The sequence below is a fragment of the Gopherus flavomarginatus genome, chromosome 6, assembly GCF_025201925.1.
Source record: "Gopherus flavomarginatus isolate rGopFla2 chromosome 6, rGopFla2.mat.asm, whole genome shotgun sequence".
NCBI lineage: Eukaryota > Metazoa > Chordata > Testudines > Testudinidae > Gopherus > Gopherus flavomarginatus.
Genome location: NC_066622.1, coordinates 84,845,010 through 84,917,098, shown reverse-complemented (window position 1 = coordinate 84,917,098; position 72,089 = coordinate 84,845,010). Strand labels below are relative to the sequence as shown.

The 72,089-nt window shown below is 41.8% G+C and overlaps 1 long non-coding RNA gene across 2 annotated transcripts; it reads right to left on the bottom strand.

The window, feature by feature from the left end:
- Positions 1–19,599: 19,599 nt before the first annotated feature.
- On the bottom strand, positions 19,600–61,564 carry LOC127053824 (uncharacterized). Of its 2 annotated transcripts, none has more exons than XR_007775130.1 (4): positions 61,489–61,564; positions 53,867–53,995; positions 36,115–36,169; positions 19,600–20,468 (listed from the first exon to the last, which is right to left on the bottom strand). It is a non-coding gene; the product is annotated as an uncharacterized LOC127053824 (long non-coding RNA). The 2 variants fall into 2 exon arrangements; XR_007775131.1 differs by lacking the exon at positions 61,489–61,564 and adding an exon at positions 57,032–57,066.
- Between the last annotated feature and the right edge of the window lie 10,525 nt (positions 61,565–72,089).

Here is a 72,089-nt window from a genome sequence, read left to right as displayed (position 1 = left end):
CCCCTGATGGCGAGGCTGATGTGATTAGGTCCTATGATGGTGTCACTTGAATAGATATGTGGACAGAGCTGGCATCGAGCTTTGTTGCAAGGATAGGTTCCTGGGTTAGTGTTTATGTTGTATGGTGTGTGGTTGCTGGTGAGTATTTGCTTCAGGGTGGGAGGCTGTCTGTAAGTGAGGACAGGTCAGTTTCCCAAGATCTGTGAGAGTGAGGGATCATATTTCAGGATAGGTTGTAGATCTTTGATGATGTGCTGGAGAGCTTTTAGTTGGGGGCTGAAGGTGACGGCTAGTGGCGTTCTGTTATTTTCTTTGTTGGGCCTGCCTTGTAGTATGTGACTTCTGGGTAATCTTCTAGTTCTGTCAATCTCTTTTTTCACTTCGGCAGGTGGGTATTGTAATTTTAAGAATGCTTGCTAAAGATCTTGTAGGTGCTTGTCTCTGTCTGAGGGATTGGAGCAAATGTGGTTGTACTTTAGAGCTTGGCTGTAGACAATGGATCGTGTGGTGTGTCCTGGATGGAAGCTGGAGGCATGTAGGTAAGTATAGTGGTCAGTAGGTTTCCTGTATAGGGTGATATTTATGTGACCATAGCTTATTAGCACAGTAGTGTCCAGGAAATGGAATGCTTGTGTGGATTGTTCTAGGCTGAAGTTGATGATGGGATGGAAATTGTTGAAATCATGGTGGAATTCCTCAAGGGCTTCTTTTCCATGGGTCCAGATGATGAAATGTCATCAGTGTAGTGCAAGTAGAGTAGGGGCATTAGGGGACGAGAGCAAAGGAAGCGTTGTTCTATATCATCCATAAAAATGTTGGCATTCTGTGGGGCCATGCGGGTGCCCATAACAGTGCCACAGACTTCTTTAGAGAGATGGCAGTGTGGATCTTTGTGTGCAAATAAATTGCCCTAGTGGAATTCAAGTAGACTTCATTAGCATCTTCCATGTAGAGCATAAGCTTTCATGGGTGAATATGAATGCTCCAATACATCTGTTAATCTATAAGGTGCCACAGGACTCTTTGTTGCTTTTTACAGATCCAGACTAACATGGCTACCCCTCTGATATCTTCCATCTAGTTTCTATTGCTTATTACTGGTCTTCTGGAGACCATCTATATGGCAGCGTGGGCATAGGTTTGTGCTGAAAACAATGGAGTGAGGCTTATCCATGTAATACATCCTTCATTTCTCTCCCATGCAAAACAAATAAATAAAAAATGGAAGGAGCTCAAAACTGTAGAAAGCTTTAAAAGTTCAAACCCCAACAGGGGAATAGATAGCTCAAGGGGTTTGTTATATGCCTGACTATTGCCTCTATGTCACCCATTGACTGCAGTCCAGTTTGGTTGTGACCAAAACCGTTTACTCTCAGAAATCTTATGTCTCATGGGGTCACATGAGAAATGAGTTGATGGTATCAATCTGATTCTTAAGGGACATGTGTCTATGATAAAACTACCCTTACATCTGGCTCCAACTGGCAACTCTGCCTTGTTAGTAATCTCAGAGAAATTAAGGAACAAAATGAACACAGAAATTCCTTGTCACTTCGGAGCGGTCTCTCCAGGTCAAGGCTGAGGCTTAATGGTGGAAATGTCTGCACTACTGTGGCCCACAATGTACCTCTTCTGCAGCTAAACAGAACATATGAGTCCCTGCAATGTAAATCTGGCACATTTCACAAGCACTACATTGATTTTTTTTTTAAAGTGAGTACTCCTAAATGATTAGGACAGACCCAAGAGAAAATAAAATTTAGAACAATTATGAGATAATTTGGAAAAAAGGCTTTAGCAGCTATTGTAGTTTTTTACAGTCTAGGAACACTCTATATTATTTTCTACACATTAGTTTGGTAACCAGAGAAAAGAACTATAAACTAGATAATCACATACAGACAGTTGTTCAAAAGAGCTCAGCAATTCTGAAAACCTCATCTCCCTGTGAAAGAACTGACTCTTTTGAAAATCCGGCCCCCCGTATTGGTTACTATTCTTTTGAAAATGTGACCCTGAGCTCTTTAGAAAAATCTGGCAGATGATTGCTCCCAAAGCAAAATGCACGATACTGATGTGCAAAACTATGAACACTGAGGAGACAGATTACTTTGAAAATGTTGTGATGCCTCATTGACTCAGCAAATTCACTTATACTACTGAAATATCCCAGTCCCTGTTAACAAAGCATTACTTGCCTGACTGAAGTGGCCTCATGAAGAATGCCTCAGGTGGTGCAGAATTGGAATGCTGAATCTCAGTGTGAAAAACCTCCTCTGTTCTGTAAATGCTATAATTTCACCTGTGATTGTGGATGAGGACTAGCAGTATCTGACAGTGCCATATGATTTAGTTATAATTGCAGATGACTCTAAAACCACATGGTTTAGTTTTAAAAGATATTTATGGAAGGGGATCATTTCTGGAAGATTATTGCTAAATGATGGAGAACAGTTCTAATTCATTATCGCTAATTTGCTACTACATAAGTAAAAATGTGCTGAGAACAGCACACTTATTAAATTAAAGATCAGTTAATGATTAAACAGCAATTGGAAATAACCTCCAGTTACAAAGTAAGCAGCAAATGGAAATTTTCTTTAAACTCATACATATTGGGAAAAAGAGATGACAAAAGCTCTTGAAAAAATTTCTGACTATAAAAAGAAAGACAATAGCAATAGATGGACTAAGAAGAATTTGTTTTAATAGTTAATTTGGCTAGGAGATCACAAAGCTTATTATTGCGATACGGTTATCATTGCAAAAACATTGGCCCTGATTCTCTACTCCATTTACACCAGCTGGAACTGAAGTCGGAGTTATACGGCTGTAAAATTTTTATAATAGATTGGATTCATCTGATCTCTGTGTTATGTTCATGGCATACACACAAAGAATTTAAATAAAAACTTAAAATGCTCTTGCTGGAGGGTTGCAATGTAACACTACTTCATTTCTTGGAATTCAGAACACCACACAACCTCCCACCCCCAAACAGAGACACACAAAGCAGACTTCTCAGAGTGGCAAAGCTCAGCCCATCTTACTTTAGGTTGCCAGTCCTCAAACTGACTGCTGCTAGGTCCAGCTCACACACTTCCCTACAGACTCCCCGTCCCCTCCCCAACCTGCAAGCAGGACTTGGAAAACCTCCTGAAATGTGAAGTGAGAGCCTACAATTTTAAACACCTTTTAAATACACCATACTCTGAAAGGTTGTTCAATAGCCAGTTTTTCCTTGACAGAGAATGCTTTATTTCCAGCTATCACATATTTTGTCCTGAATTTTTACCCACTGTTTAAAAATATTGCTAGACACAATCTTTATGAAACTGGAATTAAGACTGAGGATAGATTAAATCAGACAGAGATCAGTAATTTAATGGTTCAAAAATTTGCAAGAGCATTATATAGCAGTTTTCAACAAACCACCATTAGAAACCCAGGAAATCAATAGTTAAGGTTAAACTGAAAAGAAACCCAAACATTTGAGAGTATGGAAATGCAGAGTGAAGGCATCCAAACACGTAGCACTCATCTTCCTGTTTTTGTTTCTTTCTGTACTTACATTTTATGATGCAGGGACCAGCAACCTTTGGCATGGGGCCTGCCAAGGTAAGCCCCCTGGTGGGCTGGGCCAGTTTGTTTACCTGCCGTGTCCGCAGGTTCAGCCAATGGCAGCTCCCACTGCCCGCAGTTCGCTGCTCCAGGCCAATGGGGTCTGCGGGAAGCAGCAGCCAGCACATCCCTCGGCCTGTGCCGCTTCCTGCAACCTCCATTGGCCTAGACCAGCAATACGTGGCCAGTGGGAGTTGTGGTTTGCCAAACCTGCAGACGTGGCAGGTAAACAAACTGGCCTGGCCTGCCGGGGGCTTACCCTGGCGGGCCGTGTGCCAAAGATTGCCGATCCCTGGTATGATACATTCTTTGTGGATCAAGGACATTTTCTGAGAAGTTTGAGCTGTTTGCCATCTTCAATTTGAAAAGCCACTGCACTAGTACAACGATCATAATTCCACCATCCCCCTAACTTTTCTTCACCATCTTTTCACAGAAGAGCTTTTTGAGTCTATAATGCCTGGCAGTAGAAAGTTTAAGGGCCACATTGTGCCTAGCTCTCTGAGGATGTGAAAGGATAGCAATAGTCCAAAGAGCTTCCCCCTTTGAATCGCCATGCTAGAGCCTGCTGTAGTGGAGTTTTGCCATGTGAATCCAAGGACTGTTTGAGACCATCACCACTACTTGTGTTAGCACTCCCTAAAGGGGCAGGCAGGGGCAAGGGTGAAATAGGCTCATAGGCTTGAAGGATGCATACATTGCACCCTCTTTAAGCATGACAGAGTGCCTGTATTCCACAGGTGATCTGAGAAGCCTGGCTGAGACAGTGCTTCCTGGGCTCCCACTGGAGATAGAGGACTTGGGGGTTAATGCTTCCATTTTACCTTTAGTTTGAAATAAAGACACTGTAAAGGGCTGAGTGGAACGCTGAAAATCTGTACCACAGAACATTATCATGTATGAAATTAGTTATAAAAACAGTCTCCAGTGCTAAGTGTGATGTTTTGTCAAGACATTAATTGTTTCTCTTTTTGTCTAAGCACTATAATTTTGTGATTTGGGCCTAGGAGGTTTGCGAATGTAGATACACTCACTCTGTGCTTAATGACACTTGCCTAATTGGTGGCATACAGGATCTTAATGATTGCCTTCAGTGTGCTATTTGTCTAATAAGAAATTTAAAATACATCTTTTTTTGTGGTCTGTATATGACCATGAAGAAGGCTGGAGTTAGTGCAATCACCATATCATTTAGAATAAGGCATTCTACTTTTTGCATTCACTGATGAGATGAAACTGTATGTTACACATGTGTACAGCTGAATCAGAGTTTCTGTTTTTTTCACAGGGAGATAGTCTGGGTAGGTTTTACTAAAGCACTCGGCATTGATCTGCTCCCATTGAAGTCAATGTGAGACATTGTGCTTGTAAAGTGGAAAGATATTATCAATGCTACACAAATAACTAATCAATACTAAATATTTAAATGCACTAGCCACCCAGAGAGGCAGGGATTTAGAGTTCCTTCTTCATGGTCCCTAGCCTCCTGGCTTCACAGGCAAACTCTGAATCAGCTGCCTTACTCTCAGGTTCCCATTTTCACCCTCAGACTTTATACCTTGATTACTGTTTCCCCTCCCAGATGTGTGTCCCTGGCTACATTCTGAAGTTCACAGGATTTGTGAACCATAATAGAACACATAGGAGAAATCATGGAATCTATGGCTTCTACGAACACTGAGTCCTTTGGCTTTTTCTCCCCTTCTTCAGCTCTGTTGGGATCAAAGAGGTATTATATGCAACAGCAGAAGATACAAGGTACATGTGGCTGATCTCTGTATGAAGTTTCCACCATTTGCCCAGCTGTTTGGTAGGGTCTGAAAATCCTGTTGCCACTAGCCTTTCCGAAGTTGTGATGTTGGTGAAGATTCTTCTGTCTTACTGACGTGAGGTACTGAAGATTATACCACCACGTGGCCCACTGTAAGAGAGGGGTTGCATCAGCAGCCTGCTGTTTGTGAAGAAGGCTTTTCATTTAGGCAAGACTGTTGCTGAGAGGAGGATGAAGTCTGATGCTGAAGACTGAGAGGCATGGCGATGAGGGAGAGATTTTTTCTCAGAATGAGGCATGAGCCAGGGCTCATGTTCTGGAGTCTTTTCAATATTCAAAAATACCTTTCAGAGACATTCCTTTTCTATGGAAGGGAGGTAGATAGGAGCCAGGGGAGGGTGTTAATATTTGACACTGTTGGTAATGCCATTGAAGTTAAGAGCAGCTATTGGAGGGGAATGCACAGGGAATAAAGGTTGTATTAGTAATTGTTCCCTTGGGTGGGGAGTAAGGGGAAAGAAGATGCTTGCAACTCATACCATAATTGAGTTAGAAGCACTGCCTACCAGTGGCTAGGTGTATCACGGAAAAACTCAGCTGGTGAAGGAGCCTGGAAGATGGAAGTAGGCTGTGATATTTTCTGCATCTTTTCAGCAATAGTCATGGTTATGTCCTTTTGCAGCATCCAGTTTACATTTTGAAGGCTATCTCCCCAAGGAAAAAGGTGAGAGCCAGTTTTACTTTATTTTTAAATAAATCCTAGGTTCCCATCACTCATTTGATGAACTCATCCTCTTTCAAAATTGGCCCTTTGTACTAGATCTCTCTAAGAGTTTTTGAATAAGCCTCATTACAAGTTTCTAGGAGAAACACCCTTTTGAAATAAGACCTGGGGGAAGAAGTGTTAAAAGAATTTAAAAAACCCTATGGTTAATACTCCTCCCCTATCCCCTAAGTCCAGAATCAATCATTTTTTGGCAGAAAGTTATGAACTGACAACAAACTGCAACACTTGAAGTAAAAAAAGACGCTTTTTTGAGGATTTGAGAGGGGATAGCCATGGGAGACATTGTAGCTTATAAACTGGAAGCATATTTATAATGGGAAGAAAGTCTCAACCTTAACTATGGAGAGATACAGTCTCTGCATAATAATGTTTTACTTAATTTATTCATAAAAATGTACCAACTTATTTCAGATCTCTATAAAATCATCTTGGTTAAAGCACAAATACTTGTGTCTAGAAGACACGTTACATGGAAAAGTGGCACAGGCTGCTATTCACGAGCACTTAACATACTCAGGTAATTTTACAGGTACTTAATATTCTTTATTCATAAACAGTAAGTCATTAAAACTCCACTCTGGACTTTGGATCCTATGAATTATTTAATATTCACACAGGAGAGCTGAGATGTCTCTCATAAAAAAATAAACATGTAAAACTAAAAAGAGTTAAAAGAAGTCTGTAAGATACACAGTGTCTCAGTTTTGTACAGAAAGTATCTAAACTTTCTATAACTATTCTATGAAAAAGGTTTTTTCTGTCCTAAAATATAAACTCTTGATTTCCCACCCACCAAGCAGAACACCACAGTAGGATAATAGAAATAGTACTTTTTATTTTTACAAGTTGTGACAGGGCAGAGGAGCCCCACACTGGTGCTGCAGGGGTTAACCCTTCCTTCCTGGCAGAGGAAGCCCCGCCCCAGAAGCCCTGCTGGACATGCTCCAACTGGAGACTAAGTATATAAGCCTGCAAAGCTGCTCAGTGTGGGCTGACCATCGGAGGAGGATGCACATAGCCAGCTCCCGAGGAGGGACAGCCAATGCTCCAGGATCCAGTCTAGCCGGCATGCACCCTGCATCCCTGACAGAGGACCCAACAGAGAGGAACAGACCAGAGGACCCCCCCCCGAATGAGAGAATATGGTCTTGAGGGTAGGAAGTGACCCAGGGGAACTTTAGGGACAAACCACTGTGACAGGGTCAGACCAGATGGGTACAAGAGAGTGGTCGAAGGTAGATACATTAGCTCCAGGTTAAGCAGGTCCCTTTTCCCTGGGTAAGATAACAGGGACTATTCCAGAACACTCAGGAACTTTCTAGAACTAGTTAAAGCAGGCAGCCCAATTAGGACACCTGTAGCCAATTGGGAAGTTACGAGAATTAATTTAGGCTAATCTGGACACCTGGTCTAAAAAGGCTCTCACCCCGGTTAGTGTGTGTGTAAGGAGCTGGGAGTTAGAGAATGGTCTGCTGGAGGACTGAGGAGTACAAGCGTTAACAGACATCAGGAGGAAGGTCCTGTGGTGAGGACAAAGAAGGTGTTGGGAGGAGGCCATGGAGAAGTAGCCCAGGGAATTGTCACTGTCATGTAGCTGTTCCAGAAGGCACTATAGACAGCTGCAGTCCACAGGAGCTCTGGCCTGGGTTCCCCCCCAAACCTCCCAGCTCCTGATCCAACACAGGAAGATCTCTGAGGCTAGCAAAATCCTCCAGTAAGTGCAGGACCCACCAAGGTGATAAAGTTCCTCCTCCACACCACATTAAAGCAGCACTGATGCTCGGCGTGTTGTGGGCGGATCCCCACTGAATCAATGGCAAGGGGAACCGCGCCACTAGGTGATCCCTGGGTTGGGACCTGGTGGAGAGGGCAGGCCAGGGTCCCCCTACTCCTCTGGCCATTAGGTGACACTTCCCCACCTTAGAGGAGGAAAGATAGACTCTGGCCATTGGGCCATGCTGCCCTGACACTCGGGGCGAGTTATATGGACTCTGGCCATTGAGCCATGCTGCTCTGATGATCGGGGCAAGTTGGACTCTGGCCATTGGGCCATGCTACCCTGATGCTCGGGGCAAGTTAGATGGACTCTGGCTGTTGGGCCACGCTGCCCTGATGCTTGGGGTGAATGCAGGGGAACTGGCCATTAGGCCCCTTCGGGATGCCCTTAAAGAGGGCAGGCTTGGAAACTTGAGAGACGAGGCTCTGGAACCCCACCATCCCCTGCCACAAAGGGGCGCTGTGGTGCCAGACCCATCACACAGGTTAACAAGTCAAATGCACATATGGGTGACAATTTCATAGAATTAATAGAGTTAAAGGCCACAGTGGACCACATGACCCTGCATAACACAGGCCATAGAGTCTTACCAACAGATTCCTGCATCAAGACGGTAACATTCTGTTGAGCTAGCACATATTTTTTAGAAAGAGATCCAGTTTTGATTTAATAACTTCAGATGGTGGAGAATCCACCACATCCTAAGGTAAATTGTTTCAGTGGTTAATTACCTTCATTGTTAAAAATTGTGCTTTATTTCTAGAACTGCATTTGTCTAGCTTCAGTTTGTGATCATTGGCTGCTAAATTGCAGAGCCCTCTACTTTATTGACCAGAATATTTTCATTGGAAAAAGGGGCAACTTTTTTTAACTGTGTATTTGCTTTGCTTTATTTATTTTTCTTTTTGATTTATATAACCATAGGTATAGCAGATCCTTAATAAGACTGGCTGCTCAAAAATATTGCAACAATTAGATAGTCCAGTGAAAAGTTACATGGGCAAAAGTGTGAAATGAAGTAGCCTGATTTCTTAAAAATCACCTGGCAGATTAATTCCACTGAATTAATTGAAAGTCACAGCTGCTCAACATGTTTCAGGACTTAAACCAATAGCTCTAACAGAAAAACATCAAAATAGAATGCAGTGAATCCTCAAGGAAGAGGTGGATTTGAGGCATACCAATATGTGACCTTTACTTTACTTTATAGGTCAGTCATAAAAACAGGTCTCATGGCTGAAAGTGTGTCATTGTTAAATTTTCTATTTTCAGCCCGTTTCAGATAAATGCTCCATTACACTAATAGCTCACAAGCTGATGCTGCAGTGCTTCTCTAGCTTACTTGTTTGCTCCTCTATATTAAATAAAATGGTGATTCTTTAATCTTTTTATATTAGAAAATATAAAGAGTAATGAATGCAACAATGTATATACTAACTCTTTTGTCACAACATGTTAGATACCTACCCACACACTAATCCCCTGATGCTGGAGTGAAATTCAAGCTTGGTGTAACTCCATGGATGCTAGAGATAAATTTGGCCCAGAACTCTTTTACTAGTTAATTGCATGATGCAAATGCATTGTGACAAGCAAATAAACAGAATGGATCTGACAATGTGAATCATTAAAATACCCTTCACTCCCTGTGAGTGAAGAACTTTCAAGCCTGGAATAATACATGATGCTTTAAAAGCTGGAAACAAAGAAACCTGCAAGGTCACTATAGGAATGGAGAATAAAATGGGACACAGCTTTGAAAATGTCTCTGAATCATTGCAGTTCACCTGTTTCCATGCAAGCTTGAGCAACAGAACATTAGTTCCGATTTTTATCAGATACTCTAAAGTGAGTTTCCCTTCTCTTTTTGATAACATCAGCATCACCTCACTCTTTACAGAGGAGAATTTGCATACTTTGAAACCATTACAGTTCAGTATGTCTGAAATTCGTATGCCATAGCACATTTAATTAACTAAGTTCACAAGCTTGGTTTCTGATTTTCTGTTCTGTCCCATAGTGCATGCAAATATGACACAATGACCTATTATTATAGGGCTCCTCTAACTTAGCCACACTGACTTCCTCACTGTGACAGTAAGTCTTGTGCTTAAGGCACAAGTATGGAAGTCAGGAGAGCTGGGGTCAAGCCCTTGGATCCCCTTCTAGCTGCTTTGCACTGCTCAGGCAGCACAAAGCAGCCAAAACTATCCCCTAACAGAATGGCTTTTGTAGGGGAAGCCCTGGATGGCATAAAACTGGTGTAGCCAGTTCTTGCATCCAATTCTGGGCTTTCCAACATAGGTGGAATGCTGGGAGTCAGAGGTGGCATACCTGGAGTGTCTTACTGATCCTCGTCTGATGGAATGGTCCCTTCAGGGACCATAATAGAATAGAACTCAGACTGGTCTAAGTTACTCCAGGGCCAGACTTGTCCACAACTTGTCTCAGATTTAGGTGGCAGTGTGCCGAAATATGGCAGAGAGACACCTGTGCGTCCCTTCACCCGCCCATCCCCCATGTGTACCAAACATACCTCAGACACACCTGAGGATCTATTGGATGGACTCTATTCTCCATGACTTACGAGGAGATAATGCAATCAATTTATTGAAGATAATGGTGTTTCAGTTATGATGTCAGTGAGTTAAGAATTGAGACTCTAGTTTCTATTCCTGGGTTCTGTCACAGACTTCCAGTGTGATGCTGAGTAACTCACCCCAGGTGGGATTTTCAAAAGTGCCTCAGGGAGTTAGGAGCCCAACTCTTATTAAAAAAATCTGTGGGAGTTGGACACTAACTCCTTAAGATGCTTTTGAAAACTCCAGCCTTAGTATGTGCCTCAGTTTCCCTAGCTGTAAAATGGGAATAATAATAATAATAATAATAATACTTGTCCAGATCATTAAGAGAGCTAGGTGAATGTTTAAAACAAATCCAATAAAATATTCAATTAAAATGGTGAAATTCACTACATGTATTTAGCCTGCACTACTGGTTAATGTTTTTACAGTGCTCTGAGATTCCCCAATGGCAAGGGATAGCTCCATGCAAACTATTAGTATGTTATAGTAAATTCCTTGGAGGGAAAATTGCTTAAGAGCATGCCATATTTCACAACAGAGACAGTATCCTTTTGCTCTAATTACATATATACTTCAGTATGTGGCACTCGTCCCTCACGGTAACCAAGACCCCAGCATAACAGACCCAGGGGCTGCTGGAGATGCCATCTTTCAGATGAGACATAAGACCAAGGTCCTGCCCTCTTGTGATCTTTAACAATCCCATGATGCTTTAAAAAAAAAAGGGCAGCGCACATTAGTGTGTTGGCCAAATTCCAGGGTGGATCACTACATTCTGTCCCCCTAAATTTATCCCTGCAATTTTAATTTGATAAAATGTTCTTTTTCTCTTCCTGTCCTATATTATTTTGGATCATTCCTGTGCATTGGGTAACAGCTGCCACATTCCACCCAACATGGTCGCATTTCATCAGTGGGTGAAACGAACCCTGTATGTGAAATCTGTGCAATGCTTTTAGATGAAGGTTGTTACGAAATGGAAGATAGGATTAGTATGATTATTACATGCCAATATTTATCTGGAGAGACTCCATTTTTTTGGCTCCCCTCTGGTATGATATTCTCATTAGACCTTGTGTTTAATTATCAAAAGAAAAAGTCCAGTTCATGAGCACACCACCATCCTCTTCCACAAGGTCTTCCACTTTGGGTCTGAAGGTTGGAAAGCCTGGTCAGGTCGAATGACAGGCACTGCCTTCATCTTCAGCCCATAAGTACATGAGTTCCTGCAGTAAGTCTTCAACATCCTGTTCCCTTGTTACTACTGGACTCGACTGTAGCATTTAGCCATAGACTTGAACAGATGAAGGGCAGAGCTGATCTATCCCAGCAGGAGCTCAGACAGATTGTGTTATGCTACCTTTGCACCCATTTTGGGTCAATTTGCACTCCCAGGGCAAGCAGTGGGAGCAGGCTCTTGGCTCCCAGAGTGTAGAAACTGATTGTCTCTGCACCTTGTCCAGTCTGTACTGTTGGGGGTGGGGGAGTAGTCCTTGTGTACTACTTCCCTGACACACCCATGCACTGACCATGATCAGCCTGGCTCATCATGAGCTAGAAAGGAGGTTAATATTAGTTGCCTGCTGGAGTAGGTTGCATCATTAAATAACTGGTGAGCTTCTGGTTTAAGTTTATCCTGGTTCTGTATATTCCCAGCAAGGCATTGCAGAAGGTTTAATCATCGGCAGAGATTCCAATATTTCTGTAAACATCTGTCTGTGCTGGCTCCTGGTCACTCCTTGTTTAGGGGCAGTGGGACTAACATTGTGCAGCTTCCTGTACCCCTGGGGTCCCATCGCTGATGAGAGCTTGAGTCTCATCCTCAGCACTGGAGAGTTGGTTGAGGTGGGATTGGAAGTGGTCGTATGTGCTGAGTGTGACATGAAACAGCTCACTGTTTCCTTGAGGGCTCTGATAAAAAGGGCAACTGATGCAGAAGGGAGGAGCTTTGGAACCATGCCCATCTGAGCTGCTGAGGAGAAGCAGCAGCAGCAGAGATATTAGCTAACACTGAAGAAGGAAAAGCAACAATACAATGTGAGAGCTCCTGGTATGCTAGGAGTGCTAGAAGTTCTGGGAGAAGCCAGAAAGCAGCAGCACTGAAAGTTGCTGGTTTTGCTGGGGATCCTGGGAAAAGAAGCCAGAATTCATGTACCATGGAGTTGCAAGATTCACAACTTCATGACTGAAGAAGAGCTAAGAGAGCAACCAGGGAGATTGTCACCTAATGTGGCCACTGCCATGAAAGAACCACCATGGTAGCCCAATCTCCATCTCCTGCAGACACAGCTCAGGAGTTGCTGCCTATAGCAGCAAGATGTTAGTGACTGTGAATTATGTGAGTGACTGTGGTGCTGTGAGGGGCACCAATCTGCCCATGGCAACAGAACCCCAGGGTATTTATGACAATTCTGCTGAGTAATAAGAATTTGAAAAGAAGTTTGGTGAGTTTTTTTTTAAAAGGGTTTATATAGGAGTTTTTTGGCACCAAGGAGATCTAGTTTGGTTTAGGCATATCAACAGAGATGGAACTGTAATCCCTCCTTAAAACACTGTCAGAGATTCATAGCAAAGGCTGTAACAAAAGTAAAATATACACTGGCATGTCTTGCTGGTTCACCAATAGTGGCAACTGCTGGTTAGTGAATGCTAGAGCTCCCAAACAGAGGTTAAACTTTTCCACATGCCATTCTTCCCTTGAATATTCTCTTCATTCTGGAAAATAGTTAGATACAGGAGACTCTCCTTAACATGGAGCACTTCTCATAGCACTTTCTACTGGAGACACGTCATGGGCCATACTCCTGAACTAGTGTAAATCAGGGTACACTAGTTAGGTATCTGGCCCATATTTGTATATTTGAAACCAAAAATCTGAGACAAACTCCATGTGTACAAGAAGCCAAGGCAGAAGAGAAGCAGGCTATGATGCTTATAGTCTATTGCTTTGAAGTTCTTAAGATCTTTAGCACAGTGAAGATACTCTCATTCAAGCAAAGTCCTGAATTTTAATCTAAAGAAACAATCATGAGGCCAAATCCTCAGCTGGTGTAATTCAGCATAGCTCCATTGACTTCAGTTACATTTGTCCAACTGATCTTAACAGTTAACAAGCTGTTTCCAATGTTTTGTGTTGTCTTTTATCATGTCACTGATATGAGCGCTTTAAGGATTTCCAAAATTTCTATTTGGTTGCTGTTGCTTTTGTTTTTTTAAGGCATTTTCTAATTGTACATCTGCTCAACCTTAACTCTGCCTTCATGGAGATATTTTGCCTGGGAAAATAACAAGCAGTTTGGATCCTGAACTGCCACTATTTGCTCTTTAACGGATACATCCAGCTCCCATTAACAAAGGGAGCCTTTCTTAAACAATCAGTGGGAGCTGAATCATGCCTTCAGTTCTGTGGACATGCTGTGTACTCTGCTCTCATCTTTCTATTAAACATTGGATAATTCCTTTATCGCTCACAGTTAATGTTTCCCAATAGTGTCAAATCAAGCATTGTCAGACTCTCCATCTTGTGGACCGTTCCTTTTTACTATATCACTGTTATCGTTTACCTGATACATACTAGACTATGTGTGTTCTTTCTTGGCATGCTGCTGGATTTGGATCAAATTGCGACTGAAATCTTATTTGTCAAGTATCTGTGGGGGTTCTGATCTGCCAAGTACATTGCTCTTACAGAGCTATCCTTAGTATAACCCTCATCAAAAATCCCTGCGGTACTAGGTTTTGAGTTGGGAAACAAAAAGAATCCGACAGTTTAACAGAAAACCCAAATAAACCACGATTGGCAGAAAGTGGAGAGTAAATAATTGAAGAAACCTGTCTTGGGTAGTATTAGTTGCAAAAAAGACTCAAATGGGTTTTAAACTTGCATGAAGTTGCTCATAAACTGATGGCCTGAGGGACATTGATCGAAGAAAATCTCCATTCAAGGAATGGTAAGTGTGAAAGAGAAAAATTGCGAAGGTGACATCCACCCAGGATGGGTCACTTTTCCCTCTAATGAGGGCATGGTAGATCTATTTTCCTTTCACAATGTAGCACAAAGGCAGAATTTCTCAACTCCAAGAGTTCACCTTAGCTTTTTGTGTTTTTTTTTACTTCAAACCATTTTTATTGTCTCACTGCAACAGTGAAAGACATGCCCATGTATTGTAACAGGCATTTCTGGTTTTAGCCTCACATCCTAAAAATATTTTGATGGTTTACACTGAGATATATAGCAGGGATGTCCAAGCCCATCATCTCTAAACTCTGATACCAAAAGGTAAAATACAACATATATGAGACTCAAGGCAATTACTGCTCCAGTTTCAAGTGTACTTGTATCATGTCAGATTAAATTACAAAAAAAAGGCACAGGATTCTAACAGATCATAATGCAAGCAATTTCTGATAAAAGTAAACAGTTATTTTTTCTGGCAAATTGTTCTAGATTATATGGTTATGATTTAGGATGTTACCTTTTTTATTGTCTATTCTATTCACTACTATAATCCAGTACAGAAATCATAGTACTCCAGAACACATGAGCCTGAATGAAAGTGAGCAGGAATTCAAGTGAATGTTCAAAGCTGAGGTTGGACAACACAGAGGTTTATGGAATTGTGTCCCCCATTCTGGACTCAGTGATACTTCCTAGGGAAGTGCAGGAGGCCTGAGTCCCATCATAGTGAGCTAATGAGTGGTAACATCTCAGACTTCTACAGGGATAGTAGGCTAACTCTTGCAAGCCTGCAAGGTCACTCAGATTGGATTCAGGAAAACAGACAAATCTCCTGGACCAGTGTGGCAATTACTTACGCTTGGTTAACTGAGCAGAATGGGGCTAGTGTGAGGCTTACTTTGAAAGGCGTGCCATGATTTCTCTTCCATGACAGTGTCTCACAGGATGATCGCAGCATCCATTCTGGACACAGGCAGATCAGATAATACAGCAATCAATGCTCCCTAGTCACAGCTGATGGAGTATGAAACCAAATCCTTCTTTTTTGCCCTTTCCCTCAAAGGAAACAGCAGATCCTTCCCCACCACTGCTTTCCAACCTGTCCACTTATGTTGCCCCTTCTAATTCTGCCACACATCAATGACTGGCCAACAAACAACGATTGGTTGATACAGCCTGAAGTCAATATAGGCAGGTGAGGGAGGTGCTCAACACTTTTGAAAGAAGATCAGGTCATACAATTTTTGCTAGCAAAGTTCATATTGGATTCAGCAACACTGAGTGGGAAAAGTGATTCACTGCACTTTTAGGACAATTCTTATTTTTACTTTTGTTTATATGACCAGTTGCAATAACTGTGTGTGGCAATTGCATATCTACATTTATTTGGAAATCTTGCCCTTATGGCATCACCCTTAGGTTCAGAGTTAATACCATTCACAACTAACAGGGCAGTTTACATCTTTCAGAATTGTTGTTTCAGTCTAAGATTGTGCTACATCAATTCACACGCAGAAGATTTTTTCAAGGAACCCATGAAAACTAGACATTAAAAAAAAATAAAGCTTGTTCTCTGCACAACCTGTACCTTACCTGGGGAATGGATACAAGCATCAAAGAGACTCGATTCTCATGCTGGCTTGGAGCTTCACTGTTCCACAATAGAATTTATGGCCTGTTAGCAACTGAGCTGTGAGTGCTCCGGCCTAGTGGATGGAGCAAGAGTCTGGCCTCCCAGTTAGAGATGAATCCAGACAGGGTGGGTCTAGAAGTAAAGTCAAGGGCCAGCACCAGGAGTCAGAAACCAAAACTTAACGAGAGTCACAGTCACAAGGTAGAGTCAAAGGTCTGAGCTGGGAGTCCAAGGTTAGGAGCAAGCTCGGGCAAGTCTAGAGACAGTGGAGGCAGGGACTGGACCAAGTATGTCTACAGGCTAGGAATGCATTGAGCAGCCACTGTTCTTCTGCTGCTACTAATCTTAAGTAACAGCCTCCTGACTCCTTTAGCTAATCAGGTGGTGCAGTCAATCAGCTTTGATCAGAGCCAGCTGTGCTCACTAGTTTGCCCGAAGTCTGACTCTGCTGCAGGCTAGGCCCCTGATGGACCTTTAGCTCCATGAAAAACTCTTCAACCAAGTTCCTAAAGAGGAATCTGTATCAGAGGCCAGTTGTACTTTAATCCTCTTTTCAGGCCAAGCAGGGCTTTTATTTTTTTTTTCAGGTAATTTATTAGAAAGTTAATTGATTGGAACAATGTTCAGCTACTAACAATACATATTATACGACAGACATTGATAACAATGCCTTTCATCCAAAGAAATGAAAAGTATTCTACAAATCTTACAAACTGATCCCCCTACCCTAAAGACTTATCTGATTAGCATTATGCATGCAAGCAGTTCTGCTGAAGCCAAGGGACTACTCACGTACATAAAGTGAAGCATATGTAATCTTTGCAGGATCAGAGCCTATATAGGTCATTGTACAGGGATCACTCCACTCACTACTGAAATACAACAGATCTTTATTTATAGCAATATTACACAGCCACTTAGGTCAAAATGAAAAATAAAGGGCGGGGAATCGAAATTGCTGGAGGAATTAGGTAAGAAGTGCAAAATTGTCTGTGTTGGAATTTGCCCACAACACTAAGACCTCATCCCTCTTCTGGCCAAAAATGTCATGGGATTTTTAATAACAATGAATAAACAGGACATTGGCCTTGTGCCAGACCTCATCAGTGAGCAAAAGGCAGAACAGCTGATGGTGGTGCAGTATATGCTAGGGTAAACTGGGTTTATAATGGGCTACTTCACTTGGGAGAAACTTCATAGGAAGCAGGAGTGGGAGAAGGACAACAATTCAGAAAATCTGAAAAGAGGAGTGTTATGGGTGAGATACTAGACTGGGAGGAAGAGATAATCAGGGACACCCATCCTTTTGGTGGATCCATGCCCCATTAAGCCTTAGACTCTCCACCATCCTGTAGGCAGAAAACTATTTATTGAATTACACATGAAATTATGTCAAAACAACCCATTTAATCAACATGCTGGGTCTCAATATATGTGCTAATAAAGATGAAAGCACAACAAACCATTTGTGGTTTTATTAGAAAAGAAAAAAGGTAAATTATGTTGTAGACAAATTAATAATGAAAGTGTTTTGAATCACATTCTCATATAGGTTGTCATCATTTCACTGGAGATGGACTGGATCATAAAGTTTTAATTCCCTCCAAATCCATACCCAAGCTTCCAAAATACATAAGTTTCTTGACTACATTACTTGTCCCATTACAGAGAGGATTTAGATCTGGATCTGAATTTCATCAGAATTCACAGGGGTGATTGGATCCAGAGTTTCAGATTGGGTCCATCTCTTCTTTTAAATGGAGAAGGGCCAATCCCAAAGAGTTCAGAATTCCCATTCATTTCAGCTGCTGGAAGTGCTGCTTATGTAAACTCCTCCCACATACACAAAGAGTATGCCCTCATTTCCTCTATGTATGGCAAAGTCATGGATGCTTTGCAGAAGTGACTGTTTTACATTGGATGTGATATTGTGAAATCCCATTAGCTCTGGGATACCCAGAGAAGAGATGATACATTAAGAAAAGGGAGGGAAAAAGGAACTGGTCTCTTTTGTATACCAGTCTTTTTAGTAAAGGAAGAGACTGCCTGAGGAGATTTGCAGTGCTCTGGAATTAGGACCTGTAGTGCAGTTTTGGGCAGGTATTCCAAGAGCAGTGTCTCATCTCACCATTTACTGTGGTCTCCCTCTAACCTGCTTCTCTAACCCACCATGATCTGTTGTCATATTTGTTGGGTTTTCTTCTCTAATTTAGATTGTAAGTCGTGATAGATGAAAAACCAAACCCCAGATCCAAACACCTCAGGACTTTGGGGAAGTTCAGGTCTACATCTTTATTTGAACTTAGTGGTGACCCCTTACATGGTAAAACTTCATATCCTGGAGCTTTGGGGAAATCTGGATCCAGATGTAGTTCTGAACCCTGAAATTTGGGCCCTCCTCTGATTGTAACTTAGGGACTGTGTTTTATTTATCTACGCATTAAACACCATACATCTGCATACAAATAATAAATACCTTATAAAAATAAGGCTGACAATGCACAACCTCTTTCTCCATCCATGCTTGCAACCTACAACCTTACTTGCCAGAAGCGCAAGAAACTTTCAGAGTGCCAGCATGATTTCACATTCAGATTGGTGTGTTACATTCTTTTCAATATAAATCCAAAGGACATTCAGGTATATAAAACTTGTTCTTTATGCTCTGTCCATACACGAGGAGGAGTGCTTGGTAAGACCTCATTTACCCTGCATAAGCATCGCCTGTTAAATGATGCACATCCCTTCCCTAAAGGGAGCCATTTATCAATGCTATCTAGTAACTGCTTATTTCTAGCACTTACTGGAAATATTGCTGTCTGTGGAGTTGGTTATAGCTCCCGATTTCCAGGGGAGTGGAATGCAGATAATCAAAGTCTGGTGGGAGAGGCTCAGCCTGTGGCACTTTCACATGCCCAAAGAAGACTTTAGATTATGCCATTTGGCACTCCAGTTTATGAGGAATGGAAGGCAAAAATTCAACCTTTAAAAGCAACAAAATAGAGAAGTAGAGCTATGTAACAAATGCAAACTCTGCTTTAGCTCATATGTATAGCATACATACAAAAAGGGGGGTGTTTAAATGGAGCTCAAGATAATGCTTGAACTGCAAAGCTAGCATCCTTAAAACCTAAGCCTGGAAGTATGTACTCATTTTATGAATTACTTACTGACACAGTTTACTTTGATTTTAAAAGCGGGGGCGGGTGAAATGAGTGGGTCATTATTTGATCTTATTCCCATGTATCTAATTGCTTTTCAGTCAATTAAATGGCATTGTTTTATTTAGCTGACATTTTCATACTTGTGTATACCTCAGAGCTGGCAGTTCAGCTCCTGGAGTACAGCAGGCTAGTGCCCAAAGCAGCTGTAGAGCAGTGAGTGAAGGAGAAACAAGCTTTTTTACCATGGAGTCTTCCAAAGGATGCTTGCCCAGGAGATATCTCTATTATGGTTCTGCCCTAGGGAACAGCAATAAGGCAAGTAATGACACAAGCACATCAAAACAGAATGCTTTTTCGTAGGCTCTTGGGCTTGGATTTTCAAAGGTGTCTAAGAGAATTAGGCACACAGCTTCTATTGAAATGCAATGGGAAGTGGATGCCTAATAGCGCTGTTGAAATGTTTTCTGTCTAAATTTAGGTGGAAAACTAAACATTCCTTAAACACCCCAAAATGGAAGCAGTCAGCAATATTTTTGCCTGAAAACCAAGAAGTTTTCAGGTTTTTGATGAAGAGTCAAAATTTTCAATGGGAAAAAACACATTGTCTAACCAGCTCCAGTGCTTAACTCCTTTAGGCCCATTTGAAGATGCCAGCCTAAAAGTTTGGAGTTGATGCTCTGTGCAGTTGTCTGTACCTTTTGTGGTCCTTTACACGTTTGCAGAATCAGTATAAAATATTACTATTCTGATCTGACAGAATTTTTCATCCATTTTGTATAGGTGTAAATAACCTCACAAGATACACGGCCCTGGAAAACCAAGTCATTTGTATTTTATTTCCACTCACCACAAAATCTTTAAAATTGCATAGCTTTTAATAATCTAAATCCCCGTCTTGTGTTCCTTTTTGTGACTTAATTCCTTTGGTAGATAAATGTCTGTCAGAGCTCAAGATGAGCCTCGAGAACTTTTGACAAAATTTGATATGAAATATGCCCAACATTATCAGTGAGCTGGAAAACCTGCTTTGTCTTCCTCTTGGAGAACATGTACGTTTTGATTTTCCTTTCAGCTTTCAAAATTATTTCTTGTCTTCTAGTCTTGATGGTTTTACTTTGTCAGCCTGGATGATGTCACCTGGATGAGAGAAGTGGACTTGGAGTGGATGACACCTAGCAAGGAGCATGGGAGAGAACAGGAGAAAATTATGGTAATTTTTCATCTCCTTGTAAAGCTATGACATGGGTATTTGCATATTCTGTCTTGGAAGTAAATGGAGCTATAATCACATGATATGGCAAGAAAGACTTGAATTGACATGTAAGGTTTAAGATTTTAAGTGTTTATAAAATAACAAATCCCTCCCACAAAGGATGGCTCAAAGGAAAACATCTAAGTAAGCAACTTGCTTGATAATCAGGGGCAGCTCCAGGCACCAGCACGCCAAGCGTGTGCTTGGAGCAGCAAGCTGCGGGGGGTGCTCTGCTGGTTATTCGGCGGCATGCCTGCGGAGGGTCTGCTGGTCCCGTGGCTTCGGCGGACCTCCCACAGGCTGCTGCCAAATTCGCGGGACTGGGGACCCCCCGCAGGCAAGCTGCCGAAGGCAGCCTGCCTGCTGTGCTTGGGGCGTCAAAATTCCTAGAGCCGCCCCTGTTGATAATTCATACTTATTCTCACATGATGGAAAAGGGAAGAATGCTGCACATGAGACATTTTAATACATACATGTATATATTGTTCACCTTTTAGTGAATTTACATATTGATTTAGTACATTGTCCCCTGAAATAAAAAGCCCCCTCCTGGTGAAATGGTGGAATGCTCCTTTCAGAAGGTTGTCCAACACAGGCTGTTCATCTTTGGGCATCAGAATGGAAGGGAAACTCTGAGTTGCAAAGAGACAGAACCACTATAAAAACCCCAACAACCATAAAACTGAACTCTTTTCACCCCAAACAGACAGAGTCCTTACAGTCTGCTTGACTTCTGGTGACTCCAGATGAAGAAGGCTGGAGATGCTATGTTCTTTACATTTTATAATACAACTGAAACTTTCCCTTCAGCTTGATTTAATGTCTGGATAAACTCCTGGGCATTATACTGGTGGCCCTAATTTAATATAAAATTCTATTTATGGAGATTCATGAACATGTGCATAACTGCTTTAAAAAGGTTAATAATTTGATAGAAATCTGTAGAAATCTCCATTAGAATTAGAGATGGACCAGAACAAAAAGCATTAATCTGAACAGTTGCAAACTTTGAGAGGGCTTGGATCTTAGTTTGAACGTAGTGGTTCAGGCTCACCTCTTATTACAGGAGTCTTCCATTGATTCAGAGCCTGATGAAAACCTATGGAAAACACTGAAAATAACAGATTTCTTCCATTGAGATTAACAGCTAATCTTATTCAGTAGAAGTTTGAGAAACTTTAATATAATAACCTCACTCAATATAATACCTTTCATCCCACAAGATCTCACAGTACTTTACCATTTTAATGAAGTGATATACATGGCTCACTTCATTCACTGCTGAAGTGCAGCCATCTCTGTGGTGGACTATAAAAACTATTTAATAGTGCCCTGCAACCCTACATTAATGTTTAGGAAAGGAACTGAAGTATATGTTTTCCAGTTGAAACGTCAGGGGGAATGTAGGTAGACAGAACATAATTATCTGAGCTGTAATATGACATGGGGATTTTATCACCCTTTCTTTTAATGACTGAATTAGTACATATAGCATACAGTCAGGGCTTAAAATACAACCTGACCCCCACAGTTTCCTGCCTTGCAAAGTGAATAAAGCTGAATGCCCATAAAAAGACATTTTTCCTGAAGGGCAGGTGAAATGTGAAAGCTCCAGGACCGTATGTGAATTGGGTCAGTAGTCTAGATCCTCTTTTCAGTGTCCATATCATAAAATCACTCATATAACTGGTTTTATTTGGCCCCTTCATTGGCAGCCTCAGAGAAGCCAAGAACTAAATGGGCACGGAGATTAACTGCATTTGCACCTGCAGAGGGCTCTCTGGATCACAGTTAAGTTACACTGAAGCAAAACTACCATTCCTGTACCTATTGCACACTGTGTTCAAAGCTGCCACCCTGGCACCTATCACAAACACTGATCTCTTCTTTAAACATATCCCAGAAATGCTACTGAAAACGTCCCCAGCCAGTGATTGGAACACAGCTGTAGTGCTGGTAATTAAATTAGTTATATCATTATGTCTTTTTTGATATTTTTGGGTAACATTCTTTTAAGATGAAGGGGGAGTGTAGGCTTCCTTGGGACTGGAACTGGGGTGGGGCACAAGTGGAAGAAAGGTAGGGGCACAAGTGGGAGAAAGGTTGTGCTCAGAAGGGAGAGCAAGATAGGAGGGTAGCCACTGTGTGTGGCAAAGTCACTGAGTCGTTTGCAAATGGTGGTTTTTATAATTAAGTGAAAGTGTATTTGTGAAGAGTAAGCCTGAGGAAACCCTGATTAGGGAGGATGCACTCACTGAGTTGTCTCGTGGACTCAATAGGTACAGTTCCCCCTAATATAGTAGCAATGCCCTCTGGAGGCATGCAATATCGAGTCAGTTCCTCACACACATACTGTTACTTACTGTGTTGTGGCTCCCTGCACAGACACATTGGTGTAGCGCATACGATTCCTCCAAACACCTTCCCCTACTGCAAGAACATGCAACTCCACTACATAAAATATATTTGCATTTGCAAGTATTATGTCCTGATTCAGCTGAGAGCAGGGTATTATGCAGAAGCTAATGCAGTCTCCTTCAGATGAGTATGATGCTGTGTAGCAAGCCAGTATCAACTGACACAGAGAGGGAAACCAAAGTCATAGAGATGTACAAATGAACAGCCTATGCCACTTAATGATGACACATATCTCCCAGCAGATGCCAGAGGTAAGTAACCCACTGAATATAGAGCTGAGAGTGCTCATAAAATACTGACTTTATCTCCTTGCTTCCAGCCCACTTCCAGTGATGTATAATTTAAACTGTATCTGCAGAAACTGGTAGGGCTGGGAGGTACATTGTGTGCATGTCTTGTGAAATGTGGATTCTGCTGCAATAATTTCGATGTGCTATCGTCATGAGAAGGGGAGATCTCTGCCAATGATAAGAAACCCCTCAGTTCAGTCAATATGATGTGCTGTCTATGTCACACTTGCTTATTAGCTAGGAAGGGTCAGGTATTCAAAGACTTTCTAAAATTTCTATTTAGACAAACAATCTTCAAATGGGGTTTCATTAGTCTTTAACAAGGTGTTCTTTTTAAGTTCATGTAAATACGTAGGTGTGGCACTGGCAGACCAGGTGCCAGCTCATGCCAAAGCCCCAGGCCTCACTGAATGCTTACAAATGCATAGCTGGAAACTAGGCCAATTCACTTGTGTAGCAGTATAGAGCAATGTGATTGTTAAAGGTATGCGTGTATTTGGTGTGTAAACTTAATAAAAATGAATGGGATGTTATATGCATTGTTTTCACTTATCTGTATCCCAGTATAATGCATTGGCAAACGTTTACATTGTGTATACCCCTGTAACTAAATAACTCATCAAATGGGAAAGAAGCCTTGTGGAATGCACATGAAGAACTTGAACAGAAAAGTGCTAATTTCAAAGCAAGTGATCATTGTGTGTGATGATCGGAAGTCAAAGCCTCTAAGTGCATCCCTTACTCTCCATCATCATAGCAAAAGCCCAAGTGGAGAGTGACCCTGTCAGTTTATTTTCTGTGAGGAGAAGCTATATGTGTGGATTCAGGAAAAGGTCCTTTATCTCTGGATTGTTTGACCTCTTACAGGGAAGGGTACCAGATCTCGCAAAGCGGAGATCCCCAGAGACAATCTGGGTACCTTGAAAAGACTTTTGGGAAACTGGCAGTTTATTACATCACTGCCACCAGTGGAATTACTAACTGTGACTCACTTGTATATATATTTTACCTTATTTAACCTCTCAATAATTCTCATTTCCTTTTTATAGCTAATAAATCTTTAGTTAATTTACAATAGAATTAGCTACTTTGGTGTAAGATCCAGGATACTAATTGATCTGGGGTAAGTGACTGGCCTCTTGGGACTGGGAGCAACCTGAACGTGATGTGAATTTTGGTGTACGTGACCATTTATCACAAAATCCAGTTTGTCTGGTAAGTCTAAAAGCAGTGGTGGGCAACACTAGACACTAGACAGTGATGGGCAACCCTAGACAGTCTAAGGCAGTGGCGAGCAACCTGCGGCCCGCTGGTTACAGGTTGTCCACCGCTGGTCTAAGGGAACTGTCTGTGACTCCATGGTAAGACTGGTAGGAGTTCACATTTGTTACTGGCTTGGTGAAATCTAATTATAGAACACACCACCATTTAGGGATGTCTACCATGTTTTCTGGCTGTCTGTCCTGAGGTAGGCACTCACAGTTGTGAGCTACTCCAGATAGTGTGACAATAGCTATTTACGTTTCTAAATATAAGCATGATTTTGTTGTGCTACATCACAGCCATCTTGACACGTGATACCATGTGACATGCCTTGAAGTAGGCTGACGTGCATAAAGATAATAGTAAAGAATCTGACCAACAGATCAAAATTAGCCTTTGCTGCATGTTTGTCAGTTTCTCACATAAAGACCTATGTGCTTTCTTCCATGTGGCCCTTTATACATAGTAGGGCCTCCCTCAGTGGATCCACAAGACAGCTATCCTGACCCCACTGAAGTCCCTCTGCTGTGCTGCCACCAGTGATTTGTATATATAAATTATCTATTGTTGTTCCCCTTCCCCTAGCCTCCATCTGCCCTTAATCACTGAGCTCCTTGTAGGGGTGTCCCTTCTTATTCAGAATGCACCTAGCACAACATGAATGCTATTAAGTAAATAACCACATTCTTGATGAAAGGGAATGTAGGAATGGGGGCAAGGGGACAGGATCTGCAGATGTGGGAAACTTCACCAGAAGAGGAGGATGTTGGGGAGAAACAAGAGCTCATTATACTTTCTAAGGATAAAGTCACACATGAAAATCTGAATGAATCTAACGCTTTGTTCTTCAAAGGCATCTCAGCTTATCAAAATGAGAACAGTGGTGTGCATACGAGACAGTGTTGCAAGTCAAAGAAACACCAGTTTATGATAAAGTAAATCCAATTTATGGAGATGTTTTAGGTGCACTGAGATAAATCATATTATTGTAGTTTATCAACAGAAGGATATACAGTGTAACAGGCTTACAACTGGCAGCAAAATTGAAAAAATTCCTATTATCTATAGAGAATCCATTATTTTGTGTCAGCTTTGGAAGGGGCAGACAGATGTGTGCACTGAATACCAAAATAAAGTAAAAGGAGCAGAGTGAAATATTTAAATGGGGAATAGCTGATGGAGTTCAATCAAGAAACTGCTTTTACAGTTGGTTGCCATGATTTCTAAGGCTTGTATTTGTAATGGAAATGGAGGTGTGGGTGTGTTAGCCTCTTGCCTTTGAATGCCTTGATTTATGTTTTGCTGAGGTCACACATGAAATGAGTTCAGGGATGTTGGATCAGCTAGTTTAAGCCACAGTCGCTCCATTTGCTTTGGTGATGCTACACCTAGTTACAACAGTTGAAAAACTGGCCCCTTTCTATTTAGTAGTTCATTTATAAACATCAAACCTCATGAAATAGAGTTTTGTGTTGCACACTGAAAATCTTGTTTGTAATGGATCAAAACATCAATTCCCATAGCCATCTGGGGTTTCCCATGTGATTTTCCATCCAAATACATTCCATCCCAAAGTGGAATCATAAATAGCTTGCTGGCTCTTTGGCCTATAGTTTACTTACAAGTTAAGATTTTGGTTATGTGACTCCACCTATGGGTAACTAAGCAAACAGCATAGTTAAATACCATCTCTAACTACACTTTAATTGATTTTTAGCTGTCCTGCTTCTTGGTACCAGATTGGTTAAAAAGCAAACAGTATGTCATACTGGTATCTGTAAAAGTTATACACAGAATTAGACAAGACCAAATGTCAACATATTGGAGAACATAATGTTTTGGTTGGGACAAAAGCAATGGTTCTAAAATCTGTTTATACATCTCTGTTTAAGGTTTTATTGTTCTATGTCTAGGAAAAGAAAGTTAAAATTACAAATCACATAGTGGGATTACAAAGGAAGTAGTATGATCTGATTAGCACATATGATATGACAATTACATATCTTAGAGCACTTTTCATATGTAATAATCATCAAGGGATGGATGAGAACCACACAGATATCATGCCCATTCTAGTCAGAACTGGTAAACATGATAACTTGATGTTGCTTTAAAGCTAAACAAGTTGATTGCAACAGAATATGTATTGATAAGATATTAATGCTGAGCAGAAAGGGAGAAAGGACTAATTAAAAGCATTCAGTACTTACGAGGTCTGTAAAAATTCATCTTGCCATTGAACAGGGACTGGATGTCCTAGAGGAAGGGCAGTGAGATATGAAGTCTTTTGTCCCACATTATAGTTTCATATCTGACACAAGTGAATAGGGACCTGATGGCTGTTCAACAGTTTATGTGAAATGAAATGCTAATCTCAGTTCAGTTCCTAGTGGACAGGCATCTGCATCAAAACCTCCACCCTTATTGGCATTCTGCCAGTATCAGCAGAGAAGCTAAACACTGAAATAGGCAGGGGATATGAACAACCCACAAACCCCTAGAGGTGGTCCATCCAGAAAAGAATTGAGGCATATTGGTGATGCAGTACAGGGAAAACTTGTACCTGTTCTCTGGATATAGGGCTTGAGTTTGCAGGACTGTCAGTCTGGATCCTTTTACTAGCATTATGTTCACGTGTTAAAACTATCTGTAAGCCAACAAAGCTTTCCAGCACCAGGGACAGCATCTTCTCCCAGGCAGTGTGACCATTAAAACGGTAATGTCGGAAAGTAAATACTGGTTTCAGCTAGTTAGGCCCTTGCCAAAATATGCTTTCAGTCTTCAGAGCATGCAGAGCATATATTATTGAAAAGCTTTGAGCAGTATGCTGTTCCAAGTTAGCAGTAATGCAAATTTAAAATTTAGAAGCTATTGCCTGGGCCCTGGACAAGAAGGAGGGGAGGAAAGGGAGCGTGTCCTCCTCCACCGTTTTTTTTTTTTTTTAAAGTACAGTATGGAGCTATTTTTCTTCATGTGATCATCCTCTCATTTCTCTGCCTTCCTTGGCCAGCATACAAGGGCAAGTTACATTTGTGAATCATCCTTGCAAATAAATATATGTATGACAGGTAGCACTAGCAGCTATAAATGAGTATTAACTCCCTCCATATTATAAGATGATGCAATAATTTATCTCCCTTCCTGTAGGTGGTCATTGAGCACCTAGTTTCTTCCTCACAAGCCAGGGCCAGGAGTTCAGAGCTCAGTAGCACCTGGATGTTTTTGTTCCAAGAGCCAGTACTGAATGTAGAGTTGGGAAGACATCTTCAACAACCATGCAGTAATCTTTCTAGATAGATGAAAGGATCCCTGTGTTCCATGTGGTTTTTTTAATCATTCGCCTGGGATCAAAGACTGCATTGTAAACATTCAGGTTGTTTGTAAGGAGAAATGGGAAATGATAGGAAGCAGTTTATTTGATTATTTCTTGGCCGAGTGCACATTGACTCAAATTCATCTGTGGGGTGAGTTCACTGAAATCAAAGGAGTGATGCCAGGGATGCATCTGGCCCTCTCTCACCATTCTTACCATATGGGACTGGATTGTAACCCTACCCCTTTCTGGGGCTGAATTAAAGGGTGTAGCTACACTGCCCAGCAGGAGGGCAGGAACCAGATTATGATACGTATCTACACTAAAAACACTGCATTGGCGTAGCTGCGCTTAGTGTGTGTGGGTTTCTTTGCCTCAGGTATTCCCAGTTACCTAAGTTTAGCCAGGTGGAGTAAACAGTAGAAAGCTTTTTTTTCTTGGACAGATCTTTAACCAATTTCATTTTCAATTATTAGTTAATATCAGTCTGAAGCCTCCAGAAATACGCGAATAAATTTTGTTAGGAAATGCTTTTTTAAAGTTAAAATTAAACTGTCAGTCTGTTTTCTTTAAATTTTGTTAAATGTCTAGCTAGTAAGGCTATAAACCCGGACATACGTTTGTAATAAATACAATACACACCACATTTTCCAAGATTGATTGGATTATACAATTCTCACACTTCAAATAGAAGGAGAATAAAAAGAGGCACAACAGCTTGATTAAAAAGAGCTGGATCAATTCCAGACATCTACTAATATCCCATGACCTGATGTTTAAGTACTTAATTACATGTTCAGTTTTTGACACATGAAGAGCAAAACTCAAGAAACAAGTGAGAGAGCATTCAGAAAAGAACTTGTAGTGATGCTGGGGCAATTCACCTCATGACTACTCAAGTTCTGCTTGTCTGGATGCGTATCTGAGACAGCCACATTTAAACACTGTCTCCCCGGTACACCTGAGAAGACAGACAAGCGAAATTTTAAACAGGTACAGAATCCAAAAGCAAAGCAGCTGTTCAGTCAGCTCTTTTTTTTAAAGCTCTGCTTGTAGGACAAAACTGAGGAGAATGTCTGATGATGGCGGGGGCTGATGGGGGAAAGAAGGGAAGGAAAAAAAAAGAAACCTATCCAACAACAGCACAGTTAAAGGCCAAATTTATTCGTGTAGTAAAATATAGGCAAAACTGCTGTTAATATGCTAGAGATGTATAGAAATTCTTGGCTGATCTATCATCGGGGACAAGCTGTTGTTCTGGCACCATGAGTGCTTTTCAAACTAAAGTGGAGCTTCATATCGAACTGCCAGACTGGCACCTGCCTTTTGCTTTTTGTCAAGTGAGCATTCATCACCATCCTTATCACTCACCAATGTCTGACACACTGGAAAGGAGCAGTCTCTTTTTTGAAAAGGGACAGAGCTGGGCTTCACAAGACCATCATCCCCTCTCCCCTATATTACTCAGTCGAATGCAAAGTTTATTGTATTATGGAAAAGGGAGAGGTAAAACAAACTGAAACCCAGAGCAGCATTTCCTTGTTAGTTTGGCTTCATGATCATATGAAGGAGCTGTACAGCTGGCTGAGATCGATGCTTATTGTCGAATTGAGTTTGATCATTCAAGAGGAAATCAAGGCTTCTCAGCCAGAGAAGATCAAGTCTTCCCATAGCCTTTGAGAATTCCACAACCTACTTTTTTGTTGTCCTGTTTTACCCTAGTTGAGTATATGACGTTAAGACTCAGACCCACATTCATAACTACACTTAGCTTCCACTGAGCAAGGAAGGGGGCTGCCAGGGAACAAGGTTTTGGTTTCTGCTTCTAGGGTGATTCCAAGCCAGCCCTGGATGCTACTCTAAGTTATGGGGCTGGTTAGGGCTCTCAAGGGACAGTCCACCAGGTGGAGATTGCCAGGGCAAACTGTATTCCAGACAGGAGCACTGCACACCCCAACATGCTTCCTAAACCAGGGGTTAGAGGTGATGTTAGGAATCCCTCCACACCAGGGTAATCCCCAGGAGGAGAAGTCTGGCTGCTTTCTGGCCTCTTTGTGCTGCCTAACTGATGCAAAGTGGGTGGGCCATACCAGAGAACCCATCCCTCTCTCTTTTGGCTGATCTGTAAAGGAATAAGCATGCAAACAACCATCAAGCATGGGATGGTTCATGACCCTGTCGCTGGAAGCCAGGCTGGCTTCAATCTATGAGGAATCTACTCTGAAAACAATATCAGAACCAAAAAGCCAAGTCAGCGTTTATGGTGCTGGGGCGAAGCACATTTTAGGGAGCTGGCCTTTCAGCCCCTCTGCTGCTGACATTGTGGGTAGGTGCACTGTCACATGCAGAAGGGGCAGCATGCTTTAAAGACAGATTTCTAATTTAGCCTTCAACTGCTGGAGCATTTTCTTTGGCTCTCTCCAGGATTTGTAACATCTGTCATGGATCTGTCACCTGCAGGCCATGGAAGGTTCGTAGCCTCTGGGACGAGGAGGACAAGGCAAAGGGGGTCTCAGCACAGATGGGGAGATGCTGATGTTGCTGGGTGATCATTGCAGTGGCACACAATCTGCATCAAGAGTGCTTGGCTTTTAAAGCGATGGCATCAGACATCTGGTTTCAGTATGTAGCTACTTAACATCTAAAACCCAAAGTGTTTCCAGTTCTTTGCTATGCACTGTTCCAGTTAAACATTTACGTTTGCTGCTCCTTCTTAGTCCTGACAGGCTGTTTCATGTTTTTAAATAGGGCATCCTGGGAGTGCTTGAAAAGACTGGATAGACACCACCTGAAATGAAGTCTAGCTCTGCACTTCTGTGGAGAAGTGAATGGCTCTCTCCCCCTTCCTTATCACCCCGCCCAGGGCTTTATGCTAAACACAATTACATGCAGTATTTGACAACAAAGCTGATAATTTATGTGCTACTTGAATAGAAAATGCGAAGGATAATAGGGATGAATATCAATGCATTCACAGATGACATGGACTCATTTCCTCACTTTCAATGCTTTTTGGTTGTGCCCAGGAATGAGTTGCATGAGCTAATTCCTCAGTGCATTGTCTTAAAACATCCTGGGGTGGAGCTGGGGGGACCAGACTTTGCATAAGTGATTTGATTGATGAGATTCATTTCAAGGACATGAAAATCTCTTGACTGGGAAGTGGTTGGAAACTGTCCGGTTTCACTGACACTGAGGTTCAGGCCTAGCTTTCAGATAACAACACATTCCCATCTGACTGAGAGTTATGTGCTGCTCAAAGCATTTTCTTCTGACATATCTACAATAATTACAGGTGAAAGCACCTACAAAACAAAACAAGAACCATCATTGTCAGTTTTCTGTTCAACAAGGAGGCTCAGTGATCTAAACATTGCGATAGACTGCTATTCTAGTAGACACTGTCATTTCTGAAGGAATGACAGCTTGGGCAAGTCATATCCCTTTGTTAAAAACTCAAATGTAGCTTTATTGTCATCCTCTTGTATTAAGCCTGTAATTTCCCCTGAGATAACTACAGTGTAAGAAACAGACTAAAATCTGAATAAACTATATATCACTTCTAAAGGAAAAACTTTAACAAACAGACCTACTGGCCTGGGGTTCCTCTCTGATCGCAGAGCTCTGTATTCAAACTCATGCTTATAGAGAGGGTCTCATCAACATTTCAAGTTCAGTTCAGAACTGTGCCCCTTTTGCCTTTGTTTCTGAATGGAGTGCTCTCTCTGATGCTCCTCTGACTTTCACAGGCTACTCCACTGCTCCTCAGGCCCTCAGACATTGTACCAACCCTCTTTGAAATTAGAAGATCAGCAAAGCATCAAAGAGAAGCAGTACATAACTAGGATTAGAGGTTTCTGTTTCTTTCCAACTTCCTATGAAGCACTGAGTCTGAGGCACTGTCCATTTTTAGAATGCTAGAGTTAATGGATCCTTTATTCTAATTGCTGTTGGCCAGATCTGCCAGTATGTGCAGCCCTTTGCAGTGTCCTGCTAGGCTAACCTGAGCCTACAGATGTCAGGCAGTCCAGGGAGGATCACCTCAGTCCATGGATGATCCTTTGATGACACCAGGGAATCTTATGTCACTTGGCCTCCCAGCTGTCAGCAGAGCAGTGAAATGGGATTCATGGTCAGGGGAGATGGGGATGTCCCTGCACTACATCAATAATGTTTTGTGTTTTTGTCATGGCCATGGTCACTGAAGCCACGTGTAAGTTAAAGCAGCCCTCAGGCTGTTCTAGTACAGTGAAGGGAGGAACAGCCCCACGCAGAGCAGGAGTATGACCAGGAAAGTGGGAGGATGACCTTTAAGCTATCTTTACATCCTTCCACTCATTTATGCCCTGCACACTTTGTCTGCACTGCATGATTTGGCTTAATACTCTTATATGTTGCATGCGCCTTTGTGGCTTCTTTATCCTTCTAGTAGGCCTTTGGATCCTCTGCCACATTTCAGGGCTCCCCAATAGCTCTGCTTCTTTCTTTCAAGTTCGATTCTGAACTCTGATACTATTCAATAGTCTTCTGTGCTCCCTTTTACCATGTGGGACTGGCAGCAGTAGTGCTGAATTACTGAGAGAGGTATTTATGACTCAACCAGATGCAGGCAGTCACATGAGACTGTCTCTTTACACAGGACTGCAAGCCCAATTGTGCAGTCTCAAGGAATTCAGATAAGACTCCATAGATTTAGGTGCACATCTAGACTGAACCTCTAAATCTTTTTAGGTTTACCTATCACTGGTTTGATGGATCCCTGGTCTTGCATGGAAAGTGGAATAAAATTGACAACTATCAATAGAGTATCAGAGGGTAGCCGTGTTAGTCTGGATCTGTAAAAGCAGCAAAGAGTCCTGTGGCACCTTATAGACTAACAGACGTACTGGAGCATGAGCTTTCGTGGGTAAATACCCACTTCGTCGCATGCATCAGTAGACTGATTTCAAAGGCAGAATCAATCCTTTTATTCTGAGAGATCCCTAAACTTATTCCATAGCTTCTAATTTTCACTGACTTTTTCTCTCCCCAGGACAAATTCACTGATTGTGAGATAACATTAATTTAGCTCCGAATTTCCTGACTGGTCTATGGCTGATAAAGTGCTAAAATCTTGGGTTAATGCTGGTAAAACCCAAAGAGAAACAGTATTACTCTAATGATCTCATAAAACTATTTTCCTTGGACATGATTGCTGGGCCTTCTGCCTTGTTCCTCAGCTAAGTCTGAGGCCTCATATAGGGCCAGATTCTGATTCCCTTGCTTCTGCTTAGTAGCACTTTATTGCATGAGAGTCCATGGGGCTCATCATAACTCCATGGGAGTATTTCTGTGTGAGGAAGGGTATCAGAACCTTACTTGTCTGGGCACCAACATTTCACAAGTAGTTCATATTTGAATTAGATTTGCATGTTTTGAACCAATGTTTTAAATCCAACATTCACAGGGTTAAAATTCCTGGAAATAAAATCCTATTTGGACTCCAATAACATAGCTCAGCTCTATGAATAATACTTTGATTCTGAAGGTGAACTGATAATATAGGAAAGATGGGGTAACTACTCTGCACTCAGCGATAGCTCAACCAACACTGAATATTAAAAATTGCTTTATTGAGAAAGGTGGTTAAGACAGGAGAGACAACTCCCTAAATTTTTTAGAATGTACAATGATCTTTTTAATTTTCTCTGCGAAGGCCACTGGATGGAGGAAGAAGGAATCTCTCTTTAATGTCTCAGGTAAGGGGAGCATAACAACCTCATATCCAATACTGTACTGCAGGGTCAGCAGCTAAAATCTGTTTGGGACTTGAATGTCCAGGTCCTCTCCTCGTGGAAAAGTCCTGGAGAACAAGGTGGTGGGGGCAGGATTTCCAAAGGCACAAAGTGCCATTAGGCACCCAGCTCCCATTGAAAGGCAATGGAGCTGGATACCTGACTCCCGCTTGTACTTTTGAAAGTCTCCCTCTAACTTTCCTAAAGGTTTTTTTAACTGTCCTTTTGAGTTTAATAGACAATTATATCCCTGTTATAGAATAAGATATTTGAAAATAAAAACCTATCTAAAGTGTCTCCTACTATCCTACAAAGGTATTTTAGAATAATTTATGTGGAACCTTACAGTTTAATCCTTGTCAAAGTTTTGGGTTATTTCAGAAGAAAAAGCTTAGAATGCTATTAGCTGAGCCAGACTATCCCATAAACCAATGGTTAAGTGATCAGATAATGTTTGGTTTTAGTTTTTACTGTCTTGTTTATTGGGCAATTTCTACTGAAGGTGCATGCATAAGGATCACTGCACCAGGAATCCTCTCCTTGCTTTAAGACTTTGGAGAGGTGCTTGTAAACATTACAGTTCCTCTGCCCTTGAGGCACACCCGAACCAAACATTTCTCATGTTAGAACAGGGATTGGCAACCTCTGGCATGCGGCAAGTCAGGGTAAGCACCCTGGCGGGCTGGGCCAGTTTGTCTACTTGCTGCGTCGGCAGGTTCAGTGGACCACAGCTCCCACTGGCCGCGGTTTACCATCCCAGCCCAATGGGGGTGGCGGGAAGTGGCGAGGGCAAGGGATGTGCTGGCCACGGCTTCCCGCCACCCCCATTGGGCTGGGATGGTGAACCGCGGCCAGTGGGAGCCGCAGTCCGCCGAACCTGCCGAAGTGGCAGGTAAACAAACTGGCCTGGCCTGCCAGGGTGCTTACTCTGGCGAGCCGTGTGCCAGAGGTTGCCGACCCCTTTGTTAGAAAAAGTTCATTTTATTCTCTGCAACATACAGCCTATTATTTTCAATTTGCATGCTCCTTTGTGCCCCTTTTAGTTCTCGATGGGACCCTAAAATACCACAACAAAAGCTTTTTTAAACACACACACACACACACACACACACACACACACACACACACACACACAGAGAGAGAGAGAGAGAGAGAGAGAGAATAGGTCAAATGTGCCTTCGATAATGTTTTTCCCATTTATACTAAAGAAAAATTTGGCCCTGTTTTTTCAACCAATGCAGGAACAGCAATCTACATGAGATCTCCAGTCCAATTTTGCAAATGAAGGAGGTTTGAAGAAATATCCAAGGTGAAACCCCTTAGCCCCACTGAAGTTAAAGGGAGTTTTGTCATTGACCTCAATGAGGCCAGGATTTTACCCCCGATTTTAGGATACTGATCTGAATCAAACCAAACCATGAATCTATTATAGATTCACCATTCACTAGGAAATACAAGTTTGTGTTCCTCTCATCCATGCCTCTCACAAAATCATAATTACACAGGTACAGTTTTAAAATCCTATTCTGTAAATACTTTGAGCAAGATATGCTGGAATTTAAAACAAAGTAGCTGAGAAATCATGCAAAACACCGGTGTTTTCTCTCATTTTCCAGCTGCTGCATAAGCCATCAGGCAAATGAAACAAACTGCAAAGGCTTAAATAGAAATGAACCACATGTATATTAAGCACCCCAACAAGCAATAACATCTTCCAGGCCCTACATGCAGCCAATTATCTGATTCACCTTGCTGTTCAGGTGCAAGCTGTTCTGATCCAGTTTTTAACAGCTATACTCTTGCTGTCAGTAGCATGCTTGTAAAGCAAGTGACCCCAGAACCAGCTATGGACAAGATATACAGAAGTAAAGAATGCTTGTGGCTTTTATGAGTTAAGTAATATAGTCAGGCACAGAGCTGGTGATAGTACTTCAGTGAGGAAGATCAGAAAGCAATTATGCATGGGATGAAATTTCTTCAGCAATGATCCATCATGCTGTCTCAGGCTGCTTTATATGCAGAAAGATCATCTGCTTTAATCTCCCTAGTTCCAAAATCCAAGCAGCACATCATATATTATGCAAAGAGATACTCTGGGTGGCAGCATTGAGTTCACCATTGTGATCTTTTTTTTTTCTAGTCTGATAGGCATCCCTTTGTAGAAAAAATCGTTAAATCCCCATATCTCAAACGGAGAGGTTATTGCTTATAGCTGCCCTATGTCTGTGTTCCCCTCCCACACCCACACAGAGTTCCGCACAGCTCTACAATTACATACACAGTCCTGTACATCACACCTTCTTTGTGAAATGCTGCAGGCTCAGCAGGACTCTGCTCTGCAGAAAGTCAGCTGGTGTGATGCAAATTTCCCTCCTTGCAGGATTTTATAAATTCTCCCCTGGAGGGACTATCATTTTTTTCTAAGAGCCTACACTGTATGTATTCCCTCCTCCCCACCCCCCTGCACATCCTTCCAGCAGAACCCAGAAAAAGCCCTGGGTTACTCACAGTTGACTGGCATGCATTTTCTGTAAGTAATCATGTGCTCCCGGAGACACTCTTGCTGAAAAGAAAGAAAGAAAGAAAGGCAGAGTCTTTGTTAGGAATTGTTCATTAAGGGCTCAGCTCTCATCAAATGTTCGTAGCTGCTGCTTAGGGAAGGTCATAAGAACAGGCATCCGCTCCCAAAAGCCACAGGGCCAGCTGTGTAAATGAGCATAGCTCTGGGGACTACAATGAAGCTACGCCAATTTATACTCACTGAAGATCTCACCCAGAGTCTTGTTACCTTGGAAAATCCCCCAAAAGGAAGAGCATGGCTGTGAGAGGGAAGGGGAGCGGTGCAGAGACTTCTGAGTGGTACCTTGATTTACTTCAATTGAGTCATTCCAGATTTCCACTGGCATATTAGGAATCAGTCTGGATCTTCACTGCCTTGACTTTATTTAGTGCAAAATGGGTGTGAAATGCTACCACCTGTCTAGTTCTAACTTGATGGCATAGGTAGCATCTTCACTCAAATTCTACAGTGGATGCTGCTGTAGTGTTTTAAGTGTAGTCATAACCTAAATATGATGCAGTCGTCCTGCAAAAGCTTTCTACCAGCCTCCTTGAACAAGGACAGCCTGACTCGGTAGTTGAATGTTTGATATTCGCAGCAAGTTAAGGGCTCCAGAGAGACTGTTTAGAGAAAGTGCTTGGAATATATGCTTCAATATAGATACATTTCATTTAAAACTGGAGATGGACTTTCTATCAAAAAATGTGACAGGCTATCTTAAGTGTAACTGTCATCTGCTTAGCTATAAAAGGAAGGAAAAAAATCCGTCTTTCCATTGTTTCGGAGGTTTTTTTTCATAACTTTCCCAGCATTTAGAGGATGAAATAATGTCATATCTATTTATCTTTGGCATTTCTTAGGCATGTATCACCTTGGTATCAAAGTGCTGGGGTGATATGTGATAACACACAAAAAATACTTCAATTTCCTCTGGTTTTGTGCTCATCCTTCTTTGCCTTCATCTAAAAGAAGTTCCGATTGGCTTAGATTTTTGCATTTATCTAAATCTGAGGTATAGATGAAAATTCAGCTTCTATAATTCAGTCGTTGATAACAATCATGCCAGTATAGTTAAACCTGGAATTCATGATCAACACTGATTTAAAAGGCAAGGAATATAAATCCATTGTTTTGTTAGGCTAAAACCTATTCAGACTGTCATTTCCGTGACTCACGCTACTCATTTATTTATTTGCATATGCATTTGTATTCTCTATTCATCACTGTAGCAGCATCTGGAAGTTTTACAGTACTTTGAACTACACATAATAACAATTCCGTCTGCTTATGTTGCTCAACCCCACTATAGTTTGCTATGAAAAGGTGAAACTACTCACATGAGGAGTCATCCCACTGCTATATGAAAGGGAGAGTTAAACGCTTCAATTAAAAGACAGTGCGAAACCTGCTGGAACAAATGTGCATGACACTGTGCCCTGAAGCCCCCAAAATGCTGGCTATGATGAACTAGCAAAGAGAACAAGTATCAGAGGTTTAGAGAGGATCCAAACCACGTGACACAGCATAGCAGGAAGAGAGGCAGCTTATATATTAGATGGAGACAGACCAGATCTCAGATACTACAGTGATGAGTGCCATTCAAGAGTAGATAAAACAGATGCAATGTTTCAATCCAGATTTGAACTTCCCCCACAAATTTGGGGTGTTTATGTTCAAGGCTTTAGATTGGCCGGTGCAGAGACAGGAGGCCACTGGGAAGTTTGGGTTTAAAGCTGAACTATGACAACATCTAAGGACTGGGATTTTGATTTGGGATTCTTGTCACACTTCAGGGCAACCACACCTGTTATCTCCCTCCATGGTCCAACTAAGACAACCACTCTCAGGCTTTCGGCTCTCCAGCTGTCCCCTCTCTTGAGCAGAGACCTGCGTCTGTCTCTTTTCTTACTAGGGTATTTCCAGGCTGCACAGTCCCCTGCCTTCACTGTGACTTCCCCAGCAAGTCACACTGCCTAGGTAGGCCTGATTTGCCTTCTCCTCAGTGGCTATAAACAGCACATTTGTCCAGTTATGTTTGTACCCAGCTCTTCCTAACCAAGCACATTTACTTGTAGGATAGAAGCATGACAGAGAAAAAAAATTAAAACAATAGAAGAACCTATGCACATACTAATAAGCTTACTGAAGATGACCCCAGCCCCAACCAGGGCTCTGGCATGTGAACAGTCCTTCAAACCCCATCAAGGCTTTTTTTCTGTGTTTAAAAGCTCATAACACCTTTTGCTCAGAACAGGAACCCCCAGGAACATCCGAGGAGGGACTGTGGGGCCTCCTTTGGACAAAAAGTCCTGTCTGCTTGCTGGATCAGAAAGCAGGCCCTGTGGTAGTTTAAACTCAGGCTATTTATCCAAAAGTCCTTTATTTGTCAGCTGGTCTCTAGCTAATCCAGTTTGAACCAGTATATGCGAGCCTCTAGATGGTGGTATTTCTTGGGAGGTTCTACAACCTAAGTGAATTTGCCTAATCATCTCCTGTGACAGGTTTGGTCACAGAGATCCCCTGGTGACTGTCACCTGGTGTGCTGAGATTACCTCTGAGCATGTTTTCCCTGCCAGCTTGGGATGCCAGAACCCTGCCCTGTTGGGCCAGATATGCTAGCCTGCTGCAGCACAGATCCAGGGTCTGGGCCACGCCCCCAAATCTGCAGATTTAACTGAAAACAGCTTAGCAGGTTACCTGCCTCCAGCACCCAAAACCCAGCTCCCAATTGGATCCAAACCATCAATAAATCTGTTTCAGTCTGCATAAAGCATATACAGGGTAAACTCATAAATTGTCTGCCTTCTATAACACTGATAGAGAGATATGCACAGCTGTTTGATCCCCCAAGTATTAATCACTTAACTCTGGGTTCATTAATAAACAAAAGTGATTTTATTAAGTGTAAAAAGTAGGATTTAAGTGGTTTCAAGTAATAACAGACAGAACAAAGTAAGTCACCAAGCAAATAAAACAAAATACGCAAGTCAAAGCCTAATACATTAAGAAACTGATTACAGGTAATATCTCAGCCTCAGAGATGTTCCAATGAGCTTCTTTCACAGACTAGACTCCTTCCTAGTCTGGGTCCAATCCTTTCCCCAGGTACAGTCCTTGTTAGTTCCAGCAGACAGCTTAGGTGGAAAGCAGGGGCTCTCTCATGACTGGCAGCCTCAGAGATATTACAATAAGCTTCTTTCACAGACTAGACTTCTTCCTAGTCTGGGCCCAATCCTTTCCCCTGGTACAGTCCTTGTTAGTTCCATCAGACATCGTAGATGGAAAGCAGGGGCTCTCTCATGACTGGCCACCCTCTTTGTTCTGTTCCACCCGCTTTTATAGCTTTGGCACAAGGCAGGAATCTTTTGTCTCCCTGGGTCCCCACCACTCCTTCTAAATGGAAAAGTACTAGATTTAGGATGGATTTCAGTATCATGTGACATGGTCACATGTCCTGTGAGACCTCATTCTTCATTACCCAAGGGCTGACCCACATGTACACAGGAAGGCTTGCAGGTAAATAAACCATCTACAACCAATAGTCCTAGTCAATGGGAGCCATCAAGATTCTAAACCACCATTAATGGCCCACACTTTGCAGCATTTAGAGTTATACTTCATATTTCTAGCTTCAGGTACAAGAATGATACATGCATACAAATAGGATGAACACACTCAGTAGATTATAAGCTTTGTAATGATACCTTACAAGAGACCTTGTGCATAAAGCATATTCCAGTTACATCATATTCATAAGCATATTTCCATAAAGCATATGGAGTGCAATGTCACACCTCCTCACTGTTCTTAGTTTCTGGAGGAGCTGTGGCATTACATACAATCCCTGGCCCACAATGGCACATAAACTTAATTCAATAAGGTTTATCCAGGATATTGTAGGATATTGCCATATATGTCACACTTCCACCTAATTGTAAGGCTTCCTCTTATTACACTTTATGAAGTTAGTGGAATATGCTCCAGCACTAAGCTATACAAAATACATTTTTTTTTTCATTTCACACACCCCAGGTGCTTGGTTAATATCCATGGTCTCACCACTTCTTTACTGTTGCTTGATTCACAGGTTTGGCAAAATGGCTGTTTTCATATTGAAGGCACGTTAAAAAAAATCACACATACTTTTTTCACATTTGATGCAAAAGCTATTATTATTTGAATGATGGGCCCATTGTCAACTATTTTTTGCAAAGAGATAGTCTGGTTTTATTGTAAAAATTCACACTACTTTCTTCTGCAAAGATAGACCTATTTTTTGAGTTTATAAATGACGTGAAAATCCCACAATTTTCAACAGACACAATTCACCCACTGCCATCTCCATATTGCTGCACTTCTTTAAAACTGATGAGTGACAGTTCAGAATTTCAAATGGAGTCCTGTATCATAGGGAAGTGGGCTGGAGTCAAAGAGTTATAATCTACAACAACACTGCATAATTACACATAGTCCATTGGTATCGTTCTGTATGTCATTCAACATGATGACAGTGGGTAGGGGACTGTGCTACAGTTTATTTTAGCTTTGTTATAAATATGCCATGGTACTGGATTACATTTCCTTGTACTACAGAAATGGGAATATAGGAAGGCTAAGATGCTGCATTCAGTTGGACTGTGCTATAAATGATACATTTTAAGTTCCTTATTTTATATAGTGCAAACATGCAGGCAGGTACTTTTAAAAGGAGTTACAAGACATGAAAATGTGTAACAAGATACATCTCAAAACCCCATGTGTCTACCCCCCGGCCTTCGGAGGAGCAAATCAAACATAAAACCCATCAGAAAAAGTGCAATAAAAGCATATTCTAATGAGGGGAAAGTCACCATATCATAAAATAAGTGAAATTCCAGCTACTATATCATGCAAATTTAAAAATTAATGCCGACTGTGCCTGGAGACTGCTGGTGCAGTGGGCTAATGCATGAGCTGTCACCTTGGGAGGGACAGATTCACAGTTTCAGCTCATCACGGCTATATTTGAAGTGGAAGTTCTTATCTAGTTCCCATGTGTACAATGAAAAACTGCAACACTAACTGGCCAGAGGAACCCATGATGGCTGCAATACAGAGGGGTAACAGGTCAGGAGTGAGAATCACTGGCAAAACTGTGTGGGTGGATTTTGCAGGCATAGTACAAGTATATATTTTGCCTCAATCCAGCTTCTTTACACTGGTTTGATACATATAAAGGGAGGGGGGGACAAACAAAAACTTTACTATATTTCGGGGGAAATTATGTCTAAGTTCTTTCAGTGTCTGGACTAATGTGTCACCATCAGTATGGGTCAATTCCTATTGACAAACTGTAAAAAATGTATACTCCCTTAAACAATTCATCAGTGATTAATAAGAATTAATGACCCACAGTGAGTTAATAACCCACTTAATATAAAAGGATATAGCATAGTGTTCAGTATTATCGAAAAAAAATTGGTTACTAAACAGATTGTGATGAATGTCCAGTATCACTGGAAGAAGAAAATATAGTTATGTATTACATACATGGGGCCTGATTTTGATCTCAGGCACCTCAATTTGACACAATTAGATCTCTGACTTAGTGGAGCTACTCCTGATTTAGAGACTGGAGCAAGAGAGATCAGACTCTAGCTGGGAAACACTTGAACCTAGAGTCTAAGACTGAATTATTAAACCTTGTGTTTGTTTAGAGAGCCGTGCAAGTCCCAGCTGCAGTGCAATAAATAAAGCAATGAGTAGGAGAGTGTTTAACTGAATGGTTGTTTGTAAATATTATTTTTGAAATATTTACTCTGCAATTAATGGAGTACAGATAAGCATATCCTGTCCCCTTACCTGCACCCTGTTGGAAGTTGTTCTCCTTAGGGTCAATTGGCACGATTGTTTCTCCATCTTACAGTTTTTGAATATACAGAGGCAGTTGTTACCTCACGTTGTGGAACTGGGCTCGCACAGCACATTCCTTACGGATAGCAGGTGTGAACCTATGACCAACTGAACATGTTGGTGGAAATCTAGTTACACTTACGAAGACTTTGTTTTTTCTCTTTACTACCTAGAGTTACTTCAAACACAGAGTTCTATAATAGAATCATTTATCTTGAGATGCAATACTTTATTTGCTAGGAGGCTGGCACTCTCCTTCAGTACTAAGCTCTGAGAATCCACCTTTATCGTGAAGAGAGAAAACATGCTATTGGTAAAGCACCACATTTCCTCACATAGGGCCTATCCAAAGCCCATTGTACCCAATGGGGAATCTCCCATTGATTGCAGCAGGCTTTGGAGTGCAGCTGAGCATTGCATTTTGAGGTGCAATATAAAAAAATAAATGCAGTAATCTAAATTGTAAAAATAAAAAATGTAAGAGTCGAAATATAAGAGTGATTTATGAGACCCAATATTTAAAAATCATCCTCTTACTAGGACAACAAAATCCCACAACTGGATCCTCAGATTGTTAGTTAGGTGCGTTAATCCCCATTTTGTGTATATCAGTGCTGATTTAATTATCCAGATGTGGTCTATGGGTTCCTGTTTAAGGTGCCCAGATTTTGAAATATAGATAATTTTCTGTTTTAATTAAAGAACAGCTTACATACAAAGGACCCCTTTTCAAAAAGGTGGGCTCTATTTGCACATGCATGAATCTATACCCCCACCAATCTGTACTTTTCAAGCATGTTCTCTTGTTCACCCAGATGAAGGGATTTGCACATGCAAATTCTATTTGGACCATCACTGATGCGCACAAGTGTCAGAATCTGTCATCTGCATGCACAAGTGATAATGCTTTAAAGGTACTCATACAAAGTAATGCTCATGTAACTGACCCCATTTGGGTCTTCAGCAGGTATTGAACTAAGGATCTCTCACACTGAAAATATTTCTCTCCACTTCTTGAGGTGATGGCCCAGATCCTCAAATATATATAGGTGCCCAATTCTCATTGATTTCAGAGGGAGTTAGAAGCTTAAATACCTTTGAAGACCTTAGGGTGACCAGACAGCAAGTATGAAAAATCGGGACAGGGGGTGGGGTATAATAGGAGCCTATATAAGAAAAAGACCCAAAAATCGGGACTGTCCCTATAAAATCGGGACATCTGGTCACCCTAGAGGACCTGGGCCTAAGCCCTCAGGCTAACAGCTTAATAGACTCTTTAAAATCCTCTTATATGGCATGGTCCATGAAAGGCAACAAAGACCTGGAATCCTAGCAAGGGTTACACATGCACTGAGTAGAAGTTGGATCAGCATATAAAGGTCAATTTTCAAGTTAATTATAAAATAATAATATATTGTAAAATAATGATATGAATTGGGTAAAACCTTGTTATGGATTGGGCATAACTGCAAACTTACATTTGGGGTAAGTGTAGAAGGCATTGTAATCAGGTGACTGAAACAGAAAGCCTGCACATTCCCCCCACCCCCACCCCGCACTGCCCCACTTGCCCACGTCTCTGGTTAAAACAAAGGCCACTCAGGGATGGAAACTACATGGACAGGGGTTTGGAAGGGCATTACTTGTGTTATATAATATATATAAAAATAAAAAGAGAGAAGCAGCCAACAGCCAAGCAGACAGCAAGGGAAGTACTGGTGATGCGGCCCTGAGAGAAAGATTTTTGGGCACAGTGTGCAGGCTGGAACAGTGAGAAAAGAAACTGTATCCTACAGTTTGATTCCTATTGTATTCAGGGAAACAGATCTTTATGCACCATCTTTGTAAATAAGCAAGACTGCATCAGAGAAAAAAAATCTAGTTCTACCATCAATTTCTCCTCCTAACTGGAACAACCTGCAACACGCTGAATTTGGCTAATTGCTTAGGTGAAAAGGGGGTAACAGCCGCAACAACAGCTATTTTCAGGGTTTTCCATGTGAAATCCTACTGTTTTTGCCTTCCCCCCTGTGTACAGATGCAAATAGAAGTTTACCAGAAGGTCCATGAACAAGAATAGTCTGATTATTCTGCCATTGCCACTAGATGTTAGAGCAAAGCCCTGCAAAACCCCATTTTCCACTTTCCTGTCAGGGGCAGGTTTCAGTATGTACCAAACGATATAGTACAAAAGAACATTTGTAAATAAAACTGACACCAGAGATAAATCACCACTCTCTTGAGGCTGACATTAGTGCACAGTTGTATGGTCAAATGTATGAGCTAATGGCCTGAATGCCTCATTGTCCTTAACAAAGCACACTCTGACCAGCATCCAAACTCATCCTCTTTTTGGGGTGTGGCTTGAGTTCTCTTTCTCTCATACACACAAAATCCTCTGGCAAGGAATTCCACAGGTTGACTGTGCACTGTGTGAAGAAATACTTCCTTTTGTTTGTTTTAAACCTGCTGCTTACGAATTTCATTGGGTGACCCCTTGTTCTTGTGTTGTGAGAAGGAGTAAATTACACTTCCTTATTTACTTTCTCCACACCAGTCATGATTTTATAGACCTCTATCATATCCTATCTTAGTTGCCTCTTTTTCAGGCTGAAGAGTGCCAGTCTTATCAATCTCTCCTCATATGGAAGGTGATCCATACCTCTAATCATTTTTGTTGCCCCTTTCTGTACCTTTTCTAATTCCAGTGTATGTTTTTTGAGATGGGTGATCAGATCTGCACGCAGTATTCAAGATGAAGGTGTACCATGGATTAATATAGAGGCAATATGATATTTTCTATCTTATTATCTATCCTTTTCCTAATGATTCCTAACATTCTGTTCGCTTTTTTGACTGCTGCTGCACATTGAGTAGATGTTTTCAGAGAACTAACCATAAGGACTCCAAGGTTTCTTTTATGAGTGATAACAGCTAATTTAGACCCCATCATTTTATATGTATAGTTTGGAAAACATAATCCCATGTGCATTACTTTGCATTTATCAACACTGAATTTCATCTGCCATTTTGTTGCCCAGTCATCCAGTTTTGTGAGGTCCCTTTGTAACTCTTTGCAGTCTGCTTTGGACTTAATTATCTTGGGTAGTTTTGTATCCTCTGCAAATTTTACCACTTCAGTGTATACTCCTTTTTCCAGATCATTTATGAATATGTTGAACAGTTCTGGTCCCAGTACTATCTACCTCTCTCCATTCTGAAAATATGACCATTTATTCCTGCCCTTTGTTTCCTATCTTTTAACCTGTTCCAAATCCAGGAGAGAAACTTTCCTCTTATCCCAGACAGTTTAAGGAACTTTGTTTATCAGGGCAGTACAACTAATGTGCTTCAGAGCTGTGGGAGGAGAAAGGAAGTCTAAATCTGAGATAAAGTAAGGCTGATATTATAATGTCTCTCTGACAGCATTGTTTGGAGGTTAATTATCTTTCCTAAAGAGTCACTATTAATCTTTTTCCCCGTACCATAGTATTCTGTAATGCTAATTCTCATTTTTAAGACTGGAAAATTAATAGCAGAGTAAAGGTCTAATATGCCTAACCCAAAGAAGGAGTAAATTTGCCACAGTGGTACAGTAAATACCATCAATAAAACCCCCATACCAAATGACCACAATCCCACAGTGTTCCCAGAACATAAATATTTCTTAGGATGTACTCAGTAGCAGACACCATCAAGCTTTTGTTTAATTTAAACACACATTAGCCATCTTGAATTGCTTTACTGGAATAGGATTTATTATATGAAATTCTGTCTTGCATTTATTGAAAGGACAACATTCTGGGCTGGTGTCTGGGGACCCTACTAAAGCTTTAAAAAAGTGACGAAAATTTTAAAGCAAAAATTGATTCTGTCTCTTAAAAAAATGTTCAAAATGTAAACTCTCAAAGTAACAGGTATTACATGAAAGCACTTGTGCCCTGGACATGTTTTATGCCATAAAGAACTAGACATTTTAATAAGGCTGCTACCTCACACCTGACTTTGAATTTGTTTGGGCTTTACACATGGAAACCAAAACTAATGGTCCTATTTTCAAAGAGCTGCTCTCTTCTTTTTTAAATTAAAGGTGCTAATAAATGTAAGGACCTTGATAAGAGCCAGATGGAACAGATCCTGGAGTCTGAAGTCCTGTCTTTATCTGCAGAGCAGGCACATTGCAGATCTGAGCAGTGCAGGTGTAATCCACACACCTGTTGGGTGTGGTGTTCTGTCCCATCTAATGGCACCGAGACCACTTAGAGAGACAGAGATAAAATTAGTCTGCTCTACAGCCTTAGCTAACAGTCAGTTGGCTTTTAGCTCATGCGATAGAGGCTCATGCACTAGGCTCCAGAGATCCCTGCTTCAATCCTGCCCATCGACAACTGGGGTCTGTTGGTCTTACACAGGTCTCTCTGCTCTGCTCCATTTTTGTTCTATCAGGACCACCTTTAAAAATAGTGGGAGCATAGTTCAGTCTCCATGTCTATTCAAACCCTACGCCTCTTTTCTGCGTCGGCTGATAAGGGGGATGATAACAGCCAACCAGAAAGGTAGTTTTGTGATGTGTGCACCTTCCCCATTAGAAGGTGAACACAGCACCTGACCTAACTGTTTGTAGGCCACTAAGGGTATATCTACACTGCAAATAAAAACTTGCCGCTGGCATGTTCCAGCTGACTTGGGTTCCCAGGGGGTTGAGCTGCAGGGCTGTTTCATTGCAGTGTAGACTTCTGGGCTCAGGCTGCATCCCAAGCTCTGGGACCTTCCCACCTTGCAGAATCTTAGAGTCCTGGCTCCAGCTAGAGCTCAGAGGTCTACATTGGAATTAAATAGTCCCTAAGCCTGAGCCCAGCAAGTCTGAGTCAGGTGCTGAAGGCCAACTGTGAGTGTCTAATTGCTGGGTAGACACACTGTAAAGAACCATCAGATAACTTACTATAACTACTGACTTGGGCTGGATTTGAACCAGCAACCTGGAAGTGCAAGGGTCCATCTCACATAGTCATTCCTCTTTAAGATCCAAAGTAACCTCTGCTCCCATGCATCTGGTATTATTCCAATTTTTTCTCTGGAAAATATTAGCAGCAGAAGCGTAATACATCTGAGGCTAGGAGGTTTTATTTAGGACAAATAAATGAATCTAACCTTTTATGTTTCCTCCAACATTAAATTTTTGGCCTGTGCCCCACATTGGAATCTGTTGAAGGTTGAGAGTTATGTTCAGAGCTACGTTGTCATTGCGCTGTGCAGCATGATGGGTGAAATGTATGTTTTTAAAGATATGGCTGGGGGAGAAAGTTATCTTTCAAGCACCTTTGACATACTATCTACAGCTAACTGAAACCAGATTGGAATTGGTATTTAAGAACTACAAGCTGAGTGCTTTACCTTTTCAGTTGCTGGAATAGCAGGAACAAAATTCCCCACAATTCATGTAGAAAATGATAGAAAAATCAATGCTAGCTCAGTGCAGAGAAGACAGTCTCATTACAAGAAAGTCATTTTCAGACTCCATTGTGAGGTTGCCCCAGAAAGGCTAGCCACAGTGGTTGGGTGACACTCTGCCTATTGGGAGATGTTATGCCAAACATCCCTCAGGGTGCATAGTCTATGGTATAATTTTATTTTAAGTGAGACATGCAGGAGAGGTAATACTTAATAATCTTCAGATTCAAGCACCTTTATCTAGATCTCAGTCTGGCTTTTCTTAACATGCAGATTACACCTTACTCCTGCCTGTGAGGTGAGTATGATTGATACTCTTTTGCAGATGCAGAAATGGAGGTACAGAGAAGCTGAGGCCAAACATTTCTGAAGTGGCCACTAATTTTGTGTGCCTGCCTTTTTGGGGTGCAATCTGAGGTGCCTTAGCTTGAAGAACAACAGGAGCTGTGGGTGCTCAGCACCTTTGGAAAAAAACATCAGGCTAACGACCTCTCTGAAGTGAGGCACACAACATTTTTGGCCACTTTTAGAAAACTGGGCTAAAATTTACTGGTGCCAGTTTGCACAGAGAGTTAGTGGCAGAGTTATAAATAAAGCCCATGAGTCCAGATTATAAATATCGTTTATTAGCCACTGGGTCACATTTCCTCCCACAGCTGCTGCATCAGTTCTTTCTCTGAGCCTCTCCCTCCAAAAATCACTTCCTTTGCAGAACATGCTAACCTCAGTGCAGTGACTGACTCTGCCTCAGATACCGCTTCCACAGAACTGCAGGATGACTTTACCCCTTCTGTGGGCTGAGCGAAGCTAATGCCCTGGCTTTTGAATTCTCTGTTCATTGGCTTGTGGACTGACAAGCCCAGTTGCCCTTCAACCATCCTGCTTTAACTCTTCCAGACTTCAAACTCACTCTCTAAGGATAATGGATAGGGCCTTTCAGCCAGCACTGCAAATGGACCTTGCATGTAGCAGCTACTGAATATTTTAAAGCAATGGGATTAAACTCAGGTTAAAATCATCCCTGAAGCAAAAGCCAATAAAGATTCCTTCCTCCCTTCCAATTTCTTATTTAATTCTTCCCTTCATTCCATATTTGCCCCCTCTGTGACTGTTTCAGGGATACAGACTGCAGTTGGCAGTATAGCCTCATTTATGGATGTGCTCCTGAAATGATGCTTTTCCCTCCTATCTTTTCTTCCCTCCTTTCTCTGGAGCAGAATGTTGAGATATTCTACAGCTCCAGTTCAGAGTATGGCTGTTAAACAGCTGAGGAAGATGAGGCTGGTGTGGCAAACAGAGTATTGCTGAATTACTATGGAACAAGGCAGTGAGAAAACAGACCAGCTTTGAAGGGGAAAGCCGTCAAAAGCTCTTGCCTGTTAACCAGACTGGCCCAGAGACAAAGTATTGGATGCTGTGTACAGTAATTTGTAGGCCACATGGACAGCAACAGTTTATGCCTGGAAGCTGTCACATACCTCCCCTGGTGGACTGCAGCGTGTGTGTACCTAAGAACCAGGCACATGCCGAAGAATTTACAGGCTGCATTTCTCTGGGATTTGTTGTTTGCCTTTATTTTCCGTTAGTAAGGCAAAGCAAGAATACAGAAATGAGACTTATTCTGCAGTTCCTCTTTGTGCTCAATCTTTGAGTGAAGTCCACAGAAGTCCTGGGTTTGAAAAGGTGGCAGGATTATTGGGCCTACTGGGTTTGTAACTGACAGGAGCACCACTACCTTGGAAGGAGTTTGGCTACATTCCTTTGCTGGAAAGACAAGAGTCTTGCACCTTGTGGCATGTTAAACTAGTGAGAGTCAGACCTCAGAAAGCTGGAACGTTCAATTTGGATAAAACACCCTGAAGTTAGGGTGCTAGCCACGCCTGCCAAACCTCCTGCAGAGACCCAGACACTTTCTCATGCCACTTCCTGCCTTGCAGCAAGGTAAATCTTTCTCCCTCTGGCAGCAGCACTCTGTTAGGGAAGCTTGGTGAGGCTCTTTTGTCTCTCTCCCTAATAAAACCAGGCTTTGAGAAAGATACATGCCTTTCTCTGCGATGGATGATGCCAGCTCAGGGGAATCTCTGTGATCCATCTCGACAGAAACAGTTGGCAATGGTGGGTCTTCAGTTACGCATCTTATTACCTGGAAGTGAAGCCTGAAGTATCCACAAGCATGAACACTGGGGCTTTCCACATTCAATCTGCCTGCCAGGCCATCACTGCCAGAGGTGTTTGTGCCTATGCCCAGTACCACATCACAGGCCTCCTGAAGTCTCTACAGCATTCCCCTGTCTCCCCATCAACTACTGCATCCCGTGCCCAGCAGTCAGTCAGTAGCCAGTCCCCCCGCCCCACATCATATATTTAGGGTGTTCCATGTCCTCTGCTGATTTCTTCATTAGCCAGGGGGTAGGAAATGGGGGAAGGCAGTCAGAAGATTTCATCTCTTCTTTGGGCCTCCTGCACCATCAGACAAGACCATGGGTGGGAATCAGACATTGTACTCTAGCTGGGCTGCCTGATCAAACACTTCCCTACAGAGCCTCCCAACATGCAAGCAGGACTAGTAAGTCCCTCCATTCTTAAAGTGATACCTTGCAATTCCAATACAGTCCTCAGTACAGCATACCATTGACATCAATGACTCTGGATCAGGCCCTTAGTGAAAAGTAAGTGATATTTTAAAAACAGTTTCCTTTTCAGTAAATGGATTTTACTAGCAATGTAGAGAAGGGATGGAGACTATCAGTGATTTTTTTATGCTGACAGTGTTTCTCTAACAGTACTGTCAACTCTAAGCATTCAAAAATCATGACTCAGTCCCCATAAAAATCATGAGACTTGCTTAAAAATAAAGATGTTTTTAAAATACTAGGTTCATTTTATTGGCTATCTGGTTTCTGGAGCCTTTAGAGTGCACTCGGATTACGTTTTCAGGTTCTTCTATGCAACCATGAGGACTAGAAACTTACTTTTTAAAAATTGTAAACTGAGATTCTCACATAATCATCCAAGAACAGAAGCTTTAAGAAAATCAATAAGTATCATGAAATGGCAATGTTCCTTTAAAACTAGAGTTCCTGGTGAATAAGTTGAATTGGATATATTTCAACTTCATTTTTAAAAATCCTCATTCTGTACTCCTGCCCCAACCCTCCCTCCTTCCAAAAAGTCTCAGTTGTAACAGTTTTTGCTTTATAGATGAATGCAGTAGGACAAGGTTCATGTTCTCTAATGATAGCCCATTTAAAGTCTGCAACATTAATACAACTTAAACCCAACATGATCTCTGCTGACTGATGTCACAATTTCCTTTTGGCAAGAAGAAAAGGACTCTGGGGTCAGCCGGCAAAGAAATATAAAAGAAACAGAAGGAATGGGAAATACCCCAGAACTACATGACAGCAAAAGGAAGTCTCAGTATTTGACTTGCCATTCAGCTAGATAAGCTTTTCAAGTATAAAAGAACAAACAAAAGGCCAACAGCCACACTCTGCCTCAGACCAGAGAATGGGCCTGGAGTCTGAAGATGCTATCTGTAGCAGTGAGCAAAAGAAAAGCACTTCAATCCTTTGCCTTGTTAGCTGGGGTGGGCTGAGATTTTCACCTTGATAGTGTCTTTTGGTCAGTAATCAATGGCTTCTGTGTATAGTACCGTGCACGAGTACCACATTTACTGTACTATGATATTGTGGTGTTGCTCCTGGTTCTTGTTCTAGATCTGAGGGCTTGTCTACACTACTGCGTGGTGTCGATCTAAGATATGAAACTTCAGCTATGTGAATAGCGCAGCTAAAGTTGACGTATTTAGATCTACTTACTGCGGTGTCTTCACTGTGGTAAGTTGACAGCTAATGCTCTCCCGTCGGCTCTCCTTGCACTTCTTGTTCTGGTGGAGTACCGGAGTCGATGGGAGAGCGCTCAGCGGTTGATATATCGCATCTATACTAGATGCGATAATCAACCCCTGCTGGATCGATTGCTACCCACCAATCCAGTGGGTAGTGTAGACAAGCCTTAAGTGTCTGGTTTATTATGAGAACTGTGGGGACCCTGAAGAAGTATCTCCACTGATCTAGGCTCCGTCCACTTGCTCCACAATTAGGAGCTGTGAAACAGCTTCCTTTAGAATTTTTAATTATCCTTCTTTGATTGGCCCATGAGGGTCACTACATACTAATAAGGCTGAGGATTTCTGAAGCACTATCACTGTGTAGAATTTGGCTCTAGTCCTGATCCACAGCACATTGAAACCAATACAAAAGTTCATATTGATTTCAATGAGCTTCTGATCAGGACTTTAATAAATGCTGAACTGTGAATCTGGCCCCTAGTAAATGCTGGACTCTGGACCCAGTGTTGATTGTACCCACAGTTTTCCAGTCATGATTAATTGCCAGTGAAAATTAGAGACAATTTTTAAAAACCAGACTCCTGATCTGTAATGTCAGGTAGATTCTAGGGATTCAGTAGGCAGGGGAGAAGGGATTAGCTATTGTCTAGATTTTAATTGTTAGCTGACCTCATAATTTTGAGGTTGCCATTCAATTCCCAGGAAATAAAATAACCATTATTGTGCTACACTACCATGTTAATAGGGCAGTTTGTACTTGTTACCATCTATCACACTGCCTGGGATAAGGGTTAATGTGGTATATTTCTTGAGAGGATAAGAGAGGAGTTAATGATCTGTATTTTTTTCTCTGCTGTCTAAATAAATCAATGTCCAGGTGAATTGCTAAGTGCATCTAAAAGCCTTGCAAGAATCACAAGAACCTCTAGGGTAATTTTTAAAATAAAATTTAAAATCTCATTTTCAGCAGTAGCTGGGTGTCTGAGAGAGGTCACTGCTAGAGAGATTTGCTAGAGAAGTCACTGACAGACTTTGTTGCATTCCTTTTTCTCCGCTTTGGACTTTCGGGAACAACAAATATAGTATACATAGAAAAAATAATACTTTGCAATTCTATACAGCTCCTTGCATCTGAGGATCTCAAAGCACTTGACAGACTAGTTAATTCTCACGTGGGTGGTACAGGTATCAAGTGTTACTATACTCATTTTACAGATGGACATAATGAGGCATGGAAAGTTTAAATGGGTTGTCAGAGGTCATGCAGGAAGTCAGAGGCAGAAATGGAACCTGACTCCCAGTCTCTTGCTGTAATCACTAGACAACAATCTTTCTCACTACATTATTGTTAAATTAAGAGCTAAGTCACTGTTTTTCTGATTTCAACTTCCTTAGTTTGATTACATTAACTACACTTTTTTTTTAATGTACAGTAATTGGGTCCTGCATGGGTTTCACTCCAGAGCTTAATAGCATGCCAATTAGGGAACCGAACGGTGCTCTAGCCTTCATTTTCTTTTGCTGTGTACCTTAATTAAACTAGGTTCAGTGGGAGTCTAGATAAGTGCAACATATTTTTTGGTAATTAGCAATTTATAACTGCATTAGAGGTGGCCTAAAATATTCAGGAAGAGTGCAGGTGCTAACCCAAAGTAGTTATAAGTATAAAGTATATATTGAAGCATTGCCTCCAAAGACTGGATCTAGCCTGGTAGACCTCTCTGAAGTTCCCAGATCCAGTCTGGATGAACTGCTCCTAACACAGGACAGAGAGCAGGTACAGGTGTTTTTATGCCCTGGGCCTCAGGGCTCAAACTTGCATCAGGGTCCCTGCAGCGTCAAAGAGCTGTTACAGCAGCAGAATATATATCTAGAACACAGCAGTGCTCCATCCACAACCCTTTTCCCCTGGTCAGGCATCCTATGCTAGGGCCAGTCAAAGCGTGGCATGGAGCTGCTATACCAGCTCCACACCACTTAGGGTTTCCCCTACAGAGGGGGATTTCTGTCTATCTATCAAGGAAGATAGGTGAACAAGGAGATATGTAAGGAGTTGGTTTTAAGCAGAATGTGTAAAAGTTGCATGCACGTTTGTTGGTGTCCTTCAGACTCTTGGCTAGTTGCTAACCTGGGACCCAACGTATCACTTTATTATTCTAGTAATACAGTGTAATTCAACTGATTAAAATGACAAGGATAGGACCTAAATAAAAAAAGTTCCTTTCTTTTAAAAGAGGCTTGAAGCATGATTATGTATTCTTCAATGACGAGGCAATTATCTGATAGCGGACCAATCCCCTAAATCTCAAAAATTCATCTCAAAAACGTTATCTGTAAGTATGCAGTAACAGACTGGGAAATACTAACTAATGCTTCACTGAACTCGATGTTGTGTTTTTTCTAAATGTCAGAGCCCACCATTGTTATTTGCCCACCCTGGTGGGTGCCAGAATCTTATTTAGCTGTACTCAACTTTTCTCTGTCATTTTAAATTGAAGAATTACCTTAAATCATCAACTGCCGCCAAGGAGTAGCATACAGGTTCAAGCATGTTTTGGAAAGGCTTATCTGTTTTCTCGTAGTGATTCACTTCTGGCTGTCCTCTGACTGTCCACCTGAGAAGTGTTGGTTGGCTGTAGGGTGGGAAATAAAGCAACATTCATTTTCATACGTGAGTGTCTTCATCGCCCCTTTGAATTATATCAAGTGGGTGGAGCTAACTTTTGCACTGACACTAAAGACAAGTCATACCCTTTCTGTTCTAGCCAGCTCACCTTATCTTCACTCAGGGTCTGATGTCAAAGATTAATGCCCTTAAAGAGTCCCTCTCCTAAAATATCTACAGTGCTGTTCCCTCCCTGGTTCCCTCCTGCAATCCGCTACACCACCTCACAGACTTCCTCTGTATCTCAGAATGTCATTTTTGACCCATCCTCCACATATGGCCATTCCTATAATATAACTTCTGGCTCCTGCTGAGATAGGAGTCCAGCTTCCATTGGTGCAAAAGGTACTTCATTTCTGTGGCTATCCCAGGCTACTCCTTTCCCTGCTCAGAAAGGCTTTATGTAGTCTATTAAACACTGGCACTAGTGCAGAACCCTGTGACACTTACTATTAACCTTTTTGCCTTGCTGGAAATTGACCATCCTTGTTTATGTTTCCTTCCACTGACCATAAGGAGAAGAGGGAAGGGCTCCTTGCTCCCTTTTCATCTCCCTTGGACACCTGCAGAGTACAGTATGGTTCCTAGACCATAAAGTCATTGGGGGCAGAGACAATGTCTTAGTCTAGGAATATGAATTGTTGATTTGTTCATAGTGATGAATAAGTGATTGCAAAATACTTGTATTATTTTGTGACACCTCTTGTGACACACTTGGTATTGAGCACACCTTTTCCTCAAGGATTTCAGTGCTCTTTGGAAATAAGCCTTACCATGCTTTTGTGATGTGGTGGTTATTATAGTATCATAGTCATGTTCAGATAGGTAAAGTGAGGCCCAGAGCAGCCAAGTAACTTAGCCAAGGTCACACAGTGAGCCAGCAATAGCGCACAGAATAGATGCCAAGTGCCTGGATCTAATCTTGCTTATACTTACTGCATGTAAATCAGGAATAATTCCACTGAAGCGAATTGAGTTACACGAATATAAATTGAGAGGAGATGCTGGCACCAGGACTCCAGCCTTTAACTTACTTGCTTGAATCACTCACCCACATGGTTAACCCAACCCAAATTGTTGGCTTCAGCTGGCTAATAGCGTCCCTTTGAGTAATTTAAAACTGGCCCTGGTGAAACACTCAGGGAACAAACCTGCTTTGTGAGAGTGACAGATAACATGTAGCCTAATAGCTCATTCCCATCTAATTTCTATGATGACATGAGAAGCAAAGCAAAAGTGTATTATCTGGTGCAAAGGAAAAACAAAACACAGGCTATCCAGGAATGTGAATAGAATGCTCTAGTGAGGACAACAGACAAGTGCCTGTTGTATCCCCCTATGCACGACCTTACTGCAGAACATCTCACTGCATATAAAGCTTGTATTCTCTATGGGTAATCAATCAGGCAGCTCCACTCCCACCTCAGTGAGGATCAGCTGCTCTTGCTTCAATATATGTCACCTCCAACAATGAATGAGAAGAGACCTCGGGAAGAATCACTCAGGGGCATGAATGCTAGGGATTTAATGGACCTGACAGCAAGCAGCTGCTCAAGCTGGATTCATATATTTTAATAGTAAGTAAAGCACAGCATGTACTCTCTGGGAGACATTTTACCAGCCAGCCATCTAACTGAGCATGGGGGCTGGGGAAAGGAAAGAGAAACAACCAGAACGGAATACACAATGGAATAGCATTTTTTTAAAGTTTTATACTACCTCTAAAAATACTAAAGACACAAGGTGGATAAGGTGACATCTTTTAGTGGATCAGCTTCTGTTGGTGAGAGAGACAAGCTTTCAAGCTTACACAGAGCTCTTCTTCGGGTCTAAAAATACTGTCCAATTCACTCTTCCTCCTGTTAGTTAGCCTCCATTCTTTTGTTACCCATAGCAATTTTTGAGCCAGACACTGTGGCATGTTTAGGAGGAGCTGCAAAGGAACAAGAAGTGATCTTTCTTGTGCTTCTGTATGTTCTATGAAAGTGGCTTGAATTTCTCCTCCTGCCCCTCCTCAGTATGTAGGAATTGGCAGTATACCTTTAAACACTTTGTGAGCCCTCTAATGGTTCTCACTGCCTTGTATGTTTCAAAAGCCACCAAATCCCAGAAACTCTCTCTCTCTCTGTGTTTAATATAGATATATACCTATCTCATAGAACTGGAAGGGACCTTGAAAAGTTCTCAAGTCCAGCCCCCTGCCTTCACTAGCAGGACCAAGTACTGATTTTGCCCCAGATCCCTAAGTGGCCCCCTCAAGTATTAAACTCAGAATCCTGGGTTTAGCAGGCAATGCTCAAACCACTGAGAGGGTGTGTGTGTGTGTGTGTGTGTGTGTGTGTGTGTGTGATTAGCTAGGCCTTGCATGTTGTAGTTAATGAACAGTCAGTTGGACTGTTCTGTGCCATGTGGTTCCTTTCTGCTGGACTTGTTTTTCACATTTTTTTCCAAGCTACCTAAACCATATGACAATAGCTGCAAGAAAAAATGTTGCATCACAAGCAAAACTGTTGATGTTTTGCTTTTTGCTGATTTCATAACCAGGGTGTGGGACAGACACCATCCCAGTTTTTATGCAAAATTTGGTAACAAAAAATGTTTCTGTTAACAAAATGAAACCTATACTCCCCCCCGGACAAGCATTTCATACAGAATCCCCCGACCTTAGACATTATGATGCACTGTCGAGCAATTTAACTTGTTGCATCACTGGAGCATCTTAATCTGGGTCTTACTTGTGTGACCAGTGGGGATTACAAAACCCCTCTTAAAATTATAAAGCACAAACATCAAATGACATATTTAATACACTTTCTCTTCCACCTGCACGTAGACTACAAAATCCAACATTTTCATATCTATGTTCTGTGTGTGCATATCTGTGTTTTTAAATGATAAATTTTCATTTGCCTTTTATTGGCAGACATAGGAGGAGGGAAAATGTGGGCTGTGGGGACTAAGAGAGAGAAGATGAAGACAGAGTGGAAAAAATAATGCCCCTCACCTTAGCTCCAGTGCTTTGAACCCACAAGCTCTTCCAGAGCCACAGAGAGAAAGAACCTTTGAAAGTAATGGTCTTGAAATTTAATTTCCTCCCAGCTATTTAAAGATGGTTAAAAATAGAAAGGGAATGAACACAAGGAAGCAACTGTCATTCAGAATAAAACTAACTAACTAAATACTAGGTAAGAGCTTTGTAAAGAGGTTACTCACACAGGGCCTAATCTGAACTGACTGAAGTCTATGGGAGTCTTGCCACTGATTTCAACGGGTTTTGGATTAGGCCACCCTCTGCCCCTTTCTGCCTTTGTAACTGCACTTTGGATTCTCCATCTCAGTTCCTTCTTCCATAGGGCAGTCCTTCCCTTATGCAGAAGGAGGTCTAAAGCTTTACACCTGCTTCCACCCAGCATACTGCTCCAACTGAGCTACAATCCTCTAGACTTCAAGAATAAACCAGATTCAGAGCAGCCATTGCCCTAAAACGTTTTCCCCTTTAAAACACTCCAGTCCTAGTAAGGGATCCCTAGGGGAGTAAAGAGCTAGGATGAAATGGATAGTACTATACCCTCTACATCTCTCTCTCCTGATTTATAGACAAAGGAAGAGGAATAGTGGAGGAAAGGGAGAGGAAAGAAAAGGGTTACAACAAGTAGAGATAATAGAAGTCACATTATATGAGAGTCTCTTAAGTACTGGCATTTTTAGAATTAAAACAGAGGTACCAGTAGGACAAGAGGGGAGGAGCTGACAGCACAGGAGTGGAGCTCAATAGAGGAAAGCAAGGCCTGAATGAGTTCTGAGAAGGGATTTGGAGGAGAAAAGAGGGCTATTGTTCTAGGATGGGAAGCAGTGTGGAAAGGGGGATGAAGGTGAAGGAGGGAGGATGAGACAAAGGGAGTCAAAAAGTGAGAAGAGTAGGTAAACTGTAGAAGGTGTGAGATGAAGCTCTAGGTGAGGCAGATTCTTAAAAGAGGGGACAGTTACTTTGAAGAACATTATACAGAAAGAGATAGAAAGTAGTGAAGGGATTAGAAAGGAAGCACAGAAAGATAATTTCAGCTATTGAGGGTTAGACTGAAAAGGGGAGAGGGAAGTGTCCAAGTGGGGAGAGGAGACATCATAGTCTAAGGCACCAGGAGAACCTGGTGGGAGTTGTACATTTGGGGAATGTAACAGGGCAGTGTTTCTAAAGCAACTGAAGCTGGTTCCAGTTCCAACACAGTGAATTCCACAACTAAATCTTCTAAAGGAGCATCCAACTAAATCCACTAGGCAAGAGGCGCAGATTAAGCTGCTACACATAGACTGTCAACCTCTATCTTGTATTACCTATCATATCCTTGGAATTCAAAGCAACTTCCAAGGTCAAGTTTGGCTTTAAATATCTCACCCCACACCAGGGTGAAATCCGGGCCTCATTGAAGTCAATGGCAGTTCTGCCACTGCAATGGGGTCAGGATTCCATCCTTAGAGCACAGTTGCCAGATTTCACATTCAGGTTTATAGTCCTGACTACTTGATATTCATTTATGAGGTAGTTTATAATCTTTCTTCTGTCCCTACAGCTTACGCAAATCCATGCATCCCTGCATTAACAGAATTTTCATTCCTCTGTTATGTCAGAAGTAAAATTGCCTTTTGAGAGAGAGAGAGGGAGATATCTTTCTGATGTGGGTGTCTTATCTTCTCTAGAGATTCTTTTGTCTCCCTGTATTATTTGCACATGATGTGAGTTGAGCTAACCTGGCACCATCAGTGATTCTGGTTTAGTCTTTTCAGTCACATTTCTCTGCAGGAAATCCATTCCCAGATCCATGCATTCTTCAATTCATAAAGCTTTGTTAGTTTATAAGCCACTCTTGAAGATTTGTGCCATAACAGAGACATTTCCACTCCTCTTCATCAGCTCGTGGACTCACCCAAATGCAAGAGACAAACCTCAGGCAGTGTTCTTTTAGTAAATGTCAAGTTGCATTTGAGATGCTGACGAGAAGATTGACATCAGGATATGCTAGCAGGAGAGCATGAATCAATTGTCCTTTTATTGTAACAATAGAAGACAGTTTCAGTGGAATTTGGAGACATTTAAGTCAGGAACAAGAGCTTTAAGAGCACATTATTGCTGACGTCATCTGAGCATTAGGACTGTGAAAATGAAATAGACTCAGAGATTCTAAGGCCAGAAGGGACCATCATGACCATCTAGTCCTTCACATTGCGGGCAACAGAAGATAACCCACCCACTCCTGTAATAGGCCCATAACATTTGACTGAGTTACTGAAGTTCTCAAAACATGATTTAAAAACTTCAAATTACAGAGAATCCACCATTTACACTAGCTTAAATCTGCAAATGACTTGTGCTCCATGCTGCAGAGGAAGGCAACCTCTCCACCCCACAGCATCTCTGCCAATCTGACCCATGGGAAAAAACAAATGACAACAGGCCTTCAAATTAGCACTGAAACAGATGACCTACAGTTTAATTCATGGTATACACGGATCACATCTCTTTTAGACTCCAAAGCCAGATCAAGAGCAATAGAATAAAAATGGTTGCCTTATTTTTATGTGTTTGAATTTAAGGGCAAATTTAAAGACACACAAATGTAAAATGTATCTGAGAAATGCTTGCCAGTTTCACACAACTCTTGGCACTACCTCAGCTCAGGAATGATTTTTAAAAATCCTGGTGGCAAAGTTATGCTCTGACTGCATTGTAATAACAGCCATATTAATCTAAATTGATTGTTTGAAGCCAGTTTTTAAGACAGCAGTTTTCTGCAGAGTAGCAGGAGCTTGTAGATGGGAAGGAATATTGCAAAGTTTAAATGATTGCAACAGGTGTAAGTCAGTAGAAAAATCAAACCCAGTAACTATAATGCTAGCTTCTGGACATATGGTTATATATAGGACCCACAGTGCCAATGATAGCAGAAATTAGCTTTTCTGATGCAGACACCTGCCCACTAGACCAGGAGGTAGGCATCTTGTTGTACATAAACTACTGAACAGCCAACAGAAGGTAATTGGTCACTGCTGAAGCTAGTTGAATAGCATTAATCAAGGGCTTGATCTAAAGTCACTGAAGTCACTGGAGTCTTTTCCTTGACTTTAGTGGATTTAAGACCAGATTCCAAATAATGTAGGTCCCATTCCTACAACTCAGTCCTTGCAGGGGCCTGCCTATGTCGATCCACTTGCAAGAGTAGCAGCTAATCTGGGAAATTTCAAAACACATTCCTTAATATTTTTACTCATGATTTAGCCAATCTTATGTAGCTGGGGAATTACTGTGTGAATATTCACACAAATAGGAAGGTTCCAAAATACGTATTCACAAATCCTTCCCCAAATCCTCACAGCTCTAACCCCTAGTTAACTAGCTCATTTGAAACATTGATACTAAAGAGAGATAAGAAAGGTGACTAGCCACTTTAGAGCCTCCTGCTCTGGCATCTTGCTTTGTTTTGGAAAGAAGCCTTTTGAAAATGGGACCTCAAGTCCTTGTTGCCTTTTCTCTGAATAAACTTCAAATCACCTTGGGAGTTCTGTGGCCACAAAGACCTAGTGGCCCTCATGTCAGGTTCCTGAAATTTTCAAAGAGATCATCCTGCCTAAGCAAAGAGGTCTGAGAAACTTTGAGACATTTTTATACATGCAAGTCTTGAAAAATGCTTTCATTAATATGAGTAATATGTAAATATGTTATCAATTTCTTCTTTATGGCAAAATCTGCTAACCACGTTAGCATGTGGGCTAAATGGTTGCTGTATGAATCTCTTTATAGTGAAATATAGATGCTGGAGATGGGAGCATACTTTTCCCAACAGAGATAGACTCAGACTGTTGAGGGCAGATAGAGATATGAATTCAGACTTCCCCAGAGTTCAGGAGTGTTCAGATTTGGTGTTCTACATCAGCTCCCTTACAGAGGGAGATCTGAGCCACAAACTTGTATCTGGATTAAGATTTGAACTTCCCAGAGTTGAGGGATTAGATATTCTAATCCAATATTCTGGTTGATTTCTACTGATCAAAACAATACATGGATAATTATATACAGCACCCAGCCACCATTTTTATTACTTGTAGGGAGAATTCTACAGATTCCATTTACAATAGTCACCACAAGCTTCCTAGGGTAGAAAACAATGAGTTAAATAACTGGAAGTTTGCTTCACTTTAAATAACTTTTCCAAATCTGGAATGCTTGCCCAAATGTTTTCTCTTTTACCTCTTTTGGTCTATGTCATCAGGGCAAAGTGTCACAAATACTGAGAAAATAGCTTTGACATCAAATCGGAAGAAATACTTCCTGTCTGTCATATGGACTGAGTTATCTAGATGGTTTCTGCACTGTTTTACACTGGTCCAGTTTGGTGTTTAAGAAGTCTATAACATTTTAACCAACTAAGGTATTGTTGGTGAATACCAGTGGTGCTTGGTTGACAATACCTGGAGACTGAAGTCTTCCATTTCTTTACAGGAGAAGCACAGAATGGACTCCAGGCATGAAACCTTCCCCACTGTCCTCTAGTGTGCCTCAACCTTATATTGGAAGGACCACTGTATCTACCAAGTAGTCACTCATCTTTCTTTGCTTTCAATCCTTGATATATCTGCCAAGACTGCCAACAAGATTTCCAATTAGCATAGATTATTGCAATGGAATTTTAAAACTTTAAGTGTTCCATAGTATTCTGCAGGCTAAGAGAAGTGGTCAATGTTATTGTTAGCAGTCAGCCGACGTGCCCTTTCTCTATTGCCATGCAGGCTGCTTTCCCACAAGTTGTTCTTAAATTCCATAACTTGTTTTGTGCCATCTAAATAACCAATCACTTACACTTCTCTCCTTGCTCATGAACAACTCACAGCCCCCTCTCAATCAGCAAACCTAAGAACGTCAATTTGTCTCAGTCTCCAAATGAGATGTCTGAATGCTTTCTTCAAAGCCTCAGTTCACCTTTTTCTCTTGTTATTTTTAACCACAGGTTCAGTGACAACTGTGTCATCCCCCCTGCATCTTGAATACACCTAGCCACATTCTCCTTGCACAGTTCTTAACAAATTAATCATTGCCCTGTCCTATTGGCACAAGTGACTGTCAACATAGCAGATGGTGTCTAGCCCTTACAAAGCTCTCTCTCCGACTCTGCCCTCCAGCAGCGTGAAACAGGGTGCATGTTGGGTGGTTTTTTAAACCTGCCTCATTTTTTCACTTCAGGATAACAGACTGTTGTCACAGTCCCAGGACATCACTCACCTTGACACCAGGATGACAATAAACCTTAGCTAATAGAAGCACGCAAGTGAACAGAAGTTCATCAAGATTTTCCTCAAACCTCTTGCACAGTTCTTAGTAAAGCCCCACTGGACTCTCAACCTACAAACCAAAAATGCCTTTTCAGGAATCATTACACTATACAAAAAATGTAAAAGACTGTTGTCAGCCTGTGACACTAAGCACCCCTCTATTCACATCCTACTGGCTATTTTAATGATCTTTATACAAAATATGCCCTGTGAGGTATAATTTGAAAGCTAATAACTCAATGATCATTAATAATCTTGCATCATGTATGTATGTGGTGGATACTAAAAATTATGGACCCCTATGTAAATTAAGTATGGTGGAATCAAACAATAGAAACCCAATTTACATAAAAATCACATGGGGATGGGGAACTCACAGGAAGGGAAGAACAGAATGAGGTTCAATGAACTTTGGAAGATATAATCAAGGACAGAAGCTGTCACTGGCATCCATCACTAGACAAGACACAAGGGAACAGATCCCATGCAAGCTGAGAAAGATGGATCTTTCAACCAAGGAGTTGCGGTGCTGAAGTCTCTGGAAATGAAATAGGTGAAAAACCAGGGCAGACAAATATCTTTCACTCAAGAAGAGAAGGGAAGCCAGCGCCCAGTACTTTGTGGAAGGTCCTGACTGAGGGAAAGACGGCCAAAGCTGGAAAGAAAAGTGATTGGTGAGAGAAACTATCTTGAACAAAGCCTGTATCTTGCTAGATTAAATTTTAGATCTTTAAAGTATGTTTTGTTTTATTTGACTTGTAACTCTTTGTATCTTCATTCCCTAGAACTCACTTAATCCGATGTACATTTTGTTCATTTTTTTTCATTTTTACCACTAACCAATTCAGTGCTGCGTTTAAAGTGAAGTTAAGTTAATAACATATGGTGTGGTTTTGTGTTTTTAAAAGGAACAAACAAACCATATTATTTCTTTGAACTGCCCAGGAGAGGGCTGGGCATTGCAGAGCTCATGGTTTTGGCAAAATTCATGACTCAGTGTGTGTTGGGGTCACTATGCAAGTAGTAAGCAAGGCTGGTGGAAGCCAGCATGGGGCTGTAAACAGGTTGCTGGGGTGAGATCTGCTGAACCAGGGCTGTTTAGCACACAGACACTCAGAGTCTGCTAGCAGTCCGGGTTGGGAGCTACAACAGCAAAGCCACGTGAGACACCCAAGGTTACAGAGCAGGTGGTGACACAATCCTTCATTGGTCTGAATTGTACCTCAGAATTGACACATATGTTGGGAATCTAATGGTTATGCATTTGATTAGAATCTGAATCATAGAACTCAAACCCTACGCAATCCTCACCCTTATGGAACAAAGAAATACCATCCAATTTAAAAAAGCTCTGAGGAGATGACCCACCCTGCGTCAGAGAACTGCAGCATATCACACTGACCTCAGATGCCACAACCATCGAAAGGACTGTATTGGAAAACCCATAACCAGAACTTCAGCTCAGACTGCTGAATCAATGTCAGTGATAAAAACAATGTTACCCAGGAAAGAGTCTCCTGATAGAGCATGCATCAGCAAGACTTAGTTAGGGGTTGTTGCAAACCCAGTACTAACCTGTATAGTGTCAATGGGATACCTATTCAGTAACATCTCTGAGTATTCATGAAAGTCATATTACTCATTCATTACACATACTCATTTATGAGCTTGCCTCATAAATTAAGATGTGAGTACATCCCACCTGATACGCTCATCCAGCTATGGGGACACTGCTGATCTATAGGAGTCCTCGGACATGTCCATCACCAAGTTCAGTTGTCTTCCTAGCAACTCTATTAGTTCTTCTATCGAATGGGTCCCCCCTAACTCTGTGAACCAGAGAAACATCAAAACCCAGGTAGACTCATATTTAAGACCTGTTAGCTGTTGTAATGACTGTGGGCTTCTTCTGGTCATCTAACAGCACTCATACATTAGACTAACTTCTGTCTGGAACTTGAAAATGGGGAATACATACTCCTTCTTCTGTACAGGCAGGCAAATCACTTCCTTGAAATAGTGGATAAAGTTGATGCCTTAGTCCATTTTTTTGGGAAGCATCCCAATCTTTCTCTCTTCCCCACCCAATTGAAGCACTAGAATTAAGCAATATGTGTAACCGCACTGACCTAATTATGTAGATGTTACACAACACCAACTAGCTTTTATGAAATCATTGCACATGCCAGATTACCTTGCATATGACAATAATCAGGCTCAGGTATTTTATATGTATTGTTGTGTACGATGCCATTTCCTGGAAGGATTGTGGGTGGAAAGCAGTATTTTCCATGAACAATTTCAACTGAAATGAAACATTTTTCCACTTAAAAATCACTGAAGTTTTCCAGTACTTTTCTGAAAAGTTAGAAAATAAATGGAAAAAAAGATCATTTTGACAAAAAGAACGTTTTTCAATTGATTCCCCCTCCCCAAACACAAAAGACCAGCTCTAATTATGGATAAACATTGAAATACTTCAATTTCAATGTTTTGTTTGTTTGTTTGAAATTCAACTTAGATTCTATTTATCAGTCTTTGATTTGGAGGATCTGAGTCTATCAGTGTTAGTTTGGATAAAGAATTTGTTTTGGAGAGAAAATTTAAATCTGTATACTCTTTACCTATGTGTAATCTGAGATATTTTTCCCAATTATAATAAGTCTTTCAGTTCATTTGACTCGGAATGATTCAGTATATTTCACTTCTGTATGCAGCTTCATTTAACAGTTTATGCAGTCTTAACCACACAGCTTAGCAGATGTGCTGCATTTGTTATTATGACTAATTGACACTCCTGAGATATTTACTGGTTTATTTTAAAGGTGTCATTATGTCAAGAATTAAATAAAACAGGAAGACAGGGACCAGTAATACCCAAACTCTGGTTCCGCAGTGCGTTCATTTCAGTTTAATATTTAATTAAACACATTTGGGACTAGTCCAAGATTAGAAGGGCCCTGTAATAGCATGGAAGTCACCATGGTGCACCTCCAGTGGTCCGGTGTGGCACTGCTGGTGAGCTTCTGGCTCAGTTTCCTCTCACCCAGGGTATAAATGAGTCCAAGCAGGCCTTTCTAGTATCTTTAGCATCTCATTTAACAGGAAAGGGCAAAACAAAGATGTAAAAGAGCCCTTTAGTTCAGTTTACTCCACCAGAAACTCTGCACCTACGGTTAATCAGTCCAATGTCTTGCCCTCCTAGCCCCTCTGAGCACTCTTAGACCAAATTGTCTTCCTGGAGCTTGGGCCTCTGCCAGGCATTCAGCCAGTTGCCAGTCTTTTCCTGACAGTGTGTTGGTCTTTGCTGTGCCAGTCCCTAGTAGCTGCCCAGGAAGTCCCATAACCAGTTCATTCCCCTGGGCTGCTCTGGTCTCTTGCCTAGGAGCACTTTCTCTCTGGCCTGATCCTGCTCTCCAGGGAAACACCATGGGGAGCAGCTTCCTATCCAGCTCCCCTGAGAAATCTCTCTCCTCACGTACTTCATCTCTTCTGGGACTTCCCTGACTGACTCCTCATAAGCTCTTATTAGGCCAGGAGCTCCTTACCTAATTAACTGCCACCCAGTTACTTAGGCACTTAACTATTCACAGGTGGATCTAGATGGGCTAAGGAGACTGAGCCAATCATAAATAGGCTGGGTGCCTGACTTCCTGAAGTCCCAATGATGGGCCTCCCTATATAATTGTATGTCTGTGCCCTTGCAAAAGCTACAAGATGTTTCCACTTTATGACGTTCAGGGGGTTCCTGCAGTCACATGGTATTTACATTCGGCCTCCGTGTTCACCCAGTCGTATTATACAAGGGATAAATTTGGTTTCAGATTTGCAAGTGCCTAAGGCTAGGCACATTTGAATTTCAGCATGAATATAAATCACATCTCATTCTGTTTTTAATTTGCTGCCTTAAGCACGTCAGTGATGCTTTCAAAGCCATCTGAGTGGTGTCATTTTCTTCTGATCCAGCTGCTTTTCCCCTGTAATCAAGGGCCTAAATGAACATATGGGAGCCCGATTCTGCTATCGCTTAGACTGATGCAAGTCAGGAGAAACTCCATTCAAGACTATAGAATTTTATTAGTGCAAGAGGAAAAAATTAGTCCATTGGGTCACATTTGGCAGTGTTCTACCAGAGTAAATCCTGAAATCAACTGAGTTACTGTTGATTTACACCAGCTTAACAGAGAGGCCTTCCTTATATGAATACTGGAGATGGATGAGCAATTATAAGATCCTCCTTATTTCTGGGCACACAAAACAGCTCACCATCAGAGCAATGAATCCACTTCATAGATATGAGCTTAAATTCTCAAGTGGTCATCTAGCACCCACAATGCTGGATTTGGATAGGTTGGTTTGGGAGGAATAATTTCAAGAGGCCCTTTTTTGATTTTCAACTGTAAGAAAAGGCTAAACATTTCTCAGTGCACATCAGGCCAAGATGAAATCATCCAGGAACTGATGACAAGGTAAAGCTGTGCAAGAGAAAAAGTGGGGGTAAGTAAATGCAGTTTCCACTGTTCATTACAGGTTTTAATCCAAACTTCACAAATACTTTAGACTGGGATTGATTAAAAAGCTCCCCCTTTACAAGAGATTTCTAGTCCTTCCTCCTGCTTAGGCCAGAAATATTAATGCTGGATCATTTCATTTGTGCTGGTGTATCTTCCAGGGAAGTCAAAAGTGGCATGATCTGTGTCCTGACTGTGCCTAGATACTATAGTAGCTGTTTCTCTGTAAATACCTCTGTTAGGTATTGTCATGAAGAAATGTCATCATAAAAACCTTGCATGCAATATTTTAGCATTTCTGCTTATGTACCCTGCTGGAACTAGGGTCTATGCAAGTGCATGTAAATACAGCATTGCCAAACCTAAGTGTTCAAAATCATGAGTTAAGCCCCTCACAATAAGATTGGCTCAAAAATCATGCTCTCTTGCTCCCCAAGGCATGGGAGAGTGAATAAGGAAGAGCAGGGAACTGGTGGAGCTTCAGCTCAGCCCTCAAAGTGCTGGCTACCAGTGCTCCACTGGCACAAGGTTCAGAGGGGCAGGGTAATAGTTTGTTAGTAGAGGCCAGAAGCAAATTTCTACTCACTATCAAAAGAAGGGAGGAGGGAGGAAATTGTACTCCTCTGTGCCACAGTTCTTTCTGTAGGATGCTCGGGAAGCAGCAGCAGTGCTGCAATATGCCGCTCCTTAATATAGCCGTGACATTGGGTTGAAATCTGTGCCTTGCTCCCCAGACCTCACAGCCATTGACTAATCTAGCAAGGTTTTATTTTTGCAGCATCTGCTCACCCAGGATGAGAACATCTCTTTTTTTAAAAAATGAAACAAAATACAGCCAGGTGTTGCTACTCTGTGTTTTAACGTTTCTTTAAACTTGTGTCAGAGGGTGGAGCTGGTGGCTCAATGGCATCACAACATGCTGACAGACAGGAGTCCCCTAGCTTCAGAAGAGACTGCATGAATATTGGAAGCTTTTCAGAAGTGTGTTGTTCAAAGCTGGTTGGAAAGTGGGTGGGTTTCTGTGGAAAATTTTAACTTTATGCTCAAAAACACACACAATAACTTTTATCTGAAAACCTAAGGTTTTTGGCCAAAATGTTTTCAGGTTTTTGTTTTGTTTTTTCCCCACAAAGTCAAAGTTTTCCATGGAGAGCAGACAGACACTTTCAGAAAAATATAGTTTAGCTGAAAACTCAAATTTTCTACTAAACAGTTTTGATGGAATTTTTTTGACCAGCCCTATTGCTGGCATCAACCTGCCAGCAGCCTCTGGCACAGTGATTCGTGAAGCAAGGATGAGGGTATATCATGGCCTGGAAAGACCCTAATCATTTTCCAAACCAGGACTTAGGAACAGCGAAAGTGTGTCTGATTACATTTTTTCACATTGGATCCCTGCAGCATGGCCTGGCATGAATTAGCTGACATGCTTTTTATTTTCACCCTTCAAAAGAGTGCTGGCCTCAGCTCTTCATCCCTCCTTTTCTTACCAAGTCAGGCCCAGTGCTTGTAGCATCTTTCAACCTGAAAACAATCTGGTATATTTGTAAGCTATGGGCCTGATCATGCAAACACAATATTATTTATTATTTTTATTACCATATAGCCTTAGAGCTCTAGGCATGGACCAAGACCCTATTGTGTTAGGTGCTGTATAAACAAAACCAAAAAAATCCCAGTCCCTGACCCAAAGATCTTAAAATCCATGCTACTAGTCCCATCACACCCAATGGGGCTACCCACCTGAGTGAAATGACTCACCTTTGTGTTTGCAGTATTGGGCATTATATATCTCCAGCCATTGCCTGTGAAGCGGTAAGTGGCAGACATTAAAACTTCATTACAGTGGGGCAGGTGCTATATTTTAGCCAGGGACAATTAGGCACAGCTCACCACTGATAAAGGGTACCACAGGGTCTGTTTGTACTATCTTTGCAGAGGAGAAAGGAAATGACCTCCATTTTTGAATGTTTAAATTTTGTATACTTTTATTTTAATTTTGAACCGGGCAGCAAACAGAAAGGGTTGGAGTAATTTTATGCGACATCTCTTATTGGGCTAGAGCCTCAAGTGATGACCAGCATATTTCCATGGAAGTTGATACCAATTTTCATTAGCTGAAGGACTGACTGGATCTCTCTAACAGGGATTCCTGGACACCATTTTCCCCACGGGGAAACTGGGTTAGTTTACAAATGTAAGGCATTTTGATGGAGATTTTTGTAACCCATAAATGCACACTGATTTTACAAGAGCAGCAAAGAGTCCTGTGGCACCTTATAGACTAACAGATGTTTTGAAGCATGAGCTTTCGTGGGTGAATACCCACTTCATCGGATGCACATAGTGGAAATCTCTAGGGGCAGATATATATATGCAAGCAAGAAGCAGGCTAGAGATAACGAGGTTAGTTCAGTCAGGGAGGATGAGGCCCTCTTCTAGCAGCTGAGTTGTGAAAACCAAGGGAGGAGAAACTGGTTTTGTAGTTGGCAAGCCATTCACAGTCTTTGTTTAATCCTGAGCTGATGGTGTCAAATTTGCAGATGAACTGAAGCTCAGCAGTTTCTCTTTGGAGTCTGGTCTTGAAGTTTTTTTGCTGCAGGATGGCCACCTTAAGATCTTCTATGGTGTGGCCAGGGAGGTTGAAGTTTTCTCCTACAGGTTTTTGTATATTGCCTTTCCTAATATCTGATTTGTGTCCATTTATCCTTTTCCGTAGAGACTATCCAGTTTGGCTGATGTACATAGCAGAGGGGTATTGCTGGCATATGATGGTGTATATTACATTGGTGGACATGCAGGTGAATGAACCGGTGATGGTGTGGCTGATCTGGTTAGGTCCTGTGATGGTGTCGCTGGTGTAGATATGTGGGCAGAGTTGGCATAGAGGTTTGTTGCATGGATTGGTTCCTGAGCTAGAGTTACTATGGTGCAGTGTGCAGTTACTGGTGAGAATATGCTTAAGGTTGGCAGGTTGTCTGTCGGTGAGGACTGGCTTGCCATCCAAAGCCTGTGAGAATGCGGGATCTTTGTTCAGGATGGGTTGTAGATTCATGATGATGCATTGGAGGGGTTTTAGCTGGGGACTGTATGTGATGGCCAGTGGAGTCCTATTGGTTTCTTTCTTGGGTTTGTCTTGCAGTAGGAGGCTTCTGGGTACATGTCTGGCCTGTTGATCTGTTTCCTTATTTCCTTGTGTGGGTATTGTAGTTTTGAGAATGCTTGGTGGAGATTTTGTAGGTGTTAGTCTCTGTCTGAGGGTTAGAGCAGATGCAGTTGTACCTCAGTGCTTGGCTGTAAACAGTGGATCATGTGGTGTGCCCGGGATGGAAACTGGAGGCATGAAGGTAGGCATAGCGGTTGGTAGGTTTTCGGTATAGGGTGGTGTTATTGTGACCATCACTTATTTGCATCGTAGTGTCTAGGAAGCGGACCTCCCGTGTAGATTGGTCCAAGATGAGGTTGATGGTGTGGTGGAAGCTGTTGAAGTCGTGGTGGAATTTTTCCAGAGAGTCTCCTTCCCATGGGTCCAGATGATGAAGATGTCATCAATGTAGCATAGGTAGAGAAGAGGTATGAGTGGACGAGAGTTGAGGAAATGTTGTTCCAGGTCAGCCATAAAAATGTTGGCATATTGTGGGGCCATGTAGGTGCCCATAGCAGTGCCACTGATCTGGAGGTATATATTGTCATCAAATTTGAAATAGTTGTGTGTGAGGATAAAGGCACAGAGCTCAGCAACCAGTTGTGCTGTAGCATCATCAGGGATATTGTTCCTGACAGCTTGTATTCCATCTGTGTGTGAGATATTTGTGTAGAGAGCCTCTACATCCATGATGGCTAGGATGGTGTTTTCTGGAAGGTCACCAATGCATTGTAGTTTCCTCAGGAAATCAGTGGTGTCATGGAGATAGCTGGGAGTGCTGGTGGCATAGGATCTGAGTAGAGAGTCCACATATCCAAACAGTCCTTCAGTGAGAGTGCCAATGCCTGAGATGATGGGGCATCCAGGATTTCTGGGTTTGTGGATCTTGGGTAGTAGATAGAATAACCCCTGTCAGGGCTCTAAGGGTTTGTTGATTTGTTCCGATGTTAGTGTAGGGAGTGTCCTGAGTAGATGGTGCAGTTTCTTAGTGTATTCCTCAGTGGGATCTGAGGGAAGTGGCCTGTAGAATTTGATATTGGAGAGTTGTCTGGTGGCCTCCTTTTGGTAGTCAGACCTGTTCATGATGACAACAGCACCTCCTTTATCAGCCTCTTTGATTATAATGTCAGGGTGGTTTCTGAGGCTGTGGATGGCATTGCGTTCTGCATGACTTTGGTTATGAGGCAAGCGATGTTGTTTTTCCACAATTTCTGCCTGTGCACGTCGGCAGAAGCATTCTATGTATATGTCCAGACCAGGGCCGGCTTTAGGACGATTTGCCCGATTCCCCCGAATCGGGCCCCGCCCCTGAAGGGGGCCCCGTGCTCGCTGTCTCCCGGAAGCAAAGTTCTGCATCTCCCGGAAGCAGCAGCTGTTGCTGCTAGGCAACGAGAGACGCTGGCCGGCAGAAGGCTGAGGCAGAGACAGCCGCTGGGTATTGCAGGTCGGGACGGGGGAGAAGGCACATGTGCTTGCAGCCTTCCTCTCGTCCCCTCTCCTCCCCCCAGCAGTCACCTGGAGCCTGGAGGAGACGCCAAGGGAGCTTCTGGTCAGGTGGGAGACACAGGAATCTCTGCAGTGGACCTCACTCACCTGAACAGCTGCTGGGGCTTCCAACGATGAGTGTCTGACCCTGTCATTCCCCGTAGGTTTGTAATATTGGGTTGGTGTTGTGGTTTTCGTGGTGTTGCTGTTTGAGGGTGAGTTTGTGCCTGCCTGTGTCTGTTTCAGAACTAAAGTTGCGATCATGTCATGTAACACAGGAAAAAAGCCCCCAGCCGGTACTTAGCGCTGTGAACTCCAGGTGAGAGAGAAGGGGAGGTTTGGAGGAGGAAATCAAATACATCAAGAGGGGAGAATGTGAAAGGTCTGCAACATGGCATGGCAGGCTGAGACTTTTATCTCCCCCCATCTCCCTGCAGAAGGGGAAACTGAGGCACAGCGTGATCTGATTCCCTTTCCAAATTATTTTGCAAAGGAAGGGGACTGGGGCTCCTATCCAAACCAGTTCCCTTCCCATCAACTTTGCTTTCCCTGCTGCAAGACCACTGTAGGGGCTGAATATTTCCATTAAATTATGGCTCCTT